The 69,210-nt window shown below is 37.1% G+C and overlaps 2 protein-coding genes and 2 pseudogenes across 4 annotated transcripts; 3 read left to right on the top strand and 1 right to left on the bottom strand.

Annotated features, from left to right (window-relative positions):
• Window positions 1-4,265: 4,265 nt before the first annotated feature.
• Window positions 4,266-5,316, top strand: LOC132167623 (uncharacterized). The gene has a single exon (XM_059578631.2). It carries the CDS (start codon window positions 4,442-4,444, stop codon window positions 4,934-4,936), a length of 495 nt encoding a protein of 164 aa, XP_059434614.1. The 5' UTR covers window positions 4,266-4,441; the 3' UTR covers window positions 4,937-5,316.
• A 3,177-nt stretch (window positions 5,317-8,493) lies between these two features.
• Window positions 8,494-14,993, bottom strand: LOC132166999 (calcium-dependent protein kinase 26). 3 transcript variants are annotated; one of them, XM_059577885.2, is made up of 8 exons: window positions 14,853-14,993; window positions 12,378-14,502; window positions 11,853-11,996; window positions 11,606-11,758; window positions 11,000-11,115; window positions 10,599-10,766; window positions 9,292-9,525; window positions 8,494-8,989 (listed from the first exon to the last, which is right to left on the bottom strand). In XM_059577885.2, the coding sequence occupies exons 2-8, from the start codon at window positions 13,174-13,176 to the stop codon at window positions 8,864-8,866; spliced, it is 1,740 nt and encodes a 579-aa protein (XP_059433868.2). In that variant the 5' UTR covers window positions 13,177-14,502; window positions 14,853-14,993; the 3' UTR covers window positions 8,494-8,863. The 3 variants fall into 3 exon arrangements, with proteins under 3 accessions (XP_059433868.2, XP_059433870.2, XP_059433869.2); XM_059577887.2 differs by having other exon boundaries at window positions 11,606-11,752; XM_059577886.2 differs by lacking the exon at window positions 14,853-14,993 and adding an exon at window positions 14,688-14,729.
• A 17,995-nt stretch (window positions 14,994-32,988) lies between these two features.
• On the top strand, window positions 32,989-39,672 carry LOC148587467 (uncharacterized; annotated as a pseudogene).
• A 6,208-nt stretch (window positions 39,673-45,880) lies between these two features.
• On the top strand, window positions 45,881-48,079 carry LOC148587466 (diacylglycerol kinase 1 pseudogene; annotated as a pseudogene).
• Window positions 48,080-69,210: the final 21,131 nt, after the last annotated feature.

Below are 69,210 nucleotides of genomic sequence, written 5' to 3'. Positions count from 1 at the left end.
GAAATTTCAGGGGATCCGGATCCGAAGTGTCTATAAATATTTAAAACGCATATAAAATTTAGTTTAAGTTAGTAAATTGCTATTAATGATGTTAAGAATTTAGTGTATGTTTTAAATATTTATAGATACTTGTCACTATTTTAAATAGGATGGAGGATATTTCCTTCAAACTGATTTGAAGGAAATTTATGTCTATTATTACGGGTGCAAACGAGCCAAGCTTGAACGAGCTTCCCTTGTTTAAGCTCAACCCGTTTAAATTTTACTCGAACTTAGCTTGTTTATGAGCATTTGCTTAGTCTGGCTAGTAGAGTAAGGAGCCTGAGTCAATACAATAAGGCACTTAGTTTCAAAGAGAGATGATATGCATCATTTTATTATAAAATGATGCTATTAGAAAATATATATATATATATATATATATATATATATATATATAAGCAATTATGTGAATAACTACCAATTCGAGCTTTATACGAGCCGCTCTTAATAATTAGATTGAGTATGAAACGAGTCCAAGCTCGAGCTCTCGCGAGGGCTTCGCTCACTTAACACCTCTGTGACATTATTAAAAATTAGTTGTCCACAATACATCCAAAATAGACTCAAAATATATATATATATATATATATATATATATATATATATGTCTTGTCAACATGTGTTTTGGGTCACTTTCATTTTCTTTTTAATAATTTTGAAAGTAAGAAACAAAGAGAGCTCGCTTTCAATACCAATTTATTATAACCTACTGAATTACCCGTACGTGGACATTAATATTAATTATTATGATAAAATCAAAACTAAATATTTTTGCTCTTCTCCCATCCAACCAACTAATTTTATAGAATTACCACGATCAACCTTAGAGGCGGTGACGGCGAGGCCATTAAAGAAAAGACTGGAAGCCATTAGAGAGTTTTATGTTGTTGTTTATGTGACCGACATAAAGGTGGTCCCGCACTCACTCACACCCTGGCTTGTAAACACTATAACATGTATACGAGAAATGAGAAATGAGAAATGAGAAATACTCAGAATCTAATTTCTCGTGGTTTTCTTTTCTTTCTCCTTAATTAAAGGAGGCATGTGGTGCCTAATGATGATTGACGCCTAAAACAATTATTGGGGGAGGCAAGTGAATTCCAGGAGAGAAAAAAATTTTGTAACGTAGAACTTCAAAAGCCAGACAAAAATTGTTGTTTCAAGTGCCACACACGCCATAATGATAAAAAGATGATCTAAAATGACATTTGTTTTTAATTAGAAAGTGAAGACGTTATTTAAGTTTTTGAAATTAGTTGTGATATAATTAAATTTTATTTTTGTCATTCACTTTTTATTTTAATTAAATATTTTAATGTGTTTGACCTAATCACTTATTAAAAGAGAGTTTAAGCATAAATAAAATATTATAATATTAATTAAATTATTAAATTAACTATTTTTTATTATTAACTTAAACTTTTTTTTTTTTTTTTTTTTTTAACATGTTCGCACAAGAGGAGAAAAAGAGAGAATGAGATTAGATCTAGTGACCTCTACTGCATGTGACGTAGTCTCCAGCCAATTAAGATACTTCTTACGGGACTATTAACTTAAACTTTTGAGACAACTAATAAGGGTTTAACATGCTAGTTTTTACACATATTTATCACATTAAAAAAAAACTAATATAAAAAATCACTTAAAATAGAACACTGGGGTGAAATGAATACTAATATTATTACTCTTTTTATACTAAGACTCTCACTCCAATTGTAATGACCCCGATGGAAAAATCAATTAATTGGTAATTGACATAATGGTTCGTCTCTTAACCTTATTCCTAACGGGACAAGACTCAGGGATTATAACATCTCCTAAACGAGAGAATTCAGTAGAAGACTTCTAAACTATAGGAAATGAAAACAATGATATAATAATCACATATTGATGCACCGGAGTAATTAGACCATCATCATAACAAAATATTACATTCCCAAATGATAATTGTCTTACAAAAGATCAACATGTCAAATCCTAAGCTGAAGTAGGGCTAGAGAAATAATAATTTTCACCATATCTGCTCGGGTATTTCCTCCATCATTCCACATAGACTTCAATTAGACTTAGTCCATATCCTCAAAAATGACTCGGATCAGGTCCTATGCAATCACTCATGTCGGATCTGAAGGCATCCTCGTCTAGGCTAGCTAAATCACGCAATTATTCGTAATGAAGAGGAAAAATATAAAAACGAATGAGTAAGTTTCAAGACTTAGTGAATGTTAATGCACATAATATCCATGCTAGTTTAGTGATGAATTCTATTTGATAAAGTATGCAACAATTTAATCATTATGGTTTTTCATAGGTGTGATATAGATATATGATACATGCTTATAATCATGAGTAACAATGATAATTCAACAATATGGTCTACTCGAGATATTATCCATTCTCAGCAGGGTTGACACTATTCCGAGAGACCTATAATACAACACCGGTGCATTGGATATTGTACGTTACCCATCCATAACACTAGTAGCACTACTGAGTCTAACCTCTAATGGCCCACACCTCTAATGATGTACGTCCTATAGTAACCGCCCGTTAAGGCTGCGCTGGTCACAAAACAACCATTGGATCCAAGGCCTATGTAACAACACACACATTTGACCATTAAGTTAACATATATAGTAAGCCCATGGCCGTTATCCTGCACGTACCGGTGTACCATGTCATACAATGTAATTTATTTTATCTGTATTTTACATATATGCTTTTATAAGTCTCACTTTCGTTAACATGTTAAGTACAACATTTTTCACAAATGATAGAGTTCATGTGCAGCAGAAAATATATTTCCGTGAGAATTGTAAATATGCATGTTTTGGTACGCAAAATAGACGTGCAAATATAGAAAAATAAATGGCGAGCATTATGTGAGTTAAAACTCACTTTGGTCGATTAAAGTCTTTGAGTAATCCTCCAACAAGTTCGAGTTCTCCAAATCTGAGAAAAATCCTCTCATTAGTCCTAAGTTTGCTAAAACAAACCCTAGCTTGAAAATAGGGGGCGTTGGGTGCTTAGCCAAAAAAGGCCATTTCATGAACGTCCCTGGGTGAGCGCTCGACCTAGGGACAAGCGTTCGTCTAGTGAGGTTCAGGTGGAAACCTCATTTGACCCACTTATTTCCTGAGCTTTCTAACGGTCTCTTATACTATCAAAAGGCTATCTAACACTATTCTAAGCATAACAACATTTGTAAACAATAAGATTAAATCTAAGCAAGAGGAAACGCTAACCAACATTAAAGCTTACAACATCTAAGCTATTAAAATGAAACTCAAAGAAAATGGTAAGAATTACCTCAATCGAGCAAGTCCTCCAAGTAAACTACTCCACCAACACTCATAGAATCTCATCACTCTCACAAAATCAAAATGATAGAGTTTCCACAAGCTTCTGGAGTGGAGAAAATCGAATGGGGTGGAGGGGTATTTATAGGGAATGAGTCTAAGGGCAAAATGGTGAATAACAAGAAAGGGGCGAGCGCTCGTGGTACTATAGGGAGCGAGTGCTCGTGTACTGTTGCTCAGAGGGGTCAGGTGGCAGGTGGCACGCGCGGATAAAAATCAACGGTCAACAAAAGATCAACGAGCGCTCGACCTGGTCCCCACATGAGCGTTCGTTTATAGTAGCTCAGAGATCCAAAAATTCCAAAAATGCTCATCCAGGTGTCCCTAGTGACCAAAAGTCCGATTAAGCTTCTAATTAAACTGTCTTAAGCCTAATTAATTATTTAGGTTACTACACCAATCCACCCGAGAAAATAGGACGAAAAAGAAAAGGGAGAATCTCCACTTCTAATTAAAAGAGAAGAAAGTAATTCTAATTTTCTACAAAATCCCACAATGTCTTGTTTGCAGCTTTGCACAATATATATAACAAAGGAGCCACATTTGTTTATACAGGTAAAAATGACCTCAATAATGATTGATCCATCTCTAAGAGATAATTCAATTGATTAGGGATCACGCCTTAAAATTCCCTCTTCAATCTTGCGTGGACATATCAATATATATATAAATTTTGACCCACACCTCAAATTATCACTCTAATAATTATTATTATATTAGTTTTTTCAAGATGAAAATTGATTGACGAGAAAGTCCCCAACCAGGAAGGAGAAATTAATGTTGTAAATATGCTTGTTAGAGTTCTGTCATGGGACCGCACCACCATAACACCAGAGCATCCAACCCCCCACAAAAAAAAAAGGAATAAAACAGCCTGTGATAGCCCTCTGAACGCTACATTTCACCTCCTTTGCTTTCTCCCATTCAACACTCTTCCTCTCAACATTGACACCACCACCACCACCACTCCCCACGACCAACATTTCCTTTCTTTTTCTTCCTCCTCTTCTTCTTCTTCTTCTTCTTCGAGTGCCATCATGAAATCCATTATCCACAGCTTTCAGAAGGGAAGCTATATACCCGCCATGCCCACAACCCAAGCAGCACTCCCCGTCTCGCAAGCCGATGACTCCAAAGAACAAGGCCTACGCAGAAGGCTCTCCTCTCTCTCCCTCAAGATCCAGCCCATGGCTTCCCCTGCAGCTTCATGGGCACTCCGCAGGTCCAAGTCTGTGTCATCCATGGGAGAATACGCCGGCGGCTCCATAAGGAAATGGTGGGACTGGGGTTGGTCTTGGATTCTCTCCAGAAAACCCATTTTCGCTACAGATCTGGAAATGAACGAGGAAGAAACCAAGATGCTCGGTTCCCAATACAGAGGAAGCTGGAGACATGTTTTCTACAAGGTCAGGTCTGAGATCAGAAAGCTTGTCGGCTCCGACCATGTCGGCCTCCCTCAAACCTACAGGTATGATTCCTACAACTACTCCAAGAATTTTGACGATGGACTTAATGCGAGATCCCACGGCTGAGAAAAAAACATCATCAGTCAGCGTGATATATGGCTCTGATTCAATAAGGTTCAAGATCCAGATCAAGACTAGAATTTTGTATCCCTTTTGTTCTACTTTACTTTTTCTTTTTTCTACTTCCTTTTGATGTCAATGTTCATCCATGAACATTTTACTTGGCTGTAATTAGACAGATCAACGTTGTATTACGTGGGATTGTTCTGGAAGGCGGTTTAGAAGCACCGTCTCTGTTCTTTGGTAAAACTGCCCTGCAAGTTGCACCACCATTGTTGTCCATATTAAAGCTTCAAGCCACGGATTTGGGAAATTGCAGGCAGGGGGGTTGAACGTAATTACCATCATTACACAGCATGTTGTTAGTAAATATGGTTGTTATTTTTTTTATTGGTATGATTATTTCATTGTACAACTATATTACTCCTCCGTTATGTAATGTAAAATTTATTAGTTGTTCTTTCTTCCAACTTACATTTATTGTATTCCATCGATCTCCCGTTTTCATATAAGAAAGCGTTACACCTACTACTCTTTTATAACTCGTTAACTTATAAAATTAAAAGTATGTACTTGGAGAGTGTTAAATATTGATGAAAATCAATGGAGCTTCAAATGCACGAAACTTAAGAGTAAATTTATCTTATTCATCGTACCGGCTAACATAATTTATTTTAAGTGGTGTTTTCTTTTTGTGTTTTTTACGTTCATGATATGAGAAGTTATTTATAACACGTGGATGTCAACAAAATCAGTACCACATATTGCCTTGAGACACAAAGTTTTGTTGGTTTCAATTACTTTCACATTCTAAACAAGAACGCTGCTTCGCAATCTGGATTGCACCGTCGGTGACATGTGGTGGAGTGGTGTACCAATCATTGCCAGCAAGGATTGAACATGGAAGAACAGCTCAGCCAAAAGTTCCCAAGTAGTAGCCAGCTGCAGGTACTTTGTCTGACAGCTCGGATCCAGAGCCACAGCCAAAGGAGATGGATGGGCCTTATATTCTTCCTAGATGGATTGCATATATAGCAGCATCTCCTCGATGGGAGAAAAGTGTCGGTGCGATGAGATGAGTTATTACTATTCTTTTCCAAACAACAAAAGGGACTAGAACATGATTAGATTATATATATATATATATATATAGGCCCGTTTTGACCATAATTTAGAGGCACATGTTCTCATTTCGTGACCGACAAATGTGGAGATAAAAAGGTTGTCTTCAATGGGTGAGGGGTAGGATGGAGATTTAGCTGCATTTCTCTTGGGATACATGACAAAGTTTGAAGGGAAAAGGACAAGTGGATAGGTGAAATTTGGAAACTAGCCCCTACTAGTCATTTTCTTTCATTTCTTGAAACATGGAAATCTGAAAAGAGTTGCTGAAATTTGGGAACATGGGCTCTTCATTTTACTTAACATGTGATTCATTAAAAAATTTGTTAACAATTTTTAATTATATGCTAACACGTGTCAACAGGTTATAAAAAAGTTGTAAACCACTTGTTGGTCTAGCATTATTCAAATACAAATATTATTATTGAACTTACGGATCGAGTCACTTATGGATCGAGTAATATGAGATGCATATGAATTTTCGTCGTATTGTCAATAGTAGTGAAATTATATTGCAAAATAATAACTCATTTCTCCACACTCTCCTCTCCTACTCAGTCATTTGGTTGGCCATATAATAATTAGTTATTATTAATTGCTATTTCTAGTTCTAAACCTAGGTCATCCTCATTATAGTTCTATTCTTTTCATTCTAAGCCATAGTACCATGCCCATAAGCAGAAGGATCTATGGATCAAGGTTGCAATATGTATTGGAAAGAAAATTATAATGAATGTTCAACTTACTTGACAAAATCTTGATTAGATTAAGAAAATAATAATAATAACAGATGGTTTGATTTTTCATAAATGTAATGTTTGTGTTTTTCCCTTCAAACCATGGCAAATAGAGAATTTAATTTATGGGAAAAAGGGATTTTCTATCATTTGTTAAAAAAGCGTACAAAACAAAAACAAAAATTCACCCCCTAATCATATACATTGCTTATACCAAACAGGACCGACAAAAATAATGTTTGGCAAAGATTTTTCTCATTTCTTTCAAAAAAAAAAGAAAAAAGTCAAAACTCTTTTCTTCACATTACCAAACAATTTTCTTTACTTATCTCTCACAAAAAATTCAAAACTCATTTCACCTTTATGTCACATCAAACATTGCATTCCTCGTTTCTCCTCCCAAAACTCTTTACCAAACATACCCTGCCATTTGGAGTGCTCCTTGATTCTCTCATGTGGCTAAAGGAATATTCTTTCGTCTCTTTCATTATCCCTCCCAAACACTCTTTCCCTCTCATCTCCTACAATTCCTAGTTTGGTTGGTGGTGGCTCTGAGAGGAAGAGTGTGAAAAATGTGCATTGGGATTAGCTGCTAATAGCATCATAATATCCCAGAACAGAGCCTCCATTGTAGAGAATGTGGGTGGCTAATGAGTTCACTACTAGAAAGAAGCTTGAACTGTTTTTACAAAATTGGTCATTTGGCAAATAATGAAGAGGATCCAAGAAACCTCATGTGTTGGTCCATTGGAAGACTCATTCAGATACTGTTGTTTTAATAACTTGACAGATTGTTTCTTGCTCTTTCACCCCAAAGCAGATGATAAGCATGGATTGGATGAACAGTAGAGAATTCCATGGCCAGAAATATAATAGAGAATTCCTTGGTTAGTTAAAGAGTTCACATTGGGCTAGCCAAAATATAACAAAAACACGTCCTCATTCGGCTAGTTACTTTGGCCAAGGAATTGGCTAGCTCTTACAGTGCTCAGAAATTTGTTGAGCACTATAGCTCAACAATGCATTAAAAAAAAAAAACTATGAAAAGAATCAATTTTATTCTATCTCGTTTTTTAAAGTACCTACATCATTGACACCTCCTACGGTGGTTGCCAAAGCTCTTAGTGAACCCGAAATAGGCAATGGACTTAGATCTACCAAATGATAAAAATGCCTATGAGATTCAATCATACACATCGGAGAAAGTTGTGATGAAAGTGTATTATTGCCTTCCTATGTTACTTGATTGAAAAGTGTAAGGATAAATACCACAGCCCATCTGCACATATATATTCTGCTATTTCTCTACAAAATTCTGCTGTGATGAAAGGGTCAATTTTTCTTTTCCACCACCTCTCAAGCCTAATCTTATCAATCCAAATAGGCCCCTCAGTTTGCTCTAGACTATATCCTGATCCAGCAGACATTAACTTACATCCTCAAAATCAAGCTAAGCCTGAATTATGGAGACATTATCCATGAATCAAATCCCTATTCTTTCACATATAAACAGAAACCCCCAAATGAAAACACCAATAATTAATTAAATTGAAAAGCTGTAAAACCTTGCACTCTAAACTTTTCACTTGAAATTGAGAAGAGTCATTTCATGGTCATGATTTAATGTTATTGTATTTAACAGTGTAAATAATGTCACATCAGATAAATATTTTGAATAACATGCCAACATATTTATCGCGTTGCACATCCACACTATTAAATACAACATTAAATCTTAATCATGAAATGGCTCCGATCCTATTCCATATTAAGTGTACAAAGCTAACAAATATTTTCTTGATCAGTCACACAGCACCATTGATGCATCCCTCTAGTAAATGCTCAAGCACAGAACCTCCGGGGCCCAAATCTTTTGTAACACAAGATATGGTTTTCGAGCCAAGGAATTGAAATTGTTTCTCAAAGCTTCATCACTAATTTTCTTCTGCCTTTGCTGTACAGCCAGCCAACGTGCCAAGTCAATATACAGGACAACAAGTTTAGACACAACAGAAATAAACAAGTCTTTTGGATGTAAATCAAGAAAGCTTTTGCGCCCCCTTGTTGAAGGAAATCATGAAAGCGGCAATACAATCCAGATTGAACCCAATTTGAGTCTGTTTTGTGTGTTTCGTCTTCCAATATCAACATTACCCTTTCGCATCAAAGCAACAAATTCACCATAATTGATCCTTCCATCCTAAAACAACAAATATACATCAGAACATCTGAGATTGGAATCCAGATGCAAGCTAACTCTTAATGCAAAATGGTAAAAAATGAGAGAGAGAGAGAGAGAGAGAGAGAAATTCAATTGCATATATGGAAAGAATCCAATCACGCAGACAAGTAAAAGGAAATACAAATTTAAAAGCTTTGACAGGCCATTCAAAACTTATTGGTTCAAGTTTAAAAATCATTCAAAGAGAATTATATTAGAGTGCATAAACGTTTGTTGACATAAAGTTCTCTGATTAAGAGAAACAAATTCAGATGACTTACATTATCTTGATCAACATCTCTGATTATATCTTCAATATGCTCAAGATAAGCGACAGTCATGTTATGTTCTGGACAAGCTTGCTGGAGCTCATCAACTGTGATGTAACCATTTCCATCCTTGTCGAAGTATTGAAATGCTGCAATGAGATTTTCCTCACATTCTAGTTTGTTAAGATTAATTGTTGCAGCTATAAATTCCCCATATTCGATAGTGCCACTATAGTCCACATCAGCCTGCACATAGCTACAATGGCTCAGGTAAACAGAACATATTGAATTCACGAAATAACATCGTGAGCAAGATAGTCCAATATGGCAATGACAACCCCATATTAAACTTAAATGATAAATTAAAAGAATTATGGGACCATAGTTGATAGTCCAACTGTTGCCTAAATCAGCAGGAACACAATTAAAATTGCTCAGATAAACAGAATGTAATGAACCCAACAAACAAGGCTATGAGCGGCAACCCCATATGAAACTTCAATTATCCTTGAAAAGGGGTAATTAAGGGATTCTTGTAGCATAAAGGATAATGAAGTCCAATGTCCACCAATTTTCTATTATGATAAAGGAAGAGACAACAAAACTTCTTAATTTCCCAAAAAGCGTTACAAACAATGCAGACATATTAGCTTATGAATATGCAAATTCCAAACCAAAAGGAGCACCAAGTATGACAAATAATTTTCCCATGATCCCAACTTCCTCATTGACAACACATTTCCTCAAAAGGAGAAACAAATATGCTAACCTTTGAATGAAAAATGGCCCAATACTCCGACAACTATCTTACAAAGCGGATGGGAAAAAATCCTCCATTTTGCCATTAATTTTTCTAATATAAAAATCTTCATATAGAATGTTGTCACAGAGTATACGATACACAAACCTTCACCTTCAGAAAACCCAACCATATTAAAGTAGAGCGTGACAAATAAAGGAATTTCATTTCAGGATCAACTTTACCCAAGTTTTTATTTTCCAAGTTCCTAATATAACATGACATCACAAACTTAATTATCAATATAAACTACGTATTTTGATAATCGAAAACACAGAATTAATGTGGATCCCAATATATCCTAAATTCAGCCACATGCAATATATCTGAACTCAAATGAAATGATAGCAAACAAGCATTCACGTTATAATGAACATAGAATAGCCAATTGAAAGAAAAAGAAAAAGAAAATGATGGTGAAGAGGAAGACAAAGAAAATGAACAGAAAGAATTAGATGATGATGGAACTACACAATAAACACCGACAAATCAAGTACTAGCTATGAAACAAACGTCTTACGGCTTCCAAAAGACCAAGTATTTCTGTATCCTTCAAGACAGAGCCATATCTTTGCAAACCAGCTTTCAGTTCATAATACGTAATTGCACCACTGTTATCAGTATCCATCACCTTAAACATCTCTCTCAAACCAGCAATCTCTTCCTCAGAAAGGCTTTCAGCTATTACCTAATAGCACAAAACAGAGACATAGAAGTTCCATCAATATGAATACTAAATCTGCTATTAAAAGAAGCATAGCAAAAGTCAACATCAAACATCAGTATGCTTCTAAAATAAACAGCCAAACTGATATAGAGTGCAATGCTGCATCCAAACGTTTATTCAAACTCATAATACACGCACACACACGCACACATTCTCTCTCTCTCTCTCTCTCTATGCCATGCACCAGTACTTACCCGTAAAGCTTTCTTCTTAAACTTATTCATTGCAGAGAACTGTTTTAAACGAGAAAGTACAGCTGGATCCGGTGCTGTATCAGGAGCAACTCCATTTTGACGTATCCAAGGATGGCCTAAACAAACAACTAAGAAAGATAAATCTCAATTCGATCTTGAAATTTGTTCAAATAACAAGGTAACAAGCTACAGTAACAAGTATGGTAAATTCTCACTTGAGAAGTTTTTTTTATTATTCTAATTTCCAAAACTAACAGAACTCTGATGAAAGAAACATATTACAAATCCCTATTTAAAAGGAGAATATAACGTAGCATTACAAGCTAAGTAACATTGAGTGCATAATAGATCAACCTGAAAATCTATTTGCAAAGTCTTAAGTTTTCGTAACACCGGAAAACACCTACAATGTAGTGCCTTGGCAGCTTATACATGTTCTACAAAATGATTGCAATGCCTATTACTCGTGCATGCAGTAATAGCAACATGGAAAATGAACATCAACAAAGGAAAAAAAGAGCAGTTTAATTCTTTCAGTCTACATTAGATGGTTCAAATAATTGCATAAGATCATGATGAAAATGACAGAAAGGGTTTCAAACATACATAAAACTTCATGAGCAGTCAAACGTTCTGAAGGCTGAGAACATAGCATTTTCCGGATTAGGTGCTTTGCACTGCCAGATATTTGGGGCCATGGGTCTGATTCAAAGTCAATATGTCCCTTCAACACTGCATCAAATACTCCCTGTTCTGTTTCTGAATTGTTAACATGTAAAGCTTTCAGCACAAGCACACACAATGGAAATTTTATTCATTGCAAATTTGCAAAAGCATACCAAATCATAGATACCTGTCCAAAGTGGAGGCACACCACTTAGCAATTTATATAGTATGGCCCCTGCTGTCCATACCTCTGCTTCTGGCCCATACCGCCTGTCGATTACCTCGGGAGCCATGTAATGTCCGCTTCCAGCCATATCAGTGAAAACTTGGCCTGAAGTAGCAAGCCAAATAAAGTTTTAGTATCTCCCTTTACACCTCAAGAAATGTATTCTAGCTCTTTAATAATTATCTAAAAGCAACAGCATTAACTTCACAAAATTGAAAAAATTATCTTGCAAGTTATTTATTATAAAATACGTCTCCACGTTTTGTTCACATTTACCAGATAGGTATGCACATAAACATAGAACCTTAAAATGTACAAATGCTTCATTGCATTTAAGGTAAAACATTAGGACCAGAATAATTTCAAAAAACAAACAAATTAATTACAGAGGCACTAATTCAGGTGCTTTAACTTCTTAACTTGCAACCAGTTCATCTAAAAAATCCAAATTAAAAGAGAAACAAGTACAGGCGCTTGTTAAGTTACCTGGTTCAAAGAAAACAGCGAGCCCAAAATCAACAGCTTTGAGAGAGAAATCATCATCTTTGTCAAGCAACAAGAAGTTCTCAGGCTTTAGATCTCTATGCATAACCCCGAGCAAGTGGCAATACTCAACAACCCCTACAATGATCTTTGTTAATTCAGCAGCCTCTCTCTCACTGTAACGTCTCCTCTGGTTGATCCGTTCAAACAATTCACCACCTTCACAAAGCTCCATCACAATATACACATACGAGGGATCCTCATAAGCAGCCTTGATGGTCACAATATTCTTGTGACCTGCTAAATGGTGCAGTATCTGAATCTCCCTCCTAACATCCTCCACTTCCTCCTCAGAATTCAACTTCTTCTTTGAGATAAACTTACAGGCATACTTAATCTCCGTGGCAATCTCCATGCATAAATAAGTACTCCCACGCAGTTCCCGTCGTAATTCACGACCCAACACGTACAGCTTACGGAAGTTAGCGGTCTTATGTCCCAAGACATGATAAGCTTTGTTATTAATTCCACGGCTCACGATGGCCTCTTTCTTGGGGGGATTAATGGCAGGTAAGTTTTCATCTTTGGGGTTTTCTTTGGAGATCTCTGGGGCAATGAGCTCTTGAGAATTCAAGCTGGAACTGGATTGGTCAGAAAGGTGAGGAACGTTTTCATCTTTGGGGTTTTCTTTGGAGATCTCTGCGGCAATGAACTGCTGGGAATTCAAGCTAGAACTGGAGTGGTCAGAAACAGAGTAGTTGAGCCGAAAAGATCTACTTTTGGAAGATTCAAGGATGCCCATGAAACAACCCACAATTAACCCACGCTCACTTAATTGCCTATTGCACAATCAATAATCTCTTCATTCACTGAGAAATTCAGAGACTCAACCAGCTCCTAATCCTAAATAAAATTTTCCTTTTGGAAGATTCAAGGATGCCCACAAAACAATCCACAATTCGCTCACGCCAACTTTAACCGCCTATTGCGCAATGAAGAACCTCAGCCCCTAATCCTAAATAAAAATTTCCCTTTTGGAAGATTCAAGGACGCCCACCCAACAACCCACAATTCGCCCAGGCAGACTTTAACCGCCTATTGCACGATCAAGAACATCTTCGTTCACTGACAAAATCAAAACTCAACCAACTCCTAATCCTAAATAAAAATTTCCCTTTGGAAGATTCAAGGATGCCCACCAAACAACCCACAATTCGCCCAGCCGACTTTAACTGCCTATTGCACATTCAAGAACCGCTTCGTTCACTGACAAAATCAAAGACTCAACCAGCCTCTAATCCTAAATAATAATTTCCCTTTGGAAGATTCAAGGATGCCCACCAAACAACCCACAATTCGCCCACACCGACTTTAACCGCCTACTGCACAATCAAGAACATCTTTGTTCACTGACAAAATCAAAGACTCAACCAACTCCTAATCCTAAATAAAAATTTCCCTTTGGAAGATTCAAGGATGCCCACCAAACAACCCACAATTCGCCCAGCCGACTTTAACCGCCTATTGCACAGTCAAGATGCACAATCAAGAACCGCTTCGTTCACTGACAAAATCAAAGACTCAACCAGCCCCTAATCCTAAATAAAAATTTCCCTTTGGAAGATTCAAGGATGCCTACCAAACAACCCACAATTCGCCCACACCGACTTTAACCGCCAATTGCACAATCAAGAACCTCTTCGTTCACGGACAAAATCAAAGACTCAACCAGCCCCTAATCCTAAATAAAATTTTCCTTTTGGAAGATTCAAGGATGCCCACGAAACAATCCACAATTCGCCCACGCTGACTTTAACCGCCTATTGCACAATCAAGAACCTCTTCATTCACTGACAAAATCAAAGACTCAACCAGCTCCTAATCCTACATAAAAATTTCCCTTTGGAAGATTCAAGGATGCCCACCAAACAAATTCGCCCACACCAACTTTCGCCGCCTATTGAACAATCAAGAACCTCTTCGTTCACTGACAAAATCAAAGACTCAACCAGCCCCTAATCCTAAATAAAACTTTCCTTTTGGAAGATTAAGGATGCCCACCAAACAACCCGCAAGTCGCCTGCGCTGATTTTCACCGCCTTTTGCACAACAAGTATCTCCCCATTCACTGACAAAATCACAGACTTATCAGCCCCTAATCCTAAATAAAGAAGCTTGAAAAATATGAACACAACAAATATGCAGTAAAACACAAACACTAAATCAAAATGAACGCGGCGTTATTTTGTTGGTGACAAAGATCAAACAAAAGACCAAAATCTTTTTCCAAGGAAAAATACAAAAGAAACAGACCCATAGGAATTCATTGATCACCCTGCTAGCTGAATATCCAAGGATCAAATTTTGAAACAGAAAAATGAAAAAAAATTGCAGAAGAAATGAAAAAGTCAACACGACGAACACGTAAACAACAAAACATGCATAAAAGTTAAGGAGGGAGAGGGACGGAACTAGTACCCAGTAGGTGAAAATGAGAGAGCAGGGAAACAGAGTCCACGTAGCTCAAAGATGGAGATGTTCAATGGAGACTTGAAGAAAAATAATTGATCTAATAAACTTCCATTTTTAACGGCTACTCTTCTTCTTCTTCTTCTTCGATTTTTATTTATTTACTTTGGGTTTTGTTGTTATTTTATGATGTCGCCGCGACGCCGCCGTTAATATCCACTATTGTCTCTCTTACACGAAGAATAATAGCGCGTGAAACTAGAGGTGTGCGGGGTTGTATGTGGGTGGGAGAATGTGGCTTCAAGGCCTTCAATCCTGCGAGTGCGTGGTAATTAAGAAACTTCAAGGGTGGCCCAAATCCAATTTTCTTCTAACGCGCATTTCTCGTAGGTTTTAATACAGTATAAGCAGCCGCCTCTTCTAGGGTGATGTTTGGTAAATGGGTTAGTTTAGACAATGTAATTAATGTAGATTGATGTGAAAAAAAATAAGAATATTTAGTATAAAAAAAAATGAAAAGTGAAAAAATTTTGTTTTGTAGTGATTTTTTTATTTGAATAATAATAAAAAGTGAATGATTTAATATAAAAGGTGAAAAAGTTAGAATATTTTAATGTTAATTTTTTTGGGAAATGGTGATAAATAGTGTCTAGGCCAACTCTAACCCTTTTACCGAACAAGGCCTAATGACATGGGTGTGTTTTGTTTTTGTTATTATTTAAATAATAATAAAAGTTATTGACTGATATAAATGTAAAAATAAGATATTGATATTTGTGAGAAATGAAAAAAGTTTTTAAAAGTTTTTTTTTTGGAAGTGAAATAGGGAAGGAGAAAGAGAGAGGGGTGCTATAAACAAAGGGTTCAAAATGGAGGAAAAGAGAGAATTACAAGAACATAGCCCAAAGAAAATTGAATTTGTATATATATTTTTTTAAGGGGAAAGTTCACATATCCTTCAAATTACCATTTAATTGATAATGTCTCCCTAAATTTTCAATTGTGACAATGTTTTCTTAAATTACCAAAGCATTGTCAATGTTTTCCCAATGACAAAACTACCCCTAGTAAAATAAAAACAAAAAAGTACTAAAACTTTTAGAAAAAACCTAAAACTACAAAAAATAAAAAATAAAAAATCGTTTAAAAAAATAAAAAATATCTTTTTTTTAAAAAAAAAAAAAAAAAAAAAAAACTACAAAATTTTCTTATTAAAAATAAAAAATAATTTTTTTTTTTAAATAAAATAAAAAAAAAAACATTTTTTTAAATGAAAAATATTTTTGTTTTGTTTTTAATTTAAAATAAAAAATTATTATTCCTTTCGAATTTATAGGAGTATTTTTGTCTTATTGTGAAATATATAGGAGCATTTTTATCTTTTTGCTAGTCTTGGGGGAATATTAACAATGTTTTGATAGTTTGGGAGGACATTGTCACAATTGAAAGTTTGTGGAGAATATTGTCAATTGAGTTGTAGTTTGAAGAGAGTATGTTGACTTACTCTTTTTTTTAATGACTGAGAATTATTTTAAAGCAGAATCACTTCGTATAACCACCATTGTCACATAAGGCCAAACATAAATCAAATAAGTTGGGATTCGCTTGAGAGCTAGTCCCAATAAACAGTTTGCAACTCAATGAGTTTCGAACATAAATCCCAAGTTTTCTCGGCTTCTTTCAGTAAACAAAGTCATAATGTTTTTTTTTTTTTTAAAAAAAAAAATTTAGATTCTCATGGGTGATAATTTCTTACTAATAAAAAAAGTTATGACCTTTTACTATGGGTGATATGGCTCTGGTCTCTATCTCTCAAAGTACTTAAAAAATTTATATTTTGTACACATTTTTTACTTAGGTCCCAGCCTAAAAAATCGATTCTAATACCACAAAACTTGTTTCTAATGCCTAAAAACTCACTTTTGGATTCAAAACTAAAACCTAGAGAGGAAGGTTAACCCTTTTTGAGATTTTATCATCCTAAAACCGAAGATCAAAATGCTAGAGCCATACTATCACTTACGACACTGGAGCCATGTTGTGGGTCTCACCGAAGCAAGACCCACGCCTTGAGACCCATTAGAAAAAACCAAAGAAAAAAGAAAGAAAAGTTACCTCTGCATGGTGGCAGCTAACATTTCAACAAACCCACGGCCGGCGAGACCCAACAGTGGTCTCAGTGGCTGGCCAGACCTAGGCTGGCCGCATACCCACTGTCTTCTTCTTTCTCTCTTTGCTTTCAACTTTTCTTCTTCTTTGAGTTGAAAATCAAGTGCATTAGGCAGTAGGTTTTTTTTTTTTGTGCATTTTTTTTGCCTTATGTGGTGTGTCCTTCTTTTATTGGTTGCTGCAAAACAACACTTTTATGTAATGATGCATTGAAGTTAAACCTTTTTTTTTTTTTTCATCCTAAATCATAGTAGAGAACTTGAGGAAAAGAAAATAAATTAAAAATTTTATAGACAGCCTAGATTCAATAAAGCAAGAGAAAGCGAAAACATTAAGATTCAGAAGTAAAATCAAATGAAGAGCTAGGGTTTAGAGTTGTTCTGATGAGCAAAGGAGTTGAGGGGCCAGGGAGAATGTTTCCATAACGTACAAATAGGGCATAAAAGATCATGATCTTCCAGCAAAGGAATAAATTGGCCTAGATTCGACATTACAGAGAGTTTTTGTGCATAATTTTCCTAATCAACAACTTTTTAACCTTTCATGAAGAAAATGACAGAAATTGAAAACGTTTCTCAAAGATTCATCACTAACTTTCTTCTGGCTTTGCCGCCAAGTCAGTATAAAAGACTGCAAGTACTGTAGACGCTACAGCTCGATAATCAAATAAATAAAGAGGTCTTTTGGATGAAATAAAGAAATCCCTTGTGTTGAGGGTTTGAATAAAATCATTAATTATTGAAGGATATTATCTGTAAGACGTATAAGAGCATGTTTCACGTTTATGATTTACTACATATATATGCATGCACAATAAACATACAACCTTAAAACATAAAAATTCTTCTTGCATCTCACAGACAACATTAGGAACTAAAATATTTGTACCTTAAAACGCCGTTGTTGAGACAGGATTCATCATATTTGTAAAAAAAACAAGCTAGTTCTCAGGCTTTAGGTTTCTAAGGATAACCCCAAGCGAGAGTGGTAAGCCTCAACAACCTTCCTCTCGGTGGTAGTCTCCATCACAGTCTGCACATCCAAGCTAGGGATCCTCATGAAAACCACCTTTTTCTGGTTTGCCACATTCGGTGCAACCGCCTCAGAAGTGAACTTCTCTTTTCAGAACGGCTAACGATGGCTTCTTTCTTGGTGGGAGTAATGGCAGGTGAGTTTTCAAGCTGCTGGGAATTCAAGCTGGAACTGGAGTGGTCGACAGAATCGGTGTTGCGCCGATTACATATCCCCTTGATAGATTTGCGGATGCCCCCATGTATACAAGATGTTGTTCCAAACGACACAGCCCTTGAAATATGCAGTACAAGTATCCTTCTTTAGAAAATACAAAATATAAAAATCTCGTGTAAAAATAACAACAGTTGAGATATAGCAAAACATTCTTTTAACCAAACGACATGGTTTTCACAGGAAGGATACCAATATCTATGACAATTAAGAAACTCTTTTTTCATTCAGATTCCGCAAACACAACAGGAAAAACTAGACCCCTCAAATCTTTTGTACAGAAGGAGAGTCTACCGAGAAGCAAATGTTTACGTTCATGAGAAGATTGAACAAATGGTGACTATGAAAACAAAAAACAGAAATATATAATAACTCAAACCAGGAACACCAAAGGTGACAAAGAATGCTCAACAAAACTTGGCAAAAGAAGAAAAGCCGATAATTAAATACCTTTTCTTTTTTCTGTTTTTGTTTTGTTTTTTCTCTGATTATTTCCGTACGTTAATAAGAAATGCAGTACTTCTTGCCGGCTGGTATCAGATCGAGCTGTTCTTTCTTTCTTGTGAGGTTTCGCTGTGCAATGGGAGGATTGCGAAACAGCCTTTATAATTATACCAACGAACACCCGCACTAAGTCCACAAAACAATAGTACACTTACCCCACTTGCCCTTGGCAAGTGGACACAATATAATCCAATGGATTATATTGTGCCACGATGACCGAAAACTTTGGCAACTGTTACAATTGAAAAACGTGTCACGGTCAACCAACAATTCCAACAATGCATGGATCGGACTGTGTGAACACGTTGTGGTGACCAGGTGGCAGGGAGGGGTCAAGAGCGGTCAAATGCCCCCCCCTTCAACTCCAAGAACTTTCCAAGAACTTTCCTTTACTCTCCAGTAGGATTTTTTCGAATTCTCTAGTTGTTCAGGTAAGAAATTCTAATTAAGATAGGGCACGTATGCTACATATATTTTGTGATTTATTCTAAATAAAGATTATTTTGTGGAATTAAATATTTTGAATTGATTATTTATTTGATTCTTATTCCTTGATAGGATAAATAAATAAGGTAACAATTTTCTTTTCAGAAGGGTGGATTTTTCCTTGGTGGGAGTAATGACAAGCTGCTGGGAATTCAACCTGGAACTGGAGTGGTCGGCTGAATCGGTGTTGCACCGATAAGAATTCCCCTTGATAGATTCGTGGATGCCCATGTATCCAAACACAACCCTTGAAGTATGCATTATAAGGTCAGGGACAAGGGCCGCCACAAGGCAGCAGGAGCCAAAGACCAATAAAAATTATGTTACTAAGGGCCCATATGCAACAACAAATTTTTTTTTTCACCTTTTATGAGTTGGAAGTGGTCATGGGCTATATGGGCAACCCACTAAGCGAGGAATTAGAACTATTTTTTTTTTTTAATTTTTTTTGTGAGAACCACGCTATGGCTTGGTGGCAGGAGGCTGAGCCCCATGAGTTGGGAGAGGCCAAGGGCAATCCCCTTCTTCCGTCCCTCATTCTTTAAAAAATATATAGGGAAAAGTTCGCATACTCACTCAAATTATCACTAATTGACAATTTTTCTTCAAACTATCAAAAATTGTCAATATTTTTTTTCTAATGACGAAACTACCCTTAGTAAAATAAAAACAAAAAAATACTAAACCTTCTAGGAAATGCTTAAAACTAAAAAAATAAAAAATAAAAAAAATCCAGTGGCAAATTAAAATTTTTTTTTTAAAAAATCCTTTTTATAAGAACAAAATTAATTTTTATTTTTTTGTTATAATTTTATTTTTTTATTTTTTTTGTTTTATAACTTTTTTAAATAAAAAAAATTATGTTTTAAAAAATTAACAATTTTCTTTTAAGAAAATAAAAATTTTCGTTTTCTAAAACAAAATTAAAAAAAAAAATGTTTTTTTTTTTTTAAAAATAAAAATTTCCCTTTTTTTAAAAAAAAATTATTTAAAAAAATTTTCGTTTAAAAAATCTTTATTTTTTAATTAAAATTTTTCTTTTAATTTTTTTTTTGAATTTATAAGGGTATTTTTGTCTTATTGAGAACTATATAGAAGCATTTTTATCTTTTTGTTAGCTTTGGAAGACATTGACATTGTTTTGATATATATATATATATATATATTTGAAATAAGTTGACAATCTTCATTAGAAAATCAAATTTAGAGTACAAAAACTCTAGACAACAAGAGCAAACTGCTATGAGAAAATAGTGTCAAAGATACATAATGGAATTTCTTCCATCCACACCCTATCCATTACTTCCTAATTGCTTCCTTTGCTAATCAATGAGCTGCGTTATTTTGGGTCCGTTTCACATGCTTAATGTCCCAGCTTCTAAAGGAACCCAAAAGCAATTTGATATCAGCTCCAATATGCCCAAAATGACACCAGTTCTCTCCCTGTTCCAAGATCATAGTAACCACCTGCAAAGAGTCACCCTCAAGAAGAATATCTTGCAAGCCTAGGTCCCTGCTGAACTCCATTGCCTGTAGTGCCGTTAAAGCCTCTCCAACCACAGGCTCCTGATATGAACTTAGAGTTTTACTTTGAGCCGCATGGACCCTACCATGATCATCACAAACTATAAGCCCAACTCCCATGCGCTTCAATGTGGGATTAAACCCAACATCCCAATTAACCTTAAATATGCCAGCAGGTGGAGGTTGCCACAACGCATGAGTTTCTACAACTGGTTGGTAACCATGAGTATCATCTGAGAACTTAACCTACCAGAACTCATGAAGAGACCTCTCTGCATCGCGAATGAGTTTGTTAGGATGAGAAAACTCTCCCCCATGCACAAAAGAATTTTTGCGAAACCAGATGTTTCTTGCCAATATCGCCAAAAAAGCCAACTCCTCTGACTACATCGCTTGACCAAAGCATCTCATACCTCACGAAATTCAGACCCTTTAACTTGAGCTTTTTGAATTTTTCAATCACAAGCCCTCCACACATCTCGAGTAGCTAGACAGTCCCACAGTACATGCCTCGTCGATTCTACCTCTTGGGTGCAAAAAATACAAATAGCTTCCTTTAGTACCCCCCCTGTTAGCCGATATCATGCTCAGTGTTCTCTGGTTCTGCGATCGAGCGCAAGTCGAGTGCGCTCGATCGCAAAAAGTCAAAAACCTACTGGTTCCGCAATCGAGAGCAAGCCCAATGTGCGTTCGAGCGCAAAAGGTCAAAAACCTACTGGTAGTGCGATCGATCACACATCGTGTGCGATCGAGCGCAGCAATGCAGAAATCAGAGACGGTGCAAATTCTCAAAACCAATAAGGAAAGATATTACAGCTCACAATCAAAGGGACCCAACCATATCAAGATTTTACACTTGTGCAACAAGAAAAACATGTTCCTTGTTCAACAAGGGAAACGTTTTCCTTGGTATCTAAGGAAAATCTTGTATTGTAATTATTGTTTTTGATACACTAGGTTTAAGGTTGTATATATACTACCCTTATGTATTTGTAAAGTTTAAGCCTTTGAATAAAAACTTCATCAAGTTTTCATGGTATCAGAACACCTTTAGGCCAATGCCATATTTTCCTTTTGATTCTGCAGCACTGTCTATACCATGGCAGCAGCTAATTTAGTCTTTGTTCCACCTACTACCACCCAAAACTCTCTTCTCAAGCTTGATTCAGGCAACTATACCAGCTGGGTGATGCAGATCAACCCCATTCTGTGCACCTATGATCTCATGGCAATTGTGGATGGTTTAGAACCATGCCCTCCACAATCAATCACTGACGATGAAGGCAAAACTTCTCCCAATCCAGAATATACCAACTGGAACAAAAAGGACCAATTCCTTCTCAACATCATCACAGCCTCTCGTTCAGAGAAAGTCCTGGCCACAGTTTATGGCTTTGATACCTCTCATCAAGCATGGATTGCCTTAGCAACCAAATTTGCCTATAAATCCAAGTCTCGGATTGCCAACCTCAAGAAACAACTTCAAAGTCTGTCATAAGGACCCCATACCTCAAACTGTAAAGAATCTTGATGATCAACTTGGTGCAGCAGGTAACCCTATACCTGAAGCTGAAATCATCTCCTCTATCCTTAATGGTTTGAACTCATCCTTCACCACCTTTATCACCACATACTCGTTTCACACCCGTACAAACACCATCAGTTTTGAAGATTTTCAGGATGAACTCCTTAGTCATGAGTTGCTGCTACAACAACACTACACACCTATCCAAGATTCATCAACGTTTGCTCTCACAGCACATACTCCTATACACTCTCAATTTTCCAAGGGCAGAATCCCTATGTCTTCCAGATTCCCATCCAGAAACGACTTTCCAAGACAAGGCAATAATTACACAGCACCTAGGCCTTACTCCCAACCACTCAGCCGTGGCCCTCAATTTAGCCGTGATCCTCTGCAATACAGCAGAGGTTTCAACCAGCACCAAAGAGGCCACTTCTCCTTCCCAAATTAGTAGTACAACCGAAGTCTCAATCAGGGAAATCAATATCCCCCAAGGCAGTCCAATTCGAGCAATAACTATCCCACAAAATAGCACATGCCTAACTCATCATCAATATATCAGGACCAACCCTTCTCTCATGGTCCTAGAGCTCCCTGTCAGATTTGTGGAAGAATTAGTCATACTGCATTGGATTGTTTTCATAGAATGGACTATGCTTTTCAGGGCAAACATCTCCCTGACCATTTGGCTGCCATGGTTGTACAGACCAATCCAAACTATGAAGAACAGCAGTGGATAGCAGACAGTGGTGCCAATGCTCATATCACAAATCAGCTTGAGAATCTACAGATTCAGCAGCCTTTCCAGCAGACAGAGGAAGTTGCAGTGGGCAATGGCACTGGTTTGGCTATAGAAAACACTGGTTCAACTCTTCTCTCTACACCCAACACTGACTTTCAACTTACAAATATATTATATTGTCCTCAGGCCTCTGCCAATCTTCTTTCTATTCATAAGTTCTGCCTTGACAATTTTTGCTACTTTATCCTAACCTCTTCTCATTATTTTTTCAAGGATCTGCTGATCCATGCAACACTCTTGGAGGGGAGGTGTGAGAATGGCTTGTACCCCTTGAAGCTTGGAAGGACCTCTCATAGAGACACCAAGAATTTTATTGTTTTGTTAGGAATAAAAACCACCTCTTTAGTGTGGCACTTTAGATTAGGACACCCTTCTTTGGATATTGTTAACCGTGTTGTCAAGAACACTTCTTTTCCTGTTACAAGTTTTAATTTTAATAAAAATTCTACATGCATTTAATGTCAACTTGGCAAGAGTAAACAACAGCCTTTTCAAGTATCCAATCGTGTATCAAAGCAACCCCTTGAACTAATCCATTCTGATGTCTGGACATCACCAATTCAATCGGTTAGTGGTTACAAATACCATGTTATCTTTGTTGATGATTTCTCAAGATTTACTTGGATCTATCCTTTACATACTAAATCATAAGTTTTTGAACACTTTGTTAAATTCAAACTTCTAGTAGAAAATCAGTTCACCTCCAAAATCAAACAACTCCAATCTGATGGAGGAGGTGAATATAATTCTCTCCAGTTCCAATCCTTTCTAACAAAACATGGTATACTCCATAGGAAAACATGTCCTCATACCTCTCAACAAAATGGTTTGGCTGAAAGAAAACTTAGACATATTATTGAAACAGCCCTCACTTTCTTAGCTCACTCCCATCTATCCAATAAGTATTGGGTTGATGCCTTTCTCACAGTTGTGTATGTCATCAATAGGCTCCCTACACCAGTTTTGCAATATCATTCACCATACTTTAAACTCTATCATAGGGAACCAAACTATCAAAAACTCCAAGTGTTTGGCTGTCTTTGTTATCCTCTCCTTAGGCCCTTTGGTTTGCACAAACTAGAAAATCGATCCAAACCTTGTATTTTCCTAGGCTACAACTCTGCTGGGTATAAATGTCTAGACCCTGTCACTAACAAAGCATATTTGTCAAGGCATATTATCTTTGATGAGCAATCATTCTCTGCCAAGGATCAAGTCAACTCACATTTGCCATCCAAGATTACTGCACAAGGTGATGCTCCCTTATTTCTCCCTGTTTCCTGTTCTATTCCATATATTATGCCACTTGTTTCTGACCATACTGCAACTCCTGCTGAGACTTCACCTGAACCTGCCCCTGCTCCATCCATCCCTTCCTCCCCACTTCCCTCACCATCTCCTTCACCATCTTCTGGATCAACCTTACCAGTAGCATTTGCCCCGCCCGACCAACCACCACCTCCTTACCCATGACTACTAGGTCTAGAACTGGTTCCCTACAGCCTAAGCCCTTCCCTGATTTCCAACTATAACAAGCCACACTACTTGAGTTTGAACCAATGACCTATAAACAAGCTGCCACTGATCCAAGCTGGAAAGCTGTAATGCAGTTGGAATATGATGCTCTCATTCATAATGGCAGCTGGACGTTATGCCCTGGACCCCAATTTCACAATGTGATCAGAAACAAATGGGTATTTAAAATCAAGAGGAAAGCCGATGGAAGTATAGAGAGGTTCAAGGCAAGACTAGTAGCTAAGGGCTTTGATCAACAAAGTGGTATCGACTACACTGAAACTTTTAGTCCAGTGATCAAAGCTTCTACCATTCGCATCATTCTTACTCTTGCTGTCCACTTTGATTGGTCCATCAGACAACTAGATGTGTCTAATGCCTTTTTGCAAGGCACATTGGGAGAAGAGGTATACATGGAGCAGCCACCAGGTTTTGTTCAAACTGCACCACCTGATCAAGTGTGTAAACTTCACAAAGCCATTTATGGTCTCAAGCAAGCTCCTAGAGCCTGGTTCACTCGTCTCTCTACTTTTTTGTTGGAACTTGGATTCAAGGGATCTTTGGTGGATACCTCTCTGTTTATTTACTTACATGACTCTGTTCAAGTGTACATGCTTATTTATGTTGATGATATTCTTATTACTGGTACTCACCCTGCGATTATCTCTACCATCATTAACAAGTTGCAGCAGGAATTTCCTCTAAAGGACTTGGGGCCCTTAAGTTTCTTTTTTGGCATTCAGGTTACTCGTATTGCTTCTGGTCTTCATCTCTGCCAAACCATGTATATCCTTCATCTTCTCAGCAAAGCACACATGGCAGACTCAAAACCCTCCAAATCTCCCTGTGCATCTGGCTCCAAACTATCTAGATATGAAGGTGAACCTTTGACTGATCCCACGGTTTACAGGCAAATAGTAGGTGCTTTACAATATTGTACACTTACACGTCCCGACATTGCTTATTCTGTTAATCAACTTTGTCAACACATGCATGCCCCTACCTCAGCTCACTGGATTGCAGCCAAACGAGTGTTAAGGTATCTTAATGGTTCTTCCAATTATGGTCTGTTTTACACCAAGAGTAACCTACAGGTCAATGCCTTTTGTGACTCAGATTGGGCTGGATGCCCTGATGACCGCCGGTCCATCACTGGCTTTGCTGTCTTTCTTGGTGATTGTCTTATTGCTTGGAGTGCAAAGAAACGGGCTGTGATCTCCCGCTCCAGCACAGAGGCTGAATATCGAGCTCTTTCTCTCACCACAGCAGAACTCTTCTGGATTAGGATGTTGTTCAAAGAAATTGGCATATTTCTCAAAGTACCCCATGTTCTATGGTGTGATAATCTGAGTGCTTTAGCCTTGGCATCCAATCTAGTCTTTCATGCTCGTACGAAACATATTGAGGTGGATTATCATTTTGTTCGAGAAAAGGTCCTCAATCGTGATGTTGTTATCAAGTTCATCTCCACAAATGATCAGGTTGCAGATGTGTTGACTAAAGGTCTTTCATCTTTTCGGTTCCTCTCTCTTAAGTCTAAGCTGATGGTGGTTTCTCCACCTATCAGCTTGCGGGAGGGTGTTAGCCGATATCATGCTTAGTGTTCTCTGGTTCTGCAATCGAGCGCAAGTCGAGTGCGCTCGATTGCAAAAGGTCAAAAACCTACTGGTTCCGTGATCGGGCGCAAGCCCAATGTGCGTTCGAGCGCAAAAGGTCAAAAACCTACTGGTATTGCGATCGATCGCACATCGTGTGCGATCGAGCGCAGCAACATAGAAATTAGAGATGGTGCAGATTCTCAAAACCAATAAGAAAGATATTATAGCTCACAATCAAAGGGATCCAACCATATCAAGATTTTACACTTGTGCAACAAGGAAAACGTGTTCCTTGTTCAACAAGGGAAACATTTTCCTTGGTATCTAAGGAAAGTCTTGTATTGTAATTATTCTTTTTGATACACTAGGTTTAAGGTTGTATATATACTACACTTATGTATTTGTAAAGTTTAAGCCTTTGAATAAAAACTTCATCAAGTTTTCACCCCCCCCCCTTCGTAGTAGATTTAACTTAGTAGGCAATATAGTACTGCAAGCTCGCCATAAAAATATTTTAACAGGGTTGAAAACTTTAAGACTCCAAATTTCCTTCCGTGATGAGTCATTATCCCAAGAATTAGACCCATCCCCAATAAGTAGTGCTTTCTTATCATTTTCAGTAAAATAGGAACTACGGACTGTGAGAAAACCGGTCTTGGCATCTCTCCAAATTAGTTTATCCTACTGATTGTACCTACTAAGGGGTATATTATAGATAAGATTAGCTTCTTCCTGACTGAAAATAGACTGAATTAAAGGAACATTCGACCACCCCCACATTAGGATCCATAAGCTCGGCTACTTTAGCACCAAAAGGAAGAATACTGCAAGGGGATTGAACCATAAACGTAGTAGGTTGTGGAACCCATATGTGAACCTTTTGCCCATCACCAATGCACCAGTACGATCCCTCCTTTAGCAAATCCCTAAGCCTAAAAAAATACTCCTCCAAGCAAAAGACCCCCTAGTACCCTTTGATGCTTCTAGAAAGGTACATCTAGAAAAATATTTGACTTTGATAATCCGACCCACCAAACTATTCGAATTCTACAACAACCTCCAACCTTGTTTAGCTAAAAGCGCTCTGTTAAAACAATGAATATCCCTAGATCCTAGTCCTCCTTGATTCTTTGAGCAACCCATCTTCTCCTATCTCATCCAATGTATTTTCTTTTCATCATTCTTGTGCCCCCACCAAAAACCTTTACATAAGACCATTCAGATCATTACATAGCTTCTTTTGTAGCAATAAAATACTCATGTTGTAAGTCGGAATTGCTTGAAGAACATCTTTAATAAGAATCTCTTTCCCAGCTTGTGAAAGAAACTTCATCTTCCAATCTAAAATTCTTTTCCTCACCCTATCAGTGATATGTTGAAATTCCCTAACACGGGATTTCCCAACCAACGACAGAACCCCAAATAGTTATCATACCTTTGAGAGGATGGAACACCAATCAAATTTAGAATAAGAGCCCGAGCCTCGGCACTAGTGTTTTTACTAAAGAAAACTGTCGTCTTGTTTCTGTTTAACCTTTGCCCCGAAGCATTTTCATAACATTCCATAATAAATGCAAGGCAATGCCAATAAGATAATGTAGCCTTGCAAAAGAGAAGACTGTCGTCGGCAAAGAATAAATGGTTCAATCGAGGCCCTCTCGGAGAGGTTGGGACCCCCTAGATATCCATTCCTCTCTGCCTGATGAAGTTTGAAACTAAGAACCTCAACACACAAAATAAACAGGTAAGGGGACAGAGGATCTCCTTGCCTAATACCTCTTGTTAGGCGAATGCACCCCATCGGCCACCCGTTTACAATAATCAAATAAGAAATTGTGGTCAAACATTTCATGACAAGCCGCACCCATATTTCAGCAAAACCCATCTTCCTTATCACCTCCTCCATAAACATCTACTCCACTCGGTCATAAGCTTTACTCATGTCAAGTTTGAGGTCCATATAACCCACCTTTCCCCACATCTGAGTGTGCATGGAATCTAACATCTCATAATCTTCAGCCGGTTAGCAAGTACCTTGGATATGATTTTATAACCCACATTACATAAGCTTATAGGTCGAAAATCAGTCACCTTGGTAGGTTTTTGCTTCTTCAGAACAAAAGCAATATGAGTGAAATTCACAGTTTCCTCCAAAGCACAAGAATTAAAAAACTCAAAAAAACTTTACATACCTCAGGACCCACAGAGGCCCAATTGTCGAGATAAAAACACGTTGGAACCCATTAGGGCTAGGTGCTTTCAGTGGTGCCATTTGGGCCAAAGGAGTGCTAAACTCCTTTGCCGAAGGCTCCTTGAGAAATTGATTATTTTAAGCCATGTAAACTTAGGTCCCTTAAAACCAAGATCTTTGAGGTGTGTATAATCTAAAGTTTTCTAAAATCAACCATCTGCCACAAAGGTCTACGGATAGTTCCAAAATTTCAGAATCCAAAGCAATTTCATTGAAATCGCCAACACACAACCAAGCTTCAGGTTGAAAAGAACGCAACAATTTAAGTAGTCTCCAAGATTCCTTCTACCTTCCCACCTCAGGATGTCCGTAAAACCCTGTAAATTTCCATGGATGTAAACAATCACCTAATTTGACAACAGCATTGATATAGCATCGACTATAATTTTGGATATCTACACGCACACTCTCCCTCCTCATCAAAGCTAGTCCCCCACTACGACCCACGCTGTCCACCTTACTTGGAAAACCCACAAAACATTCATCCATTCCATGAGGATTTGAAGTTGTAAAAATATCTCAGAAATAATTCAAAAATGCCTCATCAATCAATTCCGGTGTTGAACGTTCCACCCCACCCTCATCAACTATGTATGAAATATGATTGGCCCAACGTCGTTGATTCACACAAGCGTGATAGTAGCTAGTATTTTGACCCCCATGCTTTAGCCAATGCTCTTTAGCAAGATATCTCCACTTGAAATCTTGTTGCTCCACCATACTGGCCACCTCCGATTGTAAAATTCTCACTTCGTTCAAATCTTGCACTCCCTCAGCCTCCTGAATTAATCATAGCGCTTCTGTTTTTGCTGTAATAGAATCCTCCGTTGGGCATCTATGAGCACAACTGCACTATATAAGAAGAACCCTTTGACTACGGTCAAGCCTCCCAACCACATCATGCCATGTTACAGGTTGAACAGATTTTGGTCTCCACTCATTTTTAATCACCTCTTTGTAGACCAATTGTTTGCCCCACCTCACATCATATTTGAACCTACGTGGTGGCCATTGCTGTGATAAACAAAGGAGCATGATCTGATGTACAAGCAGCTAAAACATTTAACTTTACCACCTGGAAAATATCAAGCCATACAGAATTCCCCAACGCTCTATCCAAGCGTTCTTTTATAAAATTGTTACCATCTTGCATGTTAAGCCACGTAAACTTAGGTCCCTTAAAACCAAGATTTGTGAGGTGTGTATAATCCAAAGCTTTCTAAAATCAACCATTTGCCACAAAGGTCTACGGACAGTTCCAAAATTTTCAGAATCCATAGCAATTTCATTGAAATCGCCAACACACAACCAAGCTTCAGGTTGAAAATAATGCAACAATTTAAGTAGACTCCAAGATTCCTTCCACCTTCCCACCTTAGGATGTCTGTAAAACGCTGCAAATTTCCATGGATGTAAACAATCACCCAATTTGACAACATCATTGAAATAGCGTCGACTATAATTTTGGATATCGACATGCACACTCTCCCTCCACATCAAAGCTAGTCCCCCACTACGACCCACGTTGTCCACCTTACTTGGAAAACCCATAAAACAATCATCCATTCCATGAGGATTTGAAGTTGCAAAAATGTCCTGGAAATAATTCAAAAATGCCCCATCAAAAATATATAGGTGAGAATGGATTAACAAATGAAGATGAGCATGCAGTTGATGCAGAAGGCGACCATTGTGGATCACACAAAGTATGTGTAGATCTTCATATCTTAATCACTTGTAATATAATCTAGTTATATATAGGTTTGCACTTTCAAAATAGTTAGATATAGGCTTGTAATTTAATATTTTCTTTTGGTTTTGTTATTTGCAGGTAATCGTTAAGTGACGTATGTATACTTGACTTGTTAGGTTAGGTACGTATTTGACGCCAGATACTAAGCGAACCCGTTGATATATTTTATTTCATATGCAATATACAATTTTTGTAAACTCTTTTAAGAGGTGGTGCACTTTGTGTTTATGATATCGTTTTGAATATTTTATTTCATATGTATGGTACAATTTTTGTTAAATCTTTAAGATGTGGTACACTTTGTGTTTATGATATCATCATTTTGGATTTAGATGTCTTATGAGATATGAAATTGTATATATGGATTAGATATGTATTGTGAGATATGTATAAGATTGTCTGAGATTGATGAATGGAGAAAATATTTATGGATTAATCCAATATTTTTGGAGAAAATACGCAATACAATATTGTATTGCATATTGTGTATCAGGAGAAAATAAAAAATATATATGGATTGCATGGGGAAAACATTTTCTCCACATATTAATTATTGGAGGTGCTTCACGGTGTGGAAGCACTCCCATATAGAAATAGGGGCGCTTTACATGTAAGCGCCCCCTTTTTTGAATGAGGGCGCTTCCAATGCAACCACCCTCTTTTAAAAAAGGAGGCACTTGCATAGGAAGTGCCCTCATTCTAAAAAAGAGGCGCTTGCCTAGGAAGCACCCTCATTCTAAAAAGGGGGCGCTTGCCTAGGAAGCGCCCCTTTTTTTAAATGAGGGCGTTTTTCACCACTAAGCACCCCCTTTTTAAAAAGGGGGTGCTTTGTTCTAAACATCTCCTTTTCGAGGCACTTTTTAGTAAAAAACATCTCAAACTTAAATTCTAGTCACCATAAAAACCGATGTGTTCCAAGTGCCCCTAATCAAGCATTGCGAAATCAATAGAGACTTTTTTTTTGGCCAAAAATGCCCGTAGTCGCCATAAAAACCGACGTGTTCCAAGTGCCCCTAATCAAGCGTTGCGAAATCAGTAGAGACGTTTTTTTTGGCCAAAAATGCCCCAAATAACCAAGTCACTAAACCTTTTTCTTTTGTTGTGCGCGCCCATCCTCCTTTGTTTTTGTCATGCCACCTTCTTATAATTGAAACCCGCAGCCAAGGCCTATATTCATTATTGATCTTTGCTCCCGGCTTACTTCTCATCTCTCCTTTGGTGCACCTGTACACCCATGCCAGATCATTCCACACTGAAAACAGAAGTGGGGAAGCCACTCATACTGAAAATTAATCCAGATGGTACGATCTTTCAACTTTAACATTCTTCCTCGAGCCATAGGCTTTAGCAAATTGATATGAATTTTCACCCTCAAAAATTCGCCCCAACCAAAACTATCATCATCCGTTTTGACCTCCTCAACATGCCTTACAGTAGCCCCCAGAGATCGTTCCGTTTCTCGCCCTATACATGCCAACGGAAGATAGCATATACGAACCCAAAAGCCCGCCGTATCAAAACTCATCTAGATAGGGGGTATCAAGCCATCAAATTCAACCACCAAAAAACGATTCCCCTCGAATACCCATGGACGTCCTTCAATAACTCTAGACTTATCCTAGAAGTGCTCAAACTCAATGAGAAATAAATTGTCCCCAAGGACTTTGAAAGACAAATACCCTGTCAGTTTCCACCATCGAATAATTTTTGAGCGAATAGTTTCCTTCCCAAGTACCCTATCAACAATCAACTTGCCCACCAAACAATCCAAGCCTTTTGAAGCAAAATCTTCAAGATTTTCCTCCCGCACCGCAACAGTCGTACTCTCCACCTCCGTAAGATTAAACGTCTCCCAAAGCTTGGTAATATCCTCTGCCATACTAATCCTACGAACTGCACCCTCCTCTCTGACAAAATCTTAACAATCTTCCACAGTCTTAGTAGACTTGGAAAACAAGTTCTTCTCCTCTAGCGTCGCACGTCCTAGAGAGAAAACTTCTAAACTTCTATTGTTTTCTTTTCTTTCCAATTGTTTGATAGTTTGGGGGGACATTGTCAATTGGGTGGTAGTTTGAGGGGTATCTAGACTTTACCCAAATATAAAATATAAACTCTTGTGTAAAAATAACCGAACGGCGTTGTTTTCCTATGACAACGAAGAAACTCTTTTTTTATTTTATTTTTTTATTTTTTATTCAGATCCTCTCATCACCCAGCAAAAACAACAGATCGAAAAACTAACTCCTCAAATCTTTTGTACAAAAGGAGAGGCTACCGATCGAGAAGCAAATGATTTTAGGTTCATAAGAAGATTGAACAAATGGTGACTACAAAAAAAGAGAAAAATAATAACCCAAACTAGAAACAATAGTTAATGAAACACCAAGGGGACAAATAATGCTCAACAAAACTTGGCAAAGGAAGAAAAGCCGATAAATACCTTTTTTCTTTTTTTTTTTTGCTGTTGTTGTTTTGTTTTTCTTTGATTTCCAATTCCGTTAATAAGAAATGCACTTCTTGCCGGCTGGTATCAGAGCGGTTATTTCTTGGGAGTTTTCGCTATGCAGTGGGATCAGAGGATTGCGATGCCGTGTGTGGCAGTGGGCTATTGCTATGTCGTTACCTATAGTGCTGCGTGTGGTGGTTGGGCTTCCTTAACAATGTGTGGAACACAGTCGAAGTGTGCGGTGGGAGAGCGGGCACTACTCTGGTGATTGAGTAGTGCAGTGTTATAGTGTTGCTCCGAGGGAGTGCTATTGATGGTCTGAACGGCATGCGGTGCTGTGTCTCCGGTGGCGCGGTGGGTGATGTCTCTCCAGTGACCGGCTGCGAGGTGTGGAAGTGTGAAGCCGTGGGAAACAACCGTGACACTGCTATGGGAAACGTGACGCTGCTGTCTCTCTGGTGACCGGCTGCGACGTGAGAAGCGTTTCGGTCTGTAGAGTACACCCTTTGTCAAAGGTGGCGAGGTGCGATATTTATATTGGAAAGCATTACACTTAACGCTTAAAAGTCCACTCACTGTAGACCCAAAACGCACTTCTAAGGCCTAAACGGCCCGTTTCAAAAAAAAAAAAAAAAAAAAAGAAAGAAAAAACTTGGGAAAACATTACACTTTTACCCCTCAAAGTTTCCTCAAATAACACTTTGGAGTTAAAGTGTAGGTTTATGACCCCAAGATTTTTTCCCCACCTTCATTTCCGTTTTCCAATGGACCCACCTTCAAAGAGAAAAAAAAAAAAAACCTCAATCTAATTATTTCTTTAATCAGATAAATTGGAAAAGGGAATTTGAAAAAAAGTCTCCGGTATTTGGCATAAACAACACTAAATAGAATAAAGGGAAAAATATAAAATGGCCCCTCAAACTACCAGCCATTTGCAATTTAGCCCCCCAATGTTTAAAATGTAATAAAGTAGCCCCAAACTACCAAATAGTTGCAATTTGGCCACTCCGTTAGTTAACACCGTCAAAATGGATGAAAAATGCAAAACGATGTCGTTTTGTTGAGGATAAGTTATTAAAATACCCTTTTTTTTAAAAAAAATCAAATTAAAAACAAATCCAACTAAACTTGTCGTTTAGGGTTTCAAAAAAAACTCCTTGCAATACTACAACACGACAACAACAGTTTGAAAGCAGTTAGACAACCCACATCCAACAGTTACAACCATGTCCAACAGCTACAACGTTAACCTTCGTCCGACAGTTTTTCACATGAGAAAACGATCAGTTTCCTTGGGGGTTGGCTTGAAAAAGATCAGTTTTTTACGTTCGATTTGTTCCTTTCAAGATTTCAGTTCTTCACGTCAGATTTCAGCAGATTTCAGCAGACAAAAGAGCCCCTTCCAGCAATTTTCAGTTTGTCACGCCGTTTTTAGCTCGTCACTTCACTTCGCCTCACCTGCAATTTGTTTAGCAAACCCATTAAATTCACAAAAAACATATAGATCGTGGGGGAAAAGACGTCTTCCATTCAAGATTTCGGCCACTAAAGGTTTAACACTAAATTTAATTGAGTTTTCCTATTTTTAGGGTTTGTGGAGTTTTCTTTCTCGATGGGTTTAGGTTTTCTTTATTGATGTTTTGATTTGGGTGAAGGGAAATTGATTTTATGGTGAAAGGAAAATGATATGGATCCCTTTGTTTGTTTGTTTTGTTTTTTTGTTTTTTTTTGTTTTTTTTGTATATTTTTTTGCTTGTCTGCTTATTGGAGATTTTGGTTTCATTGAATAATATTTGTAGTTTCTGGTTTATAGGTTTATTGTCTGCTTATTGTTTGATGGGTTTTACGCATAGGGGTTGATGGGTTCTGTGGATTTTATATGCTATGGGTATAGTTTTCCTTTTTTTTTTTTTTTTGTGGTCCCCTACATAAAGTATGATACTGACATTCAGAGTAAATGGTTTCTATTTTGAGTCCAAGCCAATATCTCTGAAATTATCGTCATACAACATTGCTTCTCAATAACGATGAAAACGATGCACATGCTTGGTTGTTGAGACAATAAATGTGTCAAATTTTCTCAAAAGCATTATGAGAGCCCACAGCTATAATATTCTACCTCATCGGCTAATTAAATCAGCATCATCAACAATAGGTTTCTTCTAGGCTTCTGCTACTTCCATGGCTAGGAAACATTAATTAAAGAAATATTTCTTTTCTCATCACTATCTCTTCAACATAATATATAAATGTCGTCTGGGTGGTCCCTATATCGCACGTTTGGCCTCACCTGTATATGTTGGAAACAAAATTAGATCTTAAAAGTTTAATGATGAGACGTGTTTGGTGCCATTAATTCTTTTGTTAAAAAGAATATATATATATGCTTTTTTGATTAAGAGAGCTTTTCAGTGATGCTTGTGATCTGTCCATTCTTAAGACAACAGAATAAATTAAATGATATTGTTGTGAACGTTCTCAATCAAGGTAATTAGATGAATTAGTTTTCTTGTCAATCCACTTTCATTGGTTTTCTTGAATTTAATTAGATGAATTAGCTTTATAAAATTTTGGCTATGTTTGTTTTAAAAGAATTAAATACTACTTTATTTCATTAAAACCCATTAATTCATTTACTAAGACTCCCTTTGTGCATGTCATCAGACACCATCAAAATTTAGTGACTTCATAAAGAGTAGACAATGAATATAGATGTCCCTCTTTGCCAATTATAAAACATATATGTATTTCTCGAATCTAGATGTGTGTGTGTATCCCGTGCTCATTTGTATTCTATCTAGAATAATCCCAACAGGATTTGACCTTAAGAAGATGTTGAACAAGTGTAAAGGAGAAATGTTTTGAGACAATCTTTTTTGGCCTTTCCATCACATGTATGTGACTTAACATTGTAAACTACAAACCCAAATTATTTAATGCATGTGTAGAGAAGAGATATTTTTCTACGGAACCAAACTGAAAAGAAAAATGCGGATGCAAGAAAACCAAAGAAAGTGGTAATGAGAACATAAGAGGCGACCATTTGTTTGAAGGATAAAAAGAAAGCTAGGTAGTACCATCAATCGTGCACATATAACAACATGCATGGGGCTAACTGATGACCATAATGGATGGTGGGGCTTTTTCTACATGTAAGACCTGAACTGTTAATAATGAATCTCATGTGCATTTGACCGTTTAATTATTGAATCTATTGGCTACATGTGCATGCTATACTAAAAACAACATATCTTATCATACATGTGAAATAGTAATTATTGATTAACTTTAATTAATTAATTAATTAATATGTACTTAATATTTACTTAAGCTGGATTTGTTTAATATTTTATAGATTTGTTAAGTTTCTTTATTTCTTCTATTGTTTAGGATGACTACACGAGAGTTTGTATTTGAAGTGCATTATGGTGGTAAGATTAATAGGGGGTTTACGTGCGCATATGTGGGGGGTGAGGTAGATGTGTATGATAAAAAGTTTGAAGAGGACAAGTTGTCATTTTTTGAGATGGAGGGTATAGTAAAAAGTATTGATACAAGTCAGGGGATCTAGTGTATTACGTACAGCTAGGTTGTAGTATCCAAAGTGGTCTGAAATTAATTTCATCAGACTATAATGTGTTGGAAATGGTTGCTGCACATGTAGGGGTACTGGTCATTACGTTGTACCTTGTTTCATTCGATGAGCCTACAATTAATGATGATGAATATGAAGATGATAATGATTGTGAATATGGTGAAATTAGTAGGATTGATTGAGATGATCCTTATTGGGAAGAAATGTTAGAACCAGACATGTTTGATGAAGATAACAACCTTCCTGTGCCATCCATGGAAGGGGGAAATGTTGAGGAGTGTGGTGCTGAGGGGATGGGGATGGTAATGAGTATGAGGATGGGGAGGAGGATAATGATGATGAGGATGAGAGTGATGAGGAGGCGGAGGGTGATAATGAATATGCAAATGCAGAGAGAGCAATAATACAAGTTAGTGGAAGAGGTCAATGCTATGGTGATGAGGTTGATGATGCTGATGCAAACTCAGACATGGCACGAAGTGACATTCTTGTATCCCCTCCCAGAAGTGATGAGGAGAATGAGGTTTCATCTCTTGCCACATGTGTAACTAGGCGAACATAATTTCAACAAACTGACATGTACAATCCACAGTTGAGTAATGGGCAGAGATTTCCTTCAATCAAAGTCTTTAGAGAAGCTATTAGAGAGAACAATTTAAGAAATGGTAAGGATATAAGGTTTAAAAAGAATTACCTATCCAAATGTATTGTGGTATGCAGGGATCCAGGTTGTAGGTATCGGGTTTACGGTTGTAAATGTAAGGATGATGAGTCATTTGAAATTAGATCAATACAGGCCAAACACACTTGTACAAGGAAGCATAGGAATTCGACTGTGAAATCATCCTGGATTGCTGATAAATTGATTGACAAGTTTAGAGCACAACCTAACATGCCGTTAAAGGCAATTATTGGGGAAGTTAAAGATAAGTGGGGTGTTGATGATAATAATTGGCAGATGTATAGGGCTAGAAGAATTGCAAAGGAAATGATTCAGGGCAAAGTAAAGCTTTAATACAATACGCTTTGGGATTATTGTGAAACAATTAGACAAACGAATCGGGGTAGTTGTGTAATGATGAAGGTTGATAGACCTCTACTTGACCACCCAACATGTTTCCAAAGGTTGTATTTCTCTTTGGCTGCCATGAAAAAAGGTTTTCGAGCTGGTTGTAGGCCTATTATGGGGTTAGATAGATGTTTTTTGAAGGAGACTTATAAGGGACAGCTTTTGTCTGCCATTTCGAGGGATGGCAATAATGACATGTGTCCAGTGGCACTTGCAGTTGTTGAGGCAGAAACCAAAAACAACTGGATATGGTTTCTTGAGACTTTGCTATCAGATCTTGGCACCCCCCTTGCACAAGGATGGACATTTATTTCTGATCGTCAAAAGGTAACTATATTTTAAGTTCATTATGTTTCTTTGTTTTTAATTTTCGTTGTTTTCATCAAAAGGTAACCAATTTTTGTTTATTATTGTGACCAATTGTAGGGGCTGCAATCAGCTTTTGATGTGATGCTTCCCGGAGGTGACCATCGGTTTTGTGTAAGGCATTTGTATGCGAACTACAGAGATACAGGTCATCGTGGTCTTGCATTGAAGGACAAGTTATGGGTTGCGGTTGCAGCATACACTGAAACTGATTTCCATAAGGAAATGGATGAATTGAAGCTTATAAGTCAGGATGCATACAACTATTTGTCAAAGATTGACCCAAGCTCATGGTCCAGGGCTTGGTTCAATACATTCCCCAAGTGTGATCTACTTGTGAACAACCTGTGCGAGTGCTTCAATGCTTACATTCTAAAGGTGCATGACCTGCCAATCATATCTATGCTGGAAATGATAAAGAAGAAGTTGATGAAAAGATATCAAACAAAGAGGGATGTCATTCGCACTATGGCTGGTAGTGCGAATGACATCCCTGTGAACAACCTGTGCGAGTGCTTCAATGCTTACATTCTAAAGGCGCATGACCTGCCAATCATATCTATGCTGGAAATGATAAAGAAGAAGTTGATGAAAAGATATCAAACAAAGAGGGATGTCATTCGCACTATGGTTGGTAGGCTTTGTCCAAGGGTTGTTGCAAAATTGGACAGGTTGCTGGGCATTGCTACAGCACATATGCTGGGGATGGGTTATATGAAGTGACACACAATAACAAGTAGTATGTTGTAAATTGGTTGAGAAAAACTTGTGGCTGTAGACAGTGAGACTTGACAGGAATCCCATATGCACATGTAATGTCTGCAATTTGGTTTTTTAATGCAGACCTTGAAGATTATGTAGATGATTGGTATACTGTTGAGATGTATAAAAAAGCCTATGATGAAATTGTTTATCCAATGCCTGGAGAGGACCAATGGGTGAAGATAAACTACGACCATGTGGACCCCCCTTTTATAGAATACAACCAGGGAGGCCTAGAAAATTAAGGACAAGGGGTCCAGAAGAGCCTGTTAATCAATACTGTATGAGGAAGGGTGGAGTTAGGATGAGATGCTCCAAATGCAGAGGGATTGGATACAAAAGCAGAACATGTCCACAGAACAGAAGAGAGGCAATGAATTACAAGGGAGAAAGTAGTAGTGCAAGACAGCATGCGGTGAGCTACTACTGGAGCTTTGTTATGTTTTTTTTTTGGTTACAATATGTTAATGTGTAACAATTTTGTTATCATAGGTACAAGATGGTAATGGTCCAAGTTTACATGGTCAAACCCCAACTCCCCAGCCAACTACTGATGCTGAAATAGTAAGTTCCAAACTGTTAATATGTCATTACTCATTGCCATAACTTCATTACATTCGATTTACCAAGTTTACATCATCTTTGCAGATTTCGCAAGCTACTAATGCATCTTCTAGAGGTAGAGGGAGTAATAGGGGTAGGAGTCGTTAACCTACCCCAGAAGGGTTTACTGGATTGCAAAGAGGTGGATCAAGGACTAGGGGAGTGCCTACTGGACTGCATAGAGATGGACCAAGGACTAGGGGTAGAGGTAGAGGTCAATTTCAGGGTATAGTCCACACAGTCAAATTGTATGGGCCTCCTCAATATCAATTACCGCAGTCTCAGAACAATGCTAGTGTGAGCAAGCTATTGATAATATTATTTCATTGTGGTCCATTTAATTTAATGTGCATTATACTTTTGAATGAAAGTTAGTATTTTAATTTTATATAGTTTCAGGGTGCTGTCAACACAGTACGGTTATATGGACCTCTTCAAACACAGTCCTCACAGTTTCAGAGCAATGCTAGTGCTACTGTGAGTACTTCATACACTAAGTGTTTATTTTATTTTCTTTTGAATTTGATGGTTGGTTAATGTGAGCACACACTTGTTGACGCAGGAACATGGGACATCGCAACCAGAAGGGTCTGCTCAACCAATTGAATCTTCTTAGGCTCCTCAACCACAATTTGGGCTAACTACTGCATGTATATCAACGACTGCCAGAAGAGGTAAAACTATTGTACCAACCGTGGATAAGGTAATTGCAGTAATGGAGGTTAACAAGAAAAAAAGGAAGAAGTCGGATTGGCAAGAATATTAGATCCAAAGAAAGGGATTGTGAGAGCAACAATTTGTCATGTTCGATGTGTAATATATATATGGTTAATGGTAGACACATTTACCTTGTGAAAGCAACAATCGGTTATTTTGGATGTGCTAAAAGGCAATAAAGAACAGTCTTTATATATATATTCACATAATAAAAATCTCACAAATATAAGGGAAGGAGAGACTAGAAGAATAAGACATGTTTTGCTCTATCTCTGATTGGAAACCACAGAATGCCAACAATTCCCATTGCAAATCAAAGGAGATGCTTCCAGTAGCAAATAGAGGTTTGCTTTGTTTGATGGAAGAAAATATCACGGACGAAAAAGAGACGTTTGTTGTTTGGTCACACGGCGTGAGTTTTTGAGTTAGAAAAACATAGATTAAATCTGAGCCGACCAAAATCTTAACAGCAGATATGGGATAGTTTTCACTGCAATCCCATAACATATATTTATTTATTTTTTCTCATCTGCCTTTTCATTTTTTTTTTCTCCCTGTTTGAAAAATATATAACAAGTCCAAATTCAATACCATACAATCCCACAATATATATTTTGAATCAAAAATTTATTCAAATACAATCTCAATTGCTCCCAATAAATTACAATTCCTCACAAAATACAAGTTTTATAATTACATTCAAAACTCTCACTCTAAAACCAAACCTCTAAATACAAGCCACTCTCACTATAAAACCAAACCTCATATGCATTTTAATTGCTGCATCTTTTTTTGATTTCTGCAATCATCAAACCAAAAGGATCAAAGCAATTTTCATAGACCCAAGAATATAAGGAAATAGTATACATCCAAAGCCATAAAGCTTGGATTATTAATCATGCATATGATCACCCATGCAGCCACCAAGAGTTTTATTGCTAATGGAACTTGCAGAAACAAATAACAGGGTACTTTTGCTGGATTCAACATTGGGTAGGTAGATATTGAACACAGTTTTCACTTTCAGCTTTTTCCTCACGGGGCTGACAGTCTTCATTGCTGGGTGATATCTTGGAGCCATCATAAATCCAATTCCTCCTTCATTCAAGCACCTCTTCACCCCCTGAGTCAAGAAAAAGAACAAGAAACTAAATTAGTATAGGCATAAATCGTTTGTTCAGAAGTTTGGTACTCTTTTCATATTCCATAAGTTGAGCCAAACACAAAACGGCATTGCATTTCCTTTTTCTTGTTCACTGCTACATGTATTGTGTTATTAAGGCAACAAAATATGAAGAAATGGGCCTTGGCTTAGAATGCTTAACCAATCATGTTCTGAAAATCACAAGTAAAAACACTAACGCACCTTAACAACAATATGACAACAATCACCCCAAAGTCCCAATCGGCCACCAACACAACAAAATAACAAAAGGCCCAGATTTCCAAACAGAAACCCTAATTCTATAGCGAATCAAAAATCCCACAAATCATCACAATTTCGAGCTTCAATCCAATGGATATAATGAAAATCATAAGAAAATGTTAGAGATATACCTCACTACAACACTTGGCCAAAACCCTTCTTCTTCTTCTTCTAGAGCTCTCTTGGGTTCTCTCACTCTAAAACCAAACCTAAAAATACAAGACATTCTTCTTATAATTTGTTGAACAAATTACAAGTCTTCTTGTCCTCCGCCCGTGGGGGGAATATTGTTTATATTCGCCGGATCGGAGGAGCGAAGCCACCGGAGGTGTGAGAGAGAGATCGAGAGCTGCATGCCGGAGTACTGAGGGAGAGAGAACCGAGTGAGTGAGAGAGAGAGAGAGAGAGAGAGAGAGAGAGAGAGAGCTGAGTGAAAGTTAATTTGCAGATCTGCAAGCAAAAATTAAAATCAGAAAAATTAACCAAAAAAAAAAAAACAAACTTAAAAATCGGCAAGAACGAATGCCAGATCAGAAAGCTAGAGAGTGAGAGAGAGTACCCGACAATTTAAGAAGAAAAAATAGGGCACCTGGTATCAAGGCAAGGGAGGAGATGGAGAGGGCACTCCTCAAAGGACTGGGAAACCCATCTTAGGCACAATGGAGGCGATGGAGAATGGCTTAATAGTCAATTACTTAATTTTTTTGGGGCGTTGGCTGGAAAGCGCCCCAAATTTGGGGCGCTTGGCTGAAAGCGCCCCTATAATTTAGGGGTGTTTGGCTAAAAAACACCCGTAATATATTAAATTGGGGCGCTTGCGAGACAAGTGCCCCTAATATATTAAATTGGGGCATGCTTTGCTGGAACGCCTATTATTATTGGAGGCATTTTATTGGGCAAGCGTCTCTAATTTTTTTTAGGGTCATTCGCACTGGAAAATGCCCCCATATGAAGACGTTTAATTAAAATGCCCCTATATCAAGTGTTAGTAAATATGGTTTTTTTTTGTATTGTCAGCTATTTGGGCATTGAACTATGACACAGGGAGCATAGCTTCTTCGTCAACCCAGATAAAATAATCACACAACCATGATCACCTTCGTTTTGCATATTTCATAAATGAGAATTAGTCACCAATTGTTCGTTCTATATAATTAAAGAACCTGAATAAAACATCCAGCTTCTAAACTAAAAAACTAGGACAGTATCTATCTATAATCTTTATGGAAAGAATAAAGGTTCCCCTATTCTAAGATGTAAACAACAAATTTAAATTTTGCTCCTTATATACTATCCTTCCATGCACCACAAGAACTTAAAGTTAAAGTTTAAAGTAAACAGGGATAAGGATGAACTCAGTTAAGGACAATCACACACCAATGAAAAAACTTCATAAGATACAGTGGGTGACAGAAACTGAATAAATGTTGACCTGTTAAGAATTCAAGCATAAAGCCCCCATTGCCACTCCCTCGCAGCCGCCATTGAATATTTTTCTTAATTTTGATGTACAGTTGGATAAAATAAGAAAAGCACATGTGAAACATGATATGGTCCTGAGAAAATCCAATTTCACTTCTATGCTTTATCACTCTCCTTTTTTTTTGGTTAAAAATATAAACTAGAAAAAAAAATGAAAATATTTGCTTTTAGTGTTGAATATTGACAATGAAGAGGAGGGAGGGATCACAATAAATGTAATCTAAAAGTCTATGAACTAAATTGACAAAATCAAACTTTATACGGTCAAAATTGACAACAAACCTACTAAAAAAAAAAAAAAAAAAATCCTCTGAAAAATACACTAATTGAACGTTCTCAATCTCATTTAAAAGAGAGAGTACAAAAAACTCTTTAAGAAATGTGAAAACAGAACAAAATGGCAATGCACATGAATGCAATTTCACTTCTATCTTCTATCATTCTCAACAACAAAACCAGGCAAGTGAGGTGGAATAAACTTCAAATTTAATGTAAGCATTGAAAAATTGTTCCTACATTACACATGAAGAATAAATAAATAAATACATGGAAAAATAGTAACTTCTTCCTTCTTTTTCATCTTGTTGGGGTTCTGAGAAGATTTGGATTTGACAAATGACTATTCTTTTATGCAATGGGACTCTTAGCACACGAGTCACAACTGAGTACCCAAAATAATAATAATAATAATGACTTATCTTTTTGATAAACCCTTTTTTTTTTTTTGGTAAGAATTTGATCAACTGATTGGAGTGTTCCATCAGATGCTGAAACCATTTTTCTACTTCTTTGAATTTTCGTCAACTAATTGGACTTTTAATCCTTCTTCTTTGACTTATCTTTTTAATCTACTTTTTTTTTTTTTGTAAGTATTTGATCAACTGATTGAAGTGTACCATCAGATGCTGAAATCATTTATCTTCTTGATTGGAGTGTACGAACTCAGAGTTCTATTCCCATATCAATATCCTCTCCAATCTCTCCCATAGCATTATGGCTGAAGATTTGAGGTTTTCGGCCATCCCCCAAAAATCACTAAATCAAAACTCCTCTCGAAACCCAATTGGTTTGATAGCCCAGAACATTTCAAGTCAACCACAAAACCTCCAAAATCAAACCCCAAAATTTGCAATCAATTAATCAACTACAACTGAACAAGAACACCTAATCAACTCTTCAATCATCGAAACAAATACCCAAATTGATTTGAGCTTCATCAACCACAATCACCCGAAAATCAATATGAAACGAGACTGAAATAACGAATCTAAATCACAATACATGTCAATATAAGACCTACAAAGAAATACGTACCAAATCACAAAACACATCAAATGAAACCCTATCTTCTTCCAAAACAAACCGAGAGATGAGAGATAGAAATACAAAGAGGGAAAAAAGAAAACAGAAACAGAGAGATGAGAGATAGAAATACAGTTAGAGGGCGAGAGATGAGAGATAGAAGAGATGGATAGAGAGATACCTGGAATCGAGAGACTGAATGGCCGCGATTCACAAACAAATCCTAAGAAACTTATTTCGTAAAATCCCTAATTTTTAAAACCATCGTTGACGAGCTGTGAGCCGGAGAGGAGAAGGTTTTGAGCTGGAAGTGACGAACTGGAATGAAGAAGACAAAGAAAACAAAGTGAGAAACAATATGGACCGAAGTATGATATGTTGTCGTGCAATAGATTTTTTTAAAGCAAAACGACAACGTTTAGTTGGATTTGTTTTTAATTTATTTTTTTTAAAAAAAATGGTATTTTAGTAACTTAACCTCAACAAAATGACGTCGTTTTGCATTTTCCATCCATTTTGACCGTGTTAACTAATGGAGTGGCCAAATTGCAACTAATTGGTAGTTTGAGGGGTTACTTTATTACATTTTGAACATTGGAGGGCTAAATTACAAATGGCTGGTAGTTTGGGAGGCCATTTTATATTTTTCCCTAGAATAAACATGAAAACACACAAAAACTACCATAAAATTATTGGCAGCGTGGAAGAAAACTTTTAAGGTTTTGAATTCATGCATTTTATCTTTTAACAACCCAGCATCCCCACCACCTATCCTCGGATCTGGATCCTCTTCAGTCCATAATGGACTGGAGGGTATCTAGTTTATAGCTGTAATTTCTTTAAAGAAATCCTAGTGCCACAAATGTGTTACGTGTCCTCTTAATAAAAAAAATATATTAATTAGTATTTAAAAAATAAATAAAAATTAAAATAATAAAAAAAAGATGGGTAGCCGGCCACCCTCGTTGGCCTGGGGGTGGTCTAGCCATCGCCAGGGCCAACGATTTTTTCTTTTTTTGGGGCCTTGGGGGTGGCTTCGGACACCCCAGACCAGTCCAGCCACCACAAAGACCAACAATTTTTTAATTTTTTAATTTTTTAATTTTTAATTTTTATTTATTTATTTATTTATTTTTTTTGTGGTTTGGGATGGCCAGATCACCCCTAATAGCCATAGGTGGCTTCGGTAGCCCTAGACCAGCCGATTTGGGGTGGCCGAACCACCACCACCCCCAGGCCAACGGTGGTGGTTTGGCCACCCTCTATCGGGTGTTTTAAAATATTTTTTAATTTTTTATTATTTTAATTTTAATTATTTTTAAAGTATAAATAATATTTTATTATTATTTTTTATATTAATGGAATAGATGTCTTATTTATAGCTTTAGGATCTCTTTAGAAAGATTTTAGCCATTAACTAGATATTCTCTAATCCAAAATGGACTTAGGATTTTGCTCTGCTCGATCGGATCGATCCGTCTTGCGCAGCTTCTGTGCGTTACAGTATTTGAATGTTAGTTTTGGCCCTGGATTCCAATCAGGACTCGGGATTCCACGATTACCACCACTGGGACAGTAGGTGCTTCGGAGGAATTTATGCTTGCGAAATGAAATCTATGATTAAACACCCTTTTAATGAAACAGGGTGGAGTAATTGCATTGAGTAGCATAGTTTCAACACATCGTTCAAACTTTTTTCGCGCAATCCGTGTTTTGGTAGGACAGCGACTCTGGTTTGGCAGTGGGTTTAAGGTTGGTTACATATGATAGTACTGTATTGGAGGAAATATAAGTAGGCTGTTATAGAGAGTCAGTTGAGTGGTTGTTTGATGGATTTGGCAGTTTTCCACTCATATCTGTGCCGCATGTAGAATAGGTAAAAGTTATATCCTAAGGAATGGATGAATACAGAGATATTGAGATGTTACTTCCCATTTGGAACAATAAGAATCCAACGGATCGGCTTTTCATTATATCTTGTTTAGTTGCTGCCCTAGCTGGAATTTTGACTATTGCCTATACTGCCTTTCAATGGAGGAGAAACATCAAGATAAGTTGGATGAAAGCCATAGCCAGGTCAAAGAAAAATCCAAAGACGAGGCATAAGGTTCCTGTAACTGCTCATACTTGGGTTCTAGAATCTGTGTCTCGTGGAAAAAATTTAAATTGTTGTGTGTGCTTGAAGTCCATGTCCCCTTCTCAAACTCTTGGGCCTATGGTGGCCTCAGACAGTTTTATTCACCGATGCAACATTTGTGGTGCGGCATCACATCTAAGCTGCTCTTCTAGCGCACATAAGGATTATTGCAAATGTGTATCTATAATTGGATATGAACATGTGATGCACCAATGGGCTGTTCGTTGGAGAGAGGTCACAGATCAACCTGATGGTACTTCTTTCTGTAGCTATTGTGAGGAACCATGTAGTGGTCTTTCCTTGGTGGATCCCCTATATGGTGTTGCTTGTGGTGTCAACGACTCGTACACGTTGATTACCACAGTAGTATGTCCAATGAAATAGGTGATATTTGTGATTTAGGCCCATTCAGAAGATTGATTCTACCACCACTCTATGTTAAGAAGTTAAACCGGACATCTGCAGGTGGATTTTTGAGCTCACTTACTCATGGAGCCAATGAGATAGCATCTTCAATGCGTGCAATCATCCGGAATAAGAGCAAGGATTACAAGCATGGAAATGAATCTTCTGTCGACACTGGAAATAGTGGTAGTACTGTGGACACGTCCACAGAAAGCACTGCTGATACTCATCAAACAGTTAATGGTTCTCATGGAATAGAGGAAAACTGTCATGGTAGCACGAATCTGGAGTATCTACACCAAAATGGTAATGTAGATGACAAACTGGATTCCAAGCCCAGTTTCAAAAGAAGTTCTTCAATGAATCAGAAGGATGAGTCTCAGGTATTAAGAATGAAACAGAGATATGAGTTGATTGACTTGCCTCCAGATGCAAGGCCCTTGCTAGTTTTTATCAACAAGAAGAGTGGGGCTCAGCATGGGGATTCACTTAGGCTACGTTTAAATATACTTTTGAACCCCGTTCAGGTTTTTGAGTTGAGCTCAACAGAGGGTCCAGAGGTGGATCTTTATTTATTCAGAAAGGTGCCTCACTTTAGAATCCTTGTATGTGGGGGAGATGGTACTGTTGGTTCGGTTTTGAATGCCATAGACAAGCAAAATTTTGTTTCTCCTCCTCCAGTTGCTATTCTTCCTGCTGGGACTGGAAATGATCTGGCCAGGGTCCTTTCCTGGGGAGGTGGTTTGGGATCAGTGGAGAGACATGGGGGCCTTTGCACGGTGTTACACCACATAGAGCATTCTGCGGTAACCATTCTTGACCGGTGGAAGGTAGCAATTTTAAATCAACAAGGAAAGCAGTCCCAACCACCAAAATTCATGAACAACTATCTTGGAGTTGGATGTGATGCAAAGGTTGCTCTGGATATTCATAATCTGCGGGAGGAGAATCCAGAGAAGTTCTATAACCAGTTTATGAATAAGGTTCTTTACTCAAGAGAGGGCGCTAGGAGCATAATGGATAGGACATTTGCTGATTTTCCTTGGCAAGTTCGTGTTGAAGTGGATGGAGTTGAGGTTGAGGTCCCGGCCCTGAGGATGCAGAAGGTGTACTTGTTGCAAATATTGGAAGCTACATGGGTGGTGTGGATCTGTGGCAAAATGAGGATGAAAATTATGATAATTCTGATCCACAATCTATGCATGATAATTAAGATACTTGAGGTTGTGAGCATATCAGGGACATGGCATCTTGGGAAGCTTCAGGTTGGGCTTTCTCGTGCTCGAAGACTCGCACAAGGGCAAACAATTAAGATACAGCTCTTTGCTGGACTTCCTGTTCAAATTGATGGGGAGCCTTGGTTTCAGCATCCATGTACATTGACCATATCCCATCATGGCCAGGCCTTCATGTTGAGGAGGGTGGCTGAGGAACCTCTTGGCCATGCGGCTGCCATAATCACCGACGTGCTTGAGAATGCCGAGACAAATCACATAATCAATGCTTCACAGAAGCGAGCTCTTTTACAAGAAAATGGCACTGAGGCTGTCCTAGAGTTTTTTACCTGCTCCTCCGATGTCATGTCTGGTGGCTATGAACTTACTGCTTCTATATGAAGCATGCTTGTAAATGAACCTCTTTTTTCATCAATGGAAAGAAGCATTCACAGTTGTCTTCACCAAATTTTCGGATTTGACTAAGATAAGATCATAAGATGTGAATTGGCTTTCCAAAAAAAAAAAAAAAAAAAAAAGAAAAAAGAAGATTCTATTCCCCTCTCCTCTAAGCATCCATGCCCATTCTATTTAATGTTTCAAATTTACGTGTCAAACTTTTATTAAAGGTGGTAAAATAATGGATTTACACTAAAGCCTGGTAGAAATTATTCTCTCGCTATATTTTAGATAAAACTTTTATTTTATTAAGCTCTCTTCACATTCTCTATTATGATTTTTGTCAGATCTATACTATAAATGTAGAGAAATAATCTTTCTTCCTATCATTTTCACACATTTTTATATTTATTTTCCTTCTCTCCCTCTTTTTCTCTCTCTCTACACATGGGTATTTTTAGATTAAAAAAAAAATTAAAGATAGAAGAAAAAATATATTTAAATAGAACATAGTGAGATTTAAAGAGTTTATTGTGTGGTGCTTTTAAAAAATTGCTAGTTAAATTTAAAAATGTTTGTCATTTAACCAAATTTTAACTAAAAAATAAAGAGTTAAATGAAAATGTTCTTATTGGACAAGAATTAGCTTCAAATCCTGGGTTGGGCCTAATTTCTGCATCAATCTAAATGTGAATGCATGGCAAGTGAGTTTTGGATTGTGAACATATATGTGAGGTGTTTGTTGGTTGCTGCACTTTTTTTCAAATTTCCTATTCTAATGGGAGGAATGATAGGCTTACAAACCAATTTTACCAAAAAAATTTTACAACATGATGTGGCATAATATGATTGGAAAGGAATTGAAATAAATCAACTTTTGAGAAACTCAAACATATTGTGCCACATCATGTTGGAATTTTTTTTTTTTTTTAAATTTGTTTGTAAGCTTAACATTTTTCGAGTTTCTATATGTAAAACGATCCGTCAGAAGATTAATGGGTGGAATTTGAGAAAGTGAAATGTTTTGAAAGGAAAGAAAAGTGAAAGAGACAGAGTGAAATGCACTTGGGTTGGATGGTCAAATATAAACTCTAATTATGATAGAGATTGGGGATCCGGATTCCTTGGAATTTCAGATTCTGGCGCTTCAATTTTATACAAAGGCTAGTGTTCCGCCACATGTCACACTAATATTAAAATAATATTAAAATTTTAAAAAGAAAAAAAAAAAAAAAAAGTTTGGGGTGGCTGGACACCCCAAAGGGACAAACCCAAATTTTTTTAGTTTTGGGTTTGGCCCTTGGGGGTGGTTCGGCCACCCCCAAGGGCCCTCGGGCACCCCCATGGCAAAAATGGGGTGGTTGTCCGGCCATTCCAAACTAATTTATTTTTTTATTTTCTTCTTTATTATTTTCTTTTTAAAATTTAAATATTATTTTATCATTTTATTATTAGTGTCACAAACACTAGTCTTTGGATGAAATTGAAGGATCGGGATCTAAAATTACAAAATCTAAAATTCCCCTAAGAATTTCGGGGATCCGGATCCAGAGAGTGGCCGAATGCACATAATTGACATCTGCCCCTAAGGAAAAAAAACGAAAATAAATAAATAAATATAAGTATCACACTCGTGTGATAAAGTTATGAATTATTGTGTCGAATTATGTGCTTATGAACAAGTGAAAATTGGCATCACCCCCCACTCGCCCCCACCATGTCATTTGTCATTTAAATGTAATCTTCTGCAAGTGAAAATTGCTCCTGATAGAGCACCGGATCCAGTTAAATAATTTCTCGTCTAAAATGGTTCTCTGAAATGAAATGAAGAAGTTAAAGAAGATGACTTTACGGGTAAGTACAAGTGCATAACTCTTAAATAAAAAGAAAAATAAGGACAAAACACGTACACACACCGAGTGTGCAAGCTCTGTGTCTATGCTTTTAGATACAGCATTGCACTCTATCAATTTAGCTGTTTACTTAAAAAACATTCATATTGATAAACTGAAAGCTGGTTTGCAAAGATGATATGGCTCTATCTTGAGGAATTCAGAAATACTTCATCTTATAGAAGCCGTAAGAACTAAGAAGTTTGTTTCATAGCTAATACTTGGGTGATCTGTTTTATTGTCTTTGTCTTGTATTTCATCATCATCTAATTCTTTTTGTTAAATCACCACGTATCTCTAGAGCTTAAGCTAATAGAAAGAGGTAATTATAATCACTTAATTATTATTTTAATATTTCTCCATAATGAAAGTCTATGTGTATTTATGCTTGATGCTCTGTTTGGTTGGGAAAAGAAAATATAAAGATTTTGAAATTAGATCCCGAGAAATCAAACAACTACTTGACTGGGTCTTGGTGATTTTGTTTTTTCCTTTCGAGATTCTATAAAGCCAGAAAAAAGGTTCTTCCGAGATTCTATAATTCCCTTTGAATTCTGCGTTAGCATAATACAGCTGTTAATTCTTTTAGAATCTCTACACCAGAATTGGCTTTATATGCAATGGGTCAATGAGGGAAAAGGACAGAATTTGAGAATATTGCAAATATTGCCTTCAGGAGGAGAGTGAGTCTCACGAACAGCTCATACTATCAAGTAATAAATTCGAGCAGTATTATATATTCAGCTATCTTGCTCTTATAACTCTATTGTTCTTCAGTAAATCCTTCCTCATCATCATCCCCAGAAAATCCCTTACATATATTGTTTGCCACATTCGGCGCAACAGCCTCATAAGAGAAGTTGTCTTTTCAGAAGGGCTAACGATCACGATGGGTTCTTCCATGGTGGGAGTAATGACAAGCTGCTGGGAATTCAAGCTGGAACTGGTGGAGTGGTCCACTGAATCGGTGTTGCGCCGAAAAGATCTCCCCTTTATAGATTCGCGGATGCCCATGAATCGCCCGCGCACACCTAAAATATGCAGTACAAGGATCTTTATTTAAAAAATATAAAATATACAATCTGGTGTAAAAATAACAACAGTTGAGATTTAGCAAAACATTCTTTTAACCAAACGACATGGTTTACACAGGAAGTAGGGTGTGCAAAAGATTAAAACCCGCGGCTATAACTGCTAACCACAAACGTTTTAGGCGGTTATTGATTTTTAATAACCGCAATCGCAATCGCCTAGGCGGTTAGTGATTATTTTATAATTGGCGGTTATTCAATCCAATAACCGGCGATTTTATAACCGTTTATTTTTTAAATGGGTTTTGGGCTTCTTAAATGTTTTTGGCCTTTAATTTGCCTATTTTTTGGGGTTATTTTAAGGGTTTAAGGCCAAAATATTCCAAAAAAGATGAAGAATGTTTTTTTTTTCGGGCCACTCATTGTTTTTGAATAAGACTTGGCCCAAAACATCGCATACTACATTATATATTTCACTTACTTAGTCATAAATAGCCAAAATCCATTAATCCAAATACAAAAGAAAAAATTAAAAAGACAAAATCCAAATAGAGGCATAGCACAGCCAAATGGCCCAAAACCAAAACAAAAAATATTTTATATATTTGTTTTGGAGGGTTTATTATATATTTTATTACTATAAAATATTTAATATTATTACATATAAAGGAACCACCCTAGGCAATTAGCGATTTTTAATAACCGCCTACCAAAGTGGCTTAAAGAGTTAACCTTTCTCTTCTATATTTTAGTTTTGAATCCATAAACGAGTTTTGAGGCATTAGAGCCCAAATATTAGCTCATAAAAATTTAGTTAATATCACTCAAATATCTCAAAATACAACCCAAAAAACTTGCTCTTTCTCATGGAAATTTCATCAAACATATAGAATGCAAAAACATAAACACCAATGACGAGAAAAAATAAAAAAAAAAACAACAACAAAAATCTTCTCATATAAACGTGTTTTTTTAATAAATAAATAAATGGCAGAGAAGCATATATACCAATATCTATGACAATTAAGAAACTCTTTTTTCATTCAGATTCCGCAAAAACAACAGGAAAAACTAGACCCCTCAAATCTTTTGTGCAGAAGGAGAGGCTACCGAGAAGCAAATGTTTACGTTCATGAGAAGATTGAACAAATGGTGACTATGAAAACCAAAATAGAGAAATAATAACTCAAACCAGGAACACCAAAGGGGACAAATATTAATGCTCAACAAAACTTGGCAAAAGAAGAAAAGCCGATAATTACCTTTTTCTTTTTTTTTCTGTTTTTGTTTTGTTTTTTCTCTGATTATTTCCGTACGTTAATAAGAAATGCAGTACTTCTTGCCGGCTGGTATCAGATCGAGCGGTTCTTTCTTTCTCGGGAGGTTTCGCTGTGCAATATTGGGAGGGTTAATTGCGAATTGAAACAGCCTGGCCTTCAATTTATACCAACGAACACCCGCACAAGTCCACAAAAAATAATACAGTTGCCAAGGCACGTGGCACAATATAATTAATTCAAATTTTTAAAAATCCAATTATATTGTGCCACGATGACCGAAGAAAGTCTTTTATGTAGAACTTTGGCAACTGTTACATTCCCTAGTTGGCAGCAAACAACAGTGTCACGGTCACCCATCAATGCATGGATCGGTCTGTGTGAATACGTTGTGGTGAGTCTGGTGACCAGGTGGCAGTGAAGGGTTAAGAGTGTCAAATGCCCCGGCCCCCTCAACTCCAAGAACTTTCCTTTACTCACCAATAGGATTTTTTCACGTAAGAAATTCTAATTAAGCTATGCCACGTATGCCATATATATTTTGTGATTTATTTTAAATAAAGATTATTTTATGAAATTAAATATTTTGAATTGATTATTTATTTGATTCTTATTTTTTGATGGAAAGAATAAACAAGGTAATAATTCTGATTGATTGAGGGTCCCATCTATTGACACTGATAGACATGGGTTAGAAGATCTCTCTTTCTTTATTGCAAAAGTTAATTTTTAATTTGCTTGAGCAAAGATGGCTGGGATAATTTTGAAACCTTATTTTCACTTCGCATTTTATATTTTTATAGCATTTAATTTTAGGGTTAAATAGTCCATATCTCCTGGGATTTTCTAACTTTATTTTTTTCTCCCTGGAGTTTCATTTTTATCACAGGAGGTCTCTGTGGTTTTGATAAGTGACCAAATTAGTCAATCCGTTAGTTGACCGTTAGTTGACTGTACGGACTGACACGTGGACCAATCAGACGTCGACACGTGGCACATATATTAATTTTTTTTTAAAATTAAAAAAATGTTTTCTTTTTTAAAAATTAAAAAGAAATGTATTTAAAAAAAATAAATAAAAAAATAAAAAAAGGGAAAAAAAATTGGGGGTGGCTCGGCCACCCCCTTTGGCCATGGGGGTGGCCTTGTCACCCCCATCTGGCCGGATGGGGCGGCCACCCCCTGGGCACCAGGGGGTGGCCGAAACCACCCCCAGTCGAGCCACCCCCAAATGGCCAGATGGCCACCCCCAATTTTTTTCCTTTTTTTTTTTTTTAAAAAAAAAAAAAACATTTTTTTTAATTTAAAAAAAAATAAAAAAAAATTAATATATGTGCCACGTGTTGACGTCTGATTGGTCCACGTGTCAGTCCTAACGGTCAACTAACGGATGAACTAATTTGGTCACTTATCAGAACCACAGGGACCTCCTGTAATAAAAATAAAATCCCAAGAAAAAAAAATTAAAAATTAAAAAATTTTAGAGAGTTTGGAGTATTTAACCCTTAATTTTATATGCCCACTGAAAATTTGGTTTACTCGTGATTTCTTCTTACTTTTTCTTGCTCTCTACGATTCGTTTGGTGTGCCAGAAAATCATTAATTGGAAGCGTGGAATAAAAATTTTGAAGCTTGGAATTCCTGCATTTTCTCTTTTAACGACCCAGCATCCCATGCCACCTATCCTCTTAGCCTCCATCACTACCAGTGTCCCCACCTCTCCTCCTTTTTTTGTCTTTTTTGGGACTTCCCCACCTCTCCCTCTTAACCTCATTGACTCAATTAATATTGAGAAGTGTTAGCGAGCGAAAGTGTTCCACCAAAAAAAATTTTAAATTGATGTGACAGATAAAAAAAATAATTACATTTTTTTAATTTAAAAACTTTTACCACGCAAATTTGAAATTCTTTTTGGGTTCAACTCTCTCTATCACTACTCATTAATATTTTGGTATGAATTGGGGATCAAAAGTCCAAACAAAGGCCGGCAAATGAACAAGAAAAGAAACTAAGAAAAGGGGAATATATGGAGAATATTGGGGATCACGCTTGAGGTCTTGTATACATGTAGCCGATCGAGCTCATGGAAGCGGGCATGTCCTGAATTAATCTAGATGTTTTCACCACCGGAAACCATCTTCTCACAGCAGAGACAGAGGCATAGAATTTCAACAAAGAGAACGACAAGAAAAAGATCGCGTTTGGATATTTCTCACACTTATTTGAGGGACAGAAATTAGCTGTACGTGTTGGAGCGTTTTTTGTCCAAGGATCCGCTGTCTCGGTGATTTTTCATTGATGGTTCTGTGAGAGGGAGAGGTAGTCTCAGGGAGAGAGAGTCGTGAGGGAGAGGCATAAGAGACTTTTATTCCTAATGTGCACACAGGTGAGTGCATGGGTGATTGCATATGATAAATAAATATAAGAGGTGGGGCCTTATGGAGAGATATTTTTTCCCCAACCAGTTACAAAGTGATTTGTAGTTAATTTATACAAATTACTCTAATAAAATGACATGTGTTATTAAAACATGTGATAATCATATACTTTCTTATGAGAAATGATCGGTGTCAATAATTTGCCTATAGCCTCGTTTGGTTCGCGGAATGTCTAGTCCATTGAAAAATGATTAGCTACTACTGGGAATAGAAGAGTGTGTAATAGATTACCTATTCATATTCTTTTGTTTGGTTGCAACGCTGAAATAGACTAGCTAATCATATTCCTTCGTTTGTTACAATACAATATGTTGGTGAATGGAATTATATTGTAATCAAATTTCCTAAAATACCCTTATAATGCAAATACAATTTATATTATTAAGGACTTTCATTCTCTTTTTTTCTTAAACATAAACAACTTTACTATAACTTCTTTTTCTTTTTCTTTTTTTGTTTTTAATTATGTCAGGTATGTGGCCCTTTTTTTCTTTTTTCTTTTTCTTTTTGCAATTATGCTACAAAATCATTTATATAAAAAAATACATTTGGAGAATGTACAGAGAATCAAAAGAAATCAAAAAATAGATTATATATTTGTATTTTATAAAAACCTTGCAGATTCTGTTTCTTCGTCAAAGAAAAAAAAATTAAGAAAAAAGAGATACGGAGAAACATAATAATAAAAAAAAATGTACATAAATAAAAAGACAGAGAAATGGAGAGAGGAAAATCAGAGAGAAACGGTACAAAGAATCAAAAGAAATCAAAAAACATAATTTAAAAAAGAAAAAAAAATGAGAAACAATATAGAGAAGGAAGACAACATAGAGAAGAAAAAAAAATCGTTTGCACTTGCAGAAAAACTGTACCAGAAGAATCAGAGAGAAAATAGAATGAGAGATAGAAAAAGAGCGATAACGAAATATAGAGACGAAGAAAAGAGAAATGGATATATATATATATATATATATATAGAGAGAGAGAGAGAGAGAGAGAGAGTGAGAGAGTGAGATATAGAAGAATCAGAGAGAGAACGAAATTTAATCCCACAAGTGAGGTTTTTTATGTCAATCTACACAATTAGGCTTTGTTTGGCAACAGCCTTGACCCAGACACTGTTCAGTGTCTGGGTCAAGGCTCGGTTTTTGGGGTAACAATTTACCCACTTTTCCCCATTCTGCCCCTACCTCTTACTGATTGAAACAGTCCCGGTGTTGTGTCTTTCCCACGCTGAAGAAAGGAAAAAGGCCAGCGTCTCCCCAACACAGTGCCCCTCACACGCGTCCGAAGCTGCCTTGTTGAAAACCATTTCTGATTTCTCCCCCCCCCCCCCCTCCACCCCCTGCGCTTTGTGTGCAAAATTTCTCTCCCCCCCCCCCCTCACACGCGTCTGAAGCTGCCTAAGAAAAACCATTTCTGATTTCTCGCCCCCCCCACCCCTGCGCTTTGTTTGCAAAATTTCTCCCCCCCCTCCCCCCTCACACGCGTTCGAAGCTGCCTAAGGAAAACCATTTTTGATTTCTCGCCCCCCCACCCCCTGCGATTTTGTTTGCAAAATTTCTCCCCCACTAACACGCGTCTGATTCAGTCGAGGGAAAACCATTTCTGATTTCTCGCCCCCCCACCCCCCTGCGCTTTGTTTGCAGAATTTCTCCCCCTACCACGCCTCCGAAGCAGGCGAGGGAAAACCCAGGGATTTCTCTCGCCCCCCCACCCCCCCTGCGCAGCTGCGCTTAGTTTGCAGAATCCCCCCCCCCCTAACACGCGTCCAGCCCATGCGTATCAGGTCCCCCCACAATGCTTGGACCTGGTCAGCTGTCTTCCTCAGGTATATTAGAGGCTTCGCCTCCCAAAAATCCAGAGCACCCATCCAGAAATTCATCTGCCCGTGAAGCCAGACGCCAGTCTCGGTGGAAAAGAGCTCTAGCCACGGCTCCACGCACACGATCACGATCGAAGGTACTGCATATAGCTTTTTGTTATGGTTCTGTAGAATTTAATTTTGTTGGTTTGGTTTTTCGTTATCTTGCGTAGAATTGTATTTTGGTTTTTCCTTATAAATGTTGGCAGAATCACAATAAATTGCTTGAAAACCTGTTAATGCATGCCCCATTGAGAAAGGGGAAAATTAGACACTATCACATTTGTGTCCAAAGTTTGGGTTCAGTTTTTCACAGCTGCTTGCAGAGACCAGGGTAAGTTTTGCTGTGTAGGTTAGATATTGTTACCCACATGAGATTGTGTGATATCATTAACAGGGGTCCAAGAATCTTTTGAATTATTATTGATTGCAGACTTTGTTTGCTTCTATCCTGGGCTGATTTCCTGTTTTCCAAGTGTATATGCAATTTTGTTTGATTCAATTGTCTTCTTATTGGAGAAGTGTATAAAGAAACAGAGTTATATACTCATTTAGTAGGGTTCCCACCCCCCCCCCCCCCCCCCCCTTTTAGTCATTTGACTTGAAAAAGTCTATAATTGTATTTGGATACAAAGTTATATTTGTTAAAGCAATGTCTAGGGGGATTTTTCTTTTGCTTTTTTTTTTTCGGCATTTCACTTGAAAAAAGTACTCTGACATGGTGTACATATTGTTTATAAAATATTTTGTATTTAAGTTGTTTGTTAATATTGAGAAAGAACAAAATACAATATACCACAAAATAAACATAAAATTCTCCATAGTTAGGATCTATACAAATTCTCCATAGGTAGGATCTATACAAATTCTTCTTTGGGGGGGGGGTCACACTAAAAAAGAGATTGAAACATCCAGGAATGAAACAGGAAATATAATTCAAGCATAGCTCAAAATATTATCAACCTATTTGTTGCCCTAGGGATGCAAGTCCATGACAGTGAAAGATCCTACCAATTGTACATGATGGTTGAACTTGGCATACCCTTGAAGTCATGGGCATGAGATATTAAGGCTTAGAAACAAAAAGAGAAAAACAACGGAATAACCATGGGAATTTAAAACTTTATGCTTAACATTAGGATATGATTATTACTGATTCTTCTTTAAAATGTTTTAGACACTTGCTTATTCAAGTTTGGACATTCAAAGGGTGACCTCAGTCAGTATGAAATTGGGGTAAGTGGGTTTGATTAAACTATTAATTTTTAATTAAAATCAGCCAATGCGTATTATTGAATCTATGTCTTAAAATAGTTTACAATGGGTGCTATTTTATGCATTACATATTGTTCAAGAAAGTTTATATTTTATGCATGACTTTGTGTATATCAAGCCTATGTTATGATGTTCCAAAAGTTAAAAAAAAAAAAATGATCCTAAGTTGAGCTAATCCGAGTCAAGCCCAAGCCTATCCACAAGCCGCTCTGTTCATTTGCATCCCTAAGTTTAGAATAAGTGCTTGTATGCACAATGAAAAAGATTTTTAGTTGATTTCGAGTACATTGTTATTTACTAGTTATTTATGGTTGTTATAGTGTAAATATTGGTTAATGTTTTGAGGTTTTAAATTTGAGATATTACATTTGTAAATGCTTTGGTTATTATGAATGAAATTTTAGCTTCCTTTGTGATCTATGTTTACATGATCACTATTCACTACCTCATCTCTTATGGGATTGGTTTGTGACAAGATGAATTTGAGCAGTAAACTCAACCAGTTAAAGGGACTTAAGAGGCGGGGGGGGGGGGGGGGGGGGTGGTGGAGGAAAGCAACATGTTCTAGATTTTAGAAGAAGACATATTATGGCTTTCAGAAACTTTGGAGATCAAACTTTTTGGGTTTTGCAAGAAGCACTTGCTACAGAGAAGGAAAAAAAAAAAACAATTAATATGGCCATTTTCCTGACATGAACCAGTTCAGAGGGACATTTACTGATTAGAGGTCCAAATACAATTTTCAATCGGTAGGGATTACTCTCCCTTGGGCATTTCTTGCTTTATCCTATGATTTTGCTAGTTCAAATTACATAAATGAAAACAAGAATGCCAATAACATCCTAGCTAGGAAAACAGAACGTGTGAAAATCAACATCAGCTTTTGTTTATAAAGTTGTGGGAAAACAGTTGTCTGAATCTGCACTCATAAGAATCAAATCCCCTACTATATAATAATCTTGGGTTTTGCATGTATGCATGTATGTTGGTTTTGCTTTATAAGTAGATTTTATCGCTTTATCTTCTTGGGCTTATTTTGTACTTCTAATCAAAATATGTAGCTTCTCGAGATGTTATAAATTCATATACATTTTCAGCAAATGGATAAATGACGCTTTGTTTGCTGGCCATGAAAAAATTGTCCATAAGTATGCTAAATATGTGTATCTGTGTGTTGTCTTTGGTATTAGGGTCTTTCATCAATTATGATTAATATGCCACCACTTTCTGCTTACTCGGCATTAATGTTGGCCTTGTTTAATTTTCAGTTCGGCGGGTATAACTTGCGACAACGACATTCCAACAACTTCAAGGTAGGCTTCTTATTTTATACCAAAGCTTGCTTCATTTAAAAATTGTTCGTGCCTAACCTATTTTCCTGCTTATTGTAAATATGTCGTATCACAGTTCACGTAATTGTATATATTAGTTCGAGTGTCTACGTAAAATATTAGTTTTGTGTTAACTGTGGTTGGTAGATAAGTATAATACATGATTTATGCACGTTGTTTTGCTGTTTTCTATACATATTCGTAGATGTCGTTCTTTACCACTCCCCGTAAGTCTCCTCGAAAGCATGGGATGCAAACCCCATCCCCACCAGAGGTTCCCATTCTGCTGGCAAATGTGAAATGGGAACAAGAGCACGAGGATATCTTGGTGCATATTCTTTGCAACTGCCAAGATGACGGAGTTCGCCATCCCTTTGGGAAGCATATGCCGAACATCACGAAAAAATTAAACAGACGGCTGAAGGATGGCACCGCCTACACACAAAAACAGGTTGGCGACAAAATTAAGCATCTTTGGGAGCTTTGGGTGTACTTCTCGGAATTTGTCCGAGATAAGGCAGGCACCGGTTGTGGGTGGGATGATGATTTGGGGATTGTCACGGGAACTCCGAAACAATGGGAACACATCCGACTGGTACGCCACTAATATTATGTTTAATATTTCCTTAATTACGCGAGTTGACGTACTTATTGTTATATTTGTGTTTTATCTTGTGTTTTTTCGTTTATTTGCTCTTCCTTCTCAGACAACGAGCCTCAAGAAGTACTACAAATTCCGAAATGGCCCCCCGGCAAACTTCAAGCACCTATGCTATATCTTTGAGGGCTCAACATCCACTGGAAAGTGGAGGTATGCTAGCACACAATCACCCCCGGGCAGCGATTGTGAAGAGAATGACATCGATCTCAACAACCCTGCGGCGATCATAGACCTCACGGAGCCCCATTGTGCATCATCTCACAAGGCAAGAAGAAAAGGAAAAGGGAAGTTGAAGAGGGAAGGTTCTCACTTGCAGGGATCGAACTCTAGCAAGCGTTCATCCAAGGGTGAGCAAATTTATTCGGAGCTGCGAAGCGAGTACGATGTCTTGAGATCAGACTATTTATAGAGGTGCAAGCTTAGCTATGGTCATTCACCCGGCGATTGTGGTTCTTATAAGCCCCCTCCCAGCCAGTATCCTGAGGAAGACATCATGGACCATATCAATGTGTTGGTAGCTGAAATGTCATTGCCCACGGAAAAATATATCAAAGCATGTGAGAAGGTCCACAATCTGACTTGGGCAAGGATCTTGTTGAAAATGAATGACGACGGTGTACGTCATTGGCTAAACGAAATTGATCCAGACAGCGACAATTGAAGCTTATGTTTTAGGCTAATATTTTATGTTGTAGTTTTTTGTGTGTCCATTGACTATTTTCTATTCTAACCGCTTAAGTTAGTTTGATTGCAATATTAGAGGCACATCGTTATGCTATATTATGGATGCTTATTATGGAGTAGGGGAACATTTTTAACACTAATGATTAATGTTATTAACCTACTGTTACTTTCCAATTTTAATTATCCAGTTGCATGTTATTAATATTTATAGACTGAATATAGCCTGATGACGTTTACAAATGTTTTGACTAGAATGTAACATTATTCATCTCATTTAAATGTAGGCCTGTTGATATGTACGCAGCTGGCCCGTCTAATGGTAACATTGGTAATGCACGTCATTGGGCGGACAATATCGATGAATTGCCCGACTCGGATGCATTCGACACAGACGACGAGGATGAGTGTAATTTTGAGGGTATACGATTCGAGCTAGAGAATTTACTAGTGCGCATGGCAATGATCGTGGAAGAATGTTACCACCATTTTATGCACCCATGCGTAAGGGTTTGCATTCCACAGAGGACTTCCAAACTGACTGGGGCGATGTGGGTACACTGGGTGCTTACCAATCCGAACCCAACTACATGCTATGAGCAATTTCGTATGTTGCCCAAGACTTTCTTAAAATTATGCAATACACTGAAACACAATGGTTTTTTACAAAGTAGTCGGTATGTTAAGATCACAGAACAAGTTGCGGCATTTTGCCTAGTGATGGCACAGTGCCACACGCAACGGGTGGTAGCGGGTAGGCTACAGTGATCATTGCACACGATAAGCGTTTACGTTAATCGGACAGCTAAAGCGCTGTGCAGGCTTGGAAAAACTATTATATGTCCAGCTGCGATGGAGTTGCCTCATCCATACGTTGCCCGAAATGGCCGCTACTATCTATGGTTTGCGGTACGCCATAGTATAACATATCGCATTACTTCACAATTACCAATGGCATATATCTATTGTCTTTTGTGTCTTATATCTGATTTACACTCGGTAATACTGTTGTAACCAGAAATACATTGGAGCGATTGACGGCACTCACGTTAAAGCGTGCGTTTAAGGTGAGAACATTGTGCCCTACAGAAGCAGGAAGTCCACAATAACACAGAATGTCATGTGCGTCGTTGACTTCGACCTTTGCTTCACATACGTTTATGCTGGATGGGAGGGCAACACTCATGATTCGCTGATTTTCCAGGAGTGCATCGAGGATCCCATCGCTCTTTTCCCCATGCCGGTCGAAAGTACTATATGGAGACATGTCTTTATGTCAGGTTCTATTGATTTATAATACGTTTACAATTCCTTATCTACGTTGGAACCCTATGTGATATAATGTTGTACTTGATTATCTGCAGATTACTTTTACTTGGTTGACTCGGCCTACGGATGCTACAAGGGATTTTTACCCCCACATCGCAACGAGCGATACCATTTGTAAGATTTTCTCCATGGTCGACCTCGTCCGAAGAATGTAGTAGAATTGTTTAATTATAGGAATTCCTCATTACGATCAACTGTGGAAAGAACTTTTGAAGTATGAAAAGGCCGATTCCCTATCTTCGACAATATGCATCCATACCGGATTGAGAATTAACGACTATTTGTGGTCGCATGCTGCGCGGTACACAACTTCATTCGCAAAGACTGCGGTGCTAATGATCCACTATTTCGTGCGGCCCTAATGACACATTACAGGAAAGATTGGATCGACGTCGCGCAATTGCCTACCATGACACCCGTTCCATACGTCGCGCATGGACAACCACCAAACCGAACCCACGAAAGCAAGGAAATGATGATTATAGTCCGAGAGGCAATGACATCTCACATGTGGAAAACCGCGAATGACGAGTAATTTATGTTTTTTTGTGTGGCTTCTCCATTGTTAATTTCAGGAAAAAACAAGGAATATAATAATTGCCATATATAAATTTTTTTGGGTTAGGACCATCTAATCGGAATCTTACCCGAACTCGCTAATTTAATCCAAATCGATAAGCATAGGCTCATACGTGTACCTCTACATCTAAGCAGACAGTGCTATCAAAAAAATTCGATCGAGACACTCCCATAATCCATTTTCTCTTCGGATAAATCACTTCAACCATTAATGTCAAATAAATAATACAATTTTGTGGGGTTGAAGGGAAATATACAATTACATGTTTTATTCTTTCAATAATCCATATTTATAGCAATGACATTTGATTGTCCTTACCCTGAGTGAAGTGATAAATGATTGAATACAAATATATATAATCTATATTATCTTCTTTATTCGCTATAAAGGACCAGAAATGCATTGTTTACGTATCATTGGGATGTGCATTAACAACTGCTTATACTTATATTTCTTATATTTATATATAAAAATTAATAATTTATAAATTAAATAAACTATAAAAAATCTAAATTAAAATTAAAAAGTGTTTTATGTTAATATTTGAATTACTCTGAAAAAAGAGTATCTGTCCCAACTCTGCACAAATAAGGTCCATACGTTGTATATGAAGAACAAGCGGATATAAATTACAATGATTGCGTAAAAGGAGTAGCACAATTAATACAAATCACAAACTAATATAAATTACAACGGTTAAGTATCTACAATTTAGAGGGACATAGTTCATTTTAACATCAACTTGTTACTACAAGATGCGTTGTAACCGTCAACATAAAGGAACACCAGCAAGAAAAGCGAAGCCAACACTGCCTGATACGTCATTTGCTTTAACTGAAATTTGACCTCTCTAGACTGGTTATTCGCTACCATAGATTTCCACATCTCATCCCTAGACTGAAACATGTTTTCTAGATGTGCTCTATACAGTGCTTGTTCGGTAGCCAACAATTTTTCAAGTCTACCAATTTCTGCCCGGGTTAGCTCTTCTATGTCCTTCAAGCGTTGCATGATTTTTTTTTCGTAAGCTGTCATCTCGTTGTCAGCCCAGGAAAGAAGCCACAATCACCAACTTGCCACAACATACAAAATTTGGAAGAAAAGTCAAAAATATACCCTAAACCAAATAAAATTGGTCAAAAAATGTAAACATGGAAAGTAAATGTTATACAATACCTTATACTTTTCACACGCATACCACTTTCTGCTGTAATTATCATTTTTCCAGGAATACCTTACGAACGCAACAACTCCACAGCGACATAATGGACGGCCGCTCAACGCATCACTATTTACAGACATAATCAACCCTGTCATATTGTGAAGGGGATGCATAGAGCAGTTATGTTTTGAAAGAATCAATATCCATAGGTCCTCCAAGAAAGATGCAGAACACTACCTAGGTAATTCATCTATATCTATGGTGGGGGGTGGTTATCTTTGTATGCTTTATCCATATATTGCATAACCTTTGGAAATATATGGTGGTACAATATGTATTTCCATGTATTTTCCTTGCCAAATACTATTATGCGATTATTTTTCACAATTTGAGATATGACATATACTTTCATGAATATGATTTCAACAATTAACAAACTCTTGTGCAATGATCATGTATCATTTTCTTTCTAATAAAATATATAACACATGAAGGGCTAATATTAAAATTATCAAGGTTATCTATGCTTTTGTACAACAATATCTAAAATGACACAAATAATTTGGTACAGAGAGAGATTTTAGTGCAATGCTTGTAAGACAAGACAAAATAAAGTATAGCTCCCACAATAAGTGAACGTAGAGAGATCACATGATCAATGGGTGTGACATAACAATGAAGAGCGAATAAAATTCTTTCTGAGATTGCCTTTTCTTGTATACTCTTAGAGTACAGGGTTGTACCCCTTGGCGTTTTCTTCATTGAATTTGTGTATCAGAGAAAAATAAAAAATAAAAACTAAAAAGCAAAAGATTTCTAAACTTCTACAAACCTAAACAAGACTCGTTTTGAAGGAACTTTATTTTATTAGGGAATTATCTAAATACTAGTTGTATGTCAGTCAATGGTCATGGTGTCAGCTCTCATTAACCCAACAAATGCGTGCAAAAAAAAAAAAAAAAACTGTTTTAATCCACTTACAACTCCACAATTTTCAGTTTTCCATCATTAGAAACCACCCAATGAAAATTATCACAGGGAGCATTGCTAATTCTTGATGCATATGGGTAAATTTTCAAATGTGTTCTAACATATGGAAACTCATGCACGGCTAGTGAATCTGTTGTATATAAGCCGAATGAAAAAAGAACAAAATTTTCAGCCAAAACCTGATAGAAATTAAGCCATATTTTGCCAACAATAGATTATTATGAATTTAACAAGTCAGATTTCCAATATCTATTTTCATACTCTTCTGAGTTCTCTGCAAATGATTTTTCCAGATGACCAGTTCAATATTTGCCCACACTTATTCATTTTATACGCTTTTTTACTTATTTGATTGAACTCCCTACTATACAAAGTTTTTCATAAAAATAGGCTATAGACACCTACACATACAATTTACTTACTCTGTGCATGTGTATGTACAGACATTAAGAACATTTTATTTACCCGTGACATTGCTGAAACACCAAGTAAAGCATACACCACATTCGAACCAATTTGTTAAACTTCATCCACCACCAGCCAAACCAACACGGCCAGGACAAAAAACATTGAGAACAGCAAGAATTTCAACGAATCAAGCATTGCACAAAATCCACGACCTCTCCGCTATGCGTCCTTTCATTCCTTTAATACAAATACAAATCACAGGTTCCAAGTTTTCAAATATCTAGCTAAACGGACAACCAGAATCACAATTAAACCTACACCAATTTCAACCCAAAATCAACAACTTCAAATCCTATCATAAAACTGAATGTGAGTACAATATAGCACCAACAACCGAAATCACTACAACCAACCACAATTATTGGAACCCAAAATCAACAAAATAACAACACATCCGAAATTTCCAAACAAAAACCCTCATCCAATGGGTATAACCCCGTTTAAACTACAATGGAAACCCTAAACAAAATTAAACCCTAAGATTTTTGAACCCTCACAAGACACCAAACAGCACCGAAACGCCAGAAACAATGGCCCCAAATTCTGAGGAAAAAGCAACCAAAGCGAAAGGAATTCAGAAAAGATCGACATAGGGGGAGAAAAAGAAACGGAAATTCAGGTTCTTACCTTGTTGTCGCGCCCTGATTTTTCCTCTGCTCGGAACAGAGCTCACGTCCGAAGCCACGGTGAAACGGGAATGAGAGGCTGGATTTTCGGAAGGGGTGGGGGGTGAAACGGCAGCTGGTAATATTCGCAGGGGGATGGGTGCTTTAGTCGTTCAGGAGAAGCCACGGAGATGGGGAGCAGGCTGGAGGATTTTGAGAAGCCGAGGTCTCAACGGACGCTGCGCACGGACTTGTTTGGGAGAAATATAAGGAAAAAGACATATAAGGGCAAAAGTGTAAAGACATATAAGGACAAAGACAAACACAGTGTTGAGGCCTGGGTCAAGGCTGTTGCCAAACGCCCCCTTAATTTAATCCCACATGAAATGATTAGCTAAGTCACTCATTTTTGAGTGGCTTAGCTAACTCTGTGTGTATGAGATTAGTAGTCCCATGAGAATAGACTATTCCCAAGAATAGAGTGTTACCAAACAAATGACTAGTTATGCCTAGTGTTAGTTAGTCCAATCCAAAGGTCTATTCCGCAAACCAAACGGAGCCTATATTTTTTTTTTTCCGAGTAATGATATAAGGAGGACTAGAGTCATCACAAATGTGATGTGACATTTAAAATCACCAACAGATCAAAATTCAATAATGATCATCTCAAATTCAATAGTAAGTTTAAATGACATATCACATTTGGGATTACTGTAGGAAGACTCTCTAGTCCTTCTTATATCATTATTATTTTTTTTTCTTTTTTCTTTTCATATTATTTTACAAATTCAATAGATCATCCATTAGATTTGTGGGGTCTACCATTGACTTAGGTGAGACTCACTATTTACTTATGTGGGGTCCACATAAGTTCACAGATTTAACGGTTGATTTGTAAGATGTTATGAAAAATATTGATATCAATTATTTTTCCTTTTTTATTTAATGCTATTAACAAAACATATGAAAAGCACATGCTATTGAAAATATGTGCATCTCACATACTTTGGGGACATATGTCACTTTATTGAAATGATTTGTATGAATTAACTATAAATCAGTTTGTAGCTAATTTCTGTCTCTCTGAATCTATGGGTTTACTTGCGAGATTGGTGTTTCCATGCTCATTCTATTTAATATTTCAAGTTAACGTGTCAAACTTATGTTAGAGGATATAAAATATTGAGTTTACACTAAAAGTTTGTTTGAAATTGCGTTTGAGAAATAAAACTTTTAAGTCAAAAAAAACTTTTAGGCAAAAGCTTTATTTTTAAGCTTTTGCTAAAAGTACATTTTAGCCCTTTTTTTTTTTTTTTTTTTTTTTTGGATTTTTTAGACTCTTAAAAGCACTTTTAATGTTTTTACTAAACGAGTTGGTTTTCCCCTTCTTTGCTCTTATTTAGTGAATTTGTGTTATGGGTATATAAGATTGCTTTTGTCTAGTTTAACACGTGATTTTCGTTCAATGTTATGTAGTGAAATCCGTTAGTATCAGAAGAGTACCGAGCTCCTGAATAGAAAGCTTCCCTTCCAGAGGCTTGTTCATGAAATTGCCCAGGACTTCAAGGTGATATTTTCCCTTTTTTGTGTTCTTATGCAGAAGGGTTTGGTTAAATCTTTTTTGGGTAATGATTTGTTGTGTGGGACATTTTGATTGCAGACTGATCTGCGTTTCCAGAGCCATGCTGTCTTGGCTCTTCAGGAGGCGGCCGAGGCCTACAAGGTAGGTCTGTTTGAGGACACCGATGCCATCCATGCCAACCGGGTTACCATAATGCCGAAGGATATCCAGTTGATTAGCTTCTAAACTTGCAGTCCTGTATACTGACTTGGCACATCGGTTGGCTGTGCAGCAAAGCCAGAAGAAAATTAGTGATAAAGCTTTGAGAAATTTTGTTTTTTTAATATTGAGAAACAATTTAAATTCCTTGGTTTGAAAACCTTATCTTGTGTTACAGAATATTTGGGTCCCAGAGGTTCCGTGCTTGAGAATTTACTGTGTAATGTAGTCATCATGCTGTATGTGACTGAAGAAAATATGTGCATATATGAGCTTTATAGACTTCCAAGAGTGAAATTTTGCAGCTTTTCAAGTTGCTGAATTACTCATTGCTGCTTTCATTTGGAGGTTCCCGTTTATATGTGAAAGAAAAAGGATAATGTCTCTTTGCTTTGATTCTGTAACACTTCCCTATTTTCTGAATGATTTTATGAATGCATCGAGGAATGAAGAAACTGGTTGAATGAAATGAAATCTGAAAATAGACTGATTGAAAGTGAAAAAATGGGCTGTTCTTACATTTAGGCCCATGGGCCTTTTATAGCTCAGCTTCTAACCATTTTAACAGCCAGGCTAGCAAGCTAGCTTAACAACTGTTACAACTAAGATGGGCCTCACTATTACTAGAATGGGCTTAACTACTCAAAACTAAACTAATTCTGAAAAATGGACTACAATTATTAATCCTAATTACCCATATTAGACGAATAATAATAATAAAAAACTACCCATATTACGCCTTTGACATGTATATAATGTTTGTGAGCCTACTGTTATTAATAAGCCTCTCAATTTGCCCAAACCCAACAATTAATAATAATAATAATAATGTTATTTAGTAAACTTTTATAATAACTTTCATATAATTGAGAATTTGAGATAATGTATCAGTAAAAATCAACCTTTGAATAAATAAGGACTTTGTAAAAAGAAAAATCAATGGTTAATTTTTAATGCCACTTATTTCAATTGTATAAAAATTGTGTTGTTGGTAGATTAAAATAACATATATATATATATATATAGAGAGAGAGAGAGAGAGAGAGAGAGAGAGATTCCTCTTTACGTGTTAACTACGGATACCTTACCCAGCAAGAAACAAAAAAATATTGCAACAACCAACCGACCTTCACACTTTAGCTTCGTCTATATATACGTAAAGCATGATACCACATCTCTCTCTTTCTCAACAGGCAAATAATGGCAAAATCAGCGTTAGCATGCAAAGCTAGAAGAACCCAGAAAGGGTTTAGTTTCTCTGAATCGGAGATAGACGTGGCTCGGCAGCTAATACAACTCAGCGGAGAGTCGTCCAATGACCCCCACCACGACGACGACGATAACACCAATAACAGCTGTGCAGAAGGGAAAGTAGAACAAAAAAGCAGAGTCGGTGATGCAACTGATCATGTGTCTTTTACTCATACCATTAATGGAAAAACCTTTGAAGAGGAGGAAGAAGAAGATGGAATCTGCTGGCCAAGGAAGAGGAGGTTTCGATCCATTTATCATCTGTAACCTCGACCAAGCCTGTTGTCGTTATTAATGCCAAGAAGAGGAAGTGTTGAGTTTGATCAAACTGATGTTTTACTCTTAAGCCTCAAAACCTTAATTATTAATTTGGTTGTCGGTAGCCTCTCCTTTTGTACAAATATGATACAAATTTCCTATAAACTCGTTTAATTTGTAACAAATCCCTACAAATCGG

Source organism: Corylus avellana, chromosome 2, assembly GCF_965113065.1.
Source record: "Corylus avellana chromosome 2, dhCorAvel1.hap1.2, whole genome shotgun sequence".
Taxonomy (NCBI): domain Eukaryota; kingdom Viridiplantae; phylum Streptophyta; class Magnoliopsida; order Fagales; family Betulaceae; genus Corylus; species Corylus avellana.
The sequence above is the reverse complement of the archived record's forward strand: the minus strand, read 5'-3'. Positions and strand labels throughout refer to the sequence as shown.

Coding starts and splice junctions, on each gene's coding strand:
- LOC132166999 (XM_059577885.2), bottom strand. CDS start 13,176: ATGGGCATCCTTGAATCTTCCAAAAGTAGATCTTTTCGGCTCAACTAC. Junction 11,759..11,852: donor TGTGCCTCCACTTTGGACAG/GTATCTATGATT, acceptor TTAACAATTCAG/AAACAGAACAGGGAGTATTT. Junction 8,990..9,291: donor GAGATGTTGATCAAGATAAT/GTAAGTCATCTG, acceptor TTGTTGTTTTAG/GATGGAAGGATCAATTATGG.
- LOC132167623 (XM_059578631.2), top strand. CDS start 4,442: ATGAAATCCATTATCCACAGCTTTCAGAAGGGAAGCTATATACCCGCC.